This window comes from Apium graveolens, chromosome 9, assembly GCF_009905375.1.
Source record: "Apium graveolens cultivar Ventura chromosome 9, ASM990537v1, whole genome shotgun sequence".
NCBI lineage: Eukaryota > Viridiplantae > Streptophyta > Magnoliopsida > Apiales > Apiaceae > Apium > Apium graveolens.
The window spans coordinates 279,295,459-279,367,547 of record NC_133655.1 but is presented as its reverse complement, the minus strand read 5'-3'; the positions used below and the strand labels follow the sequence as shown (position 1 = coordinate 279,367,547).

The 72,089-nt window shown below is 33.9% G+C and overlaps 4 protein-coding genes across 8 annotated transcripts; all 4 read right to left on the bottom strand.

Moving 5' to 3' along the window:
• Positions 1-19,175: 19,175 nt before the first annotated feature.
• Positions 19,176-21,169, bottom strand: LOC141687084 (protein phosphatase 2C 51-like). The gene is made up of 3 exons (XM_074492241.1): positions 20,515-21,169; positions 19,961-20,066; positions 19,176-19,679 (listed from the first exon to the last, which is right to left on the bottom strand). The coding sequence occupies exons 1-3, from the start codon at positions 21,028-21,030 to the stop codon at positions 19,315-19,317; spliced, it is 987 nt and encodes a 328-aa protein (XP_074348342.1). The 5' UTR covers positions 21,031-21,169; the 3' UTR covers positions 19,176-19,314.
• A 1,657-nt stretch (positions 21,170-22,826) lies between these two features.
• On the bottom strand, positions 22,827-25,223 carry LOC141684575 (uncharacterized). Of its 2 annotated transcripts, none has more exons than XM_074489616.1 (5): positions 25,170-25,223; positions 24,165-24,285; positions 23,958-24,065; positions 23,539-23,806; positions 22,827-23,408 (listed from the first exon to the last, which is right to left on the bottom strand). In XM_074489616.1, exons 1-4 carry the CDS (start codon positions 25,179-25,181, stop codon positions 23,706-23,708), a joined length of 342 nt encoding a protein of 113 aa, XP_074345717.1. In that variant the 5' UTR covers positions 25,182-25,223; the 3' UTR covers positions 22,827-23,408; positions 23,539-23,705. The 2 variants fall into 2 exon arrangements, with proteins under 2 accessions (XP_074345717.1, XP_074345716.1); XM_074489615.1 differs by having other exon boundaries at positions 22,831-23,411.
• A 10,628-nt stretch (positions 25,224-35,851) lies between these two features.
• On the bottom strand, positions 35,852-37,908 carry LOC141686938 (protein phosphatase 2C 51-like). The gene is made up of 3 exons (XM_074492050.1): positions 37,195-37,908; positions 36,641-36,746; positions 35,852-36,359 (listed from the first exon to the last, which is right to left on the bottom strand). Exons 1-3 carry the CDS (start codon positions 37,708-37,710, stop codon positions 36,022-36,024), a joined length of 960 nt encoding a protein of 319 aa, XP_074348151.1. The 5' UTR covers positions 37,711-37,908; the 3' UTR covers positions 35,852-36,021.
• Positions 37,909-39,507: 1,599 nt separating this feature from the next.
• LOC141686954 (uncharacterized) lies at positions 39,508-53,996 on the bottom strand. Of its 4 annotated transcripts, none has more exons than XM_074492064.1 (14): positions 53,822-53,996; positions 53,575-53,711; positions 52,241-52,381; positions 51,187-51,317; positions 44,986-45,195; positions 44,347-44,525; positions 43,703-43,803; positions 42,439-42,609; positions 42,006-42,061; positions 41,851-41,908; positions 40,846-40,966; positions 40,639-40,746; positions 40,220-40,487; positions 39,508-40,089 (listed from the first exon to the last, which is right to left on the bottom strand). In XM_074492064.1, exons 1-13 carry the CDS (start codon positions 53,829-53,831, stop codon positions 40,387-40,389), a joined length of 1,524 nt encoding a protein of 507 aa, XP_074348165.1. In that variant the 5' UTR covers positions 53,832-53,996; the 3' UTR covers positions 39,508-40,089; positions 40,220-40,386. The 4 variants fall into 4 exon arrangements, with proteins under 4 accessions (XP_074348165.1, XP_074348167.1, XP_074348164.1 ...); XM_074492066.1 differs by having other exon boundaries at positions 39,508-40,092; positions 53,601-53,711; XM_074492063.1 differs by having other exon boundaries at positions 39,510-40,092.
• Positions 53,997-72,089: the final 18,093 nt, after the last annotated feature.

Below are 72,089 nucleotides of genomic sequence, written 5' to 3'. Positions count from 1 at the left end.
TGTCACAGATTTGACTTATACTCAGTAGGTTGTGTTTAAGTCCTGAGACCAGAGCTACTTGTTTAATTATGACATTTCCAAGATTGATATTGCCATATCCCAATGTTTTTCCAATGTTGCCATCTCCATAAGAAACACTTGGGCCAGCTTTCTCCACAAAGTCTGATAGCAGGGCCTTATTTCTAGTCATCACTGTCCAGAACTAGAATATTTTTCCTGTTGCCCTGCAATCACAAAGACCACTAATTATTAGTTTTAAGGACCCAGACTTGCTTGGATCCTTTGGCCTTATTAAGTTTGTTAACATTTGCAACGGATTTAGCATCAGAGTTTATGTTAACATTTTTCTTATCAGAATTTACATTATCAGACTTTGAATCAGAATTTACACTAGAAGGAACAATGGAAACTTTCTTCAAAGAAGGTTTTATTTGATAATAATTATAGTACAAACTATGATATTCCTTACAAGTATAAATGGAATGCCATAAACTACCATAATGAAAACAAGGATTTTGTGGTTTGTATCTAACTGACTGATCTTAACTCCTAATTTTGAAGGTAAGGAGTTAATATTATTATTCTTCCTGCAAAAAGAAGCCAGATAGTTAGAACTTCCACAGTTATGACATGTTTTCCTAGGAGCATCAGGAATAGGTTTATAATCATTGCTTTTATTTATACCTTCCTTTCCATTCCTATTTTTCCTAGGTGATTTTACCTTGTTTGCATTCTTGATATCTTTCAGCTTATGCTTAAGCTGCTTCTTTGTCATTAAGCCTATGTTTACTTCAGCTGTCTTTTCCTGTTTTAGTTTGTCAGAAGTTAATTCCTCTTTAACTTCTGATTTCTCATTATCAGACTTTACAGTTACAAACTTAACAGGTTTTAACTTTGGCTTTTGTTTAACAACAGGCTTAATTTCTTCAGTTCCTTTATCATTCTTATTCTCTCCATAACCTAAGCCCTCTTTCCAATTTTCACTACTTAGCAAATTTTGAGTTGTTCTGCCAGAGTTAGTCCAAGTCCTGATTATCTCTCTTTCCTTTTCTAACTCAGTTTTTAGAGATTCATTCATTTTTAGCACTTCATCCCTAACATAAAAAGCATCATCTCTATCCTTCTGAGTTTGATGGAATATAACTAACTCTTTTTCTAAGAAATCATTTCTTTTCTTAAAAGCAAGATTTTTAGAAGTTAATCTTTCATATGTTAAGGTTTGATCTCTATAACTAACAAACATGGTTTTAAGATATCTTCTCAACTCATTAATATCATCAGTATGAAAAGCATAAGTAGTCTGAGGTACCTTTGTTTCAGCAGCTTCAGAACTGCTCTCAGCACTTTCTTTATCAGCATTTGCCATCAATGCATAGTTCTCCTCACTTTCAGAGTCTGAAGTGTCTGTCCAGCTTTTCTGCTTTGTGACAAGAGCCTTGCCTCTGTCACCCTTTACCTTCTTGCAGTCAGGAGATATGTGGCCTTTCTCACCACAGTTATAGCATTTAACATTGGTGTAATCTCCTCTGTCAGACTTTCCTCCTCTGCCTTCAGATCTTCTGAAATTCTTCTTATCAGAACTTATGCTTTTTCTGGAAAACTTCTTTCCCTTCCTGAACTTCCTGTATGCAATCTTGGTGATTCCTTTCACCATAAGAGCACACAGCTTCATCATCTCCTCATCAGCATCAGTCTCAGGAAAGCTTTCAGAATCTGAGTCATCATCACTCTCAGCACTTGATGACTCAGTATCAGACTTTATGAAAAGAGCTTTACCCTTGTCTTTCTTTGAGGAAGCTGATTTGGGGAATTCTTCTTCAGCCTTAAGAGCAACTGTCCTTGACTTTCCTCCTTTCCTCTTGCTTCTTTGTTCCATCTCCAGCTCATGAGTCTTGAGCATTCCATAGATTTCATCAAGAGTTGTTTCATCAAGATTGTAGTTGTCTCTTATTGTCGTTGCCTTCAAATCCCAGCATTCAGGAAGAGCTAACAGGAACTTAAGGTTTGAATCTTCAAGATCATACTCTTTATCAACCAATGACAAATCATTCAAAAGTTTGACAAATCTATCATATAAATCATTCAATGACTCATTAGTCTTTAAGTCAAAGTGTTCATACTCTTGAGTGAGTATTGTCTTCCTGTTCTTCTTAATTGTGTCAGTTCCCTGACACCTTGTTTCCAGAGCATCCCATATCTCCTTAGCAGTCTTGCAGTTGATTACCCTGTTTGACATTACATTATCAATGGCACTATGCAGTAAGTGTCGTACCTTAGCATCCTTAGCAATTGATGCTATGTCCTCAGCAGTATAATCACTCTTCTCCTTTGGTACGGTCATTGCTGCTTCACCGGCAACTGCAACAGCGAGTTTGGTTGGTTTGTGAGGACCTTCCTTGATTCTATCCAGGTATTCTGGATCTGTTGCTTCCAGGAACATGGTCATCCTTACCTTCCATATGGGATATTCAGATGGTCTCAGTATGGGGACTCTGATGGTCTCATACCGACTCTGAATTTGTGTCTTTGGTGGTTCCTCAGTTGTGGTAGGCTTAGTTGGAGTTTCTGTGTCCGACATTATTGTGTTTGGATATTTAACTGTATGTAAGTTAACAGATAAGCTCTGATACCAATTGTTAGGTCACACACACACTGTAGAGGGGGTGAATACAGTGTATAGTACACTCAAATCGAACTTTAAGAACTTAAGTAACAGAAAACAAACTTTATTGAAATAATAAACTCTGTTACAGTATGGAACTGTTACCTCTCAGTGATGAACAAATATCACGAGAGCTGCTAGGGTTACAATGAATAATCTTTTCTAATAATGATAACACTTATAGTGTAAACCCTATGTCTGTGTTTATATACTACACAGTTACAAGATAATCGCTAATTGATATGGAATATAATTCTGCTTCCTAAAATATATCAATCAGATATCTTTTCTTCCAAGTATTCCATTCTTCACGGAATTCCTTCTTAATGCATATCTCTTCTTATGTTTATCTCAATCTTCTTTCCTTTAATCAGCTACTGTCCTTATCTGATTGTCCTTCAGCACTTAAGTTCTGATATCTATCTTCTGATGATTATCTCCTGATAATATAAGTACTGATATCCTTAAGTCCTGACTTCCAGTATAAGTACTGATCAACAGTTAAGTACTGATTTATCCTGTTCACATAAGATCTGAAAGCTAAACATAAAACATATTAGCCATGACATTATCAAATATATCTAACAGGTTATCTCCTTTCTCTTCTTTTTGCTCACTTCACCCTTTTGAGAGGATGAAGTGGTTGGTTTCCTAGCTGCTAATGGTTATGAAGAAATAGGTTCAACATGGGTAGGTTCATGTGGGTGTGCCTGTGTTTGTGCTTCTATAGGCTCAGGAACCATTGTTGTACTAGGTTGGCTTGCACTGGTTCTCATGTCTGGCATGGAATAAGGGTAGGTCTTAAATTTTTCAATCATGAAAGGTGTTAACACCACTGGAACCTTATTTTTAGTAATAAGTGATCCAAATAGATTTTTGGACACTTGCTTACAGTTTCCAATTAATGACCTATTTACTCCTTCAAGCATATGTATATCATTGACTTTATGGTTTAAAGCAGACATAATGAATCTAGGAAGAAAGATTTCCTTACCTCTTGACTCCAATGGAATTGTTAGCCCGGTGCTCAATTTCTCCAGTATATAGTGTCCTACATTGAGCTGTTTGTTATGAGCCATTGAGTAAACCAGTTTCTGGACAACACTAGATATGTTGCCAAACCCTGACTTCCTGCAAGTGAAAGCCCTTATCACTGAATCAAACAGGAAGGACCATTCTCTCCTCAGGTGCTTCTTGTTCATGCTTGACAGATTGATCTTCTCAGAATAGTTAATGAAGTCTATAAATTCATAGAGTTAATCCTGAGTTGGAGCCTCCACCAGCTTATCAATAGGTATTCACAATGCCATATTGACATCATCCTCAAAGATCTCCACCTGTTGGCCCTTGATTGTGCAGTTTATCACAATTGATACAGCCTGGTTCTCATGCACAAGTGTCCTTGTTACTGCTGTGTTCCAAAAATCTCCTAACACATCCAAGTAAAGCATAAGATTATCAGTAAGAGCCCCTACAAAGTAGGTGTCAAATAAGAACTTGACAAAATATTTGAAAGTTTCAGGTGCTTGATTTGCATCTAAAAATGCAAGGAAGTTGGTCTCCTTTGGGATGAAAGGTACAATATTGTTTGCTGCCATTGTTTTGAGTATGAAGTTTAGTGGGTAAGAAGAATTAGTGAGAAAGGAGTGAAAACGAGAGAGAAATCGGTTTTCGAATAAAAAAGCTAGGTCACTTAGAGTTCTCGAATGTGTACGTATGTATATATATCGAGATGTCTGGGTATTTATAGTAAAAGCAAATGACTTGTCGAGAAGTCAAAAATAGACGTTTGGAATATACTTATCGAGAAGTCATTTTGAAATGTGAAAAACATATCGGTAAGTCATTTTATCTATTCTTGTAGAGAACTAAAAATAAGTTTATCGAAATGTCAAATAAATACCCAGTTTGTCCAAAATGAACTGAATTTGATTCCAATTTTTACTTGAATCAATAAAAGTAAAATCATAATAATTTTGCCAAAAGTATTTTACCAAAATAATTTATTGGATTAAATTATTTTAGTTCTGAGTTTTCTATAAGTCTAGAAATTATACTTGTAGAGAACTCTGTAAGTTATTACTTATAGAGAACTCTACAATGACTTATCGATAAGTCATAATAAAGCTTATCGAGAAGTCACTCGAGAAGTCAGTAAATTGACTTATTGAGAACTCACTCGAGAAGTCTCAAAATGACTTGTCGATAAGTTAGTTAGACTTATCGAGAACTCAGTTTTCTATATACTTTTTATCACTTTGATTTTGCCTTGTGTTGATTTTACATATTAAGGATGTAAATTAACAAATGAGCAGTTTACTTAGAATTTTAAAAAATAAATATGCAGAGATTTTTTAAATATTTATAATTCATATTTCAAATAATTTCCAGTTAAATCAAATAAATGTTGATTTACTCGAAATTAATCTGCTGCAAAATATTAGCTGAGTTCTTGCCTTAGGATGAAGAATTAAGCATTCCAATTTCACCTACAAGTCTAGTGAAAGTTGTTTCATCCAAAGGTTTAGTAAAAATATCAGCTAATTGTTTTTCTGTTGGAACAAAAATGAGCTCAATGGTACCATTTGCAACATGTTCTCTAATAAAATGGCATCTTACATCAATGTGCTTTGTTCTAGAGTGATTGATTGGATTAGCCACTATAGATATAGCACTAGTATTGTCACACATAATTGGAATTTTGTGTAACACTAGGCCATAATCCATTAGCTGATTTCTAATCCAAAGCACTTGAGCACAACTTCCTGCAGCTATGTATTATCTTCATCCAACTTTGTTGTTATAGACATTGGTGTAGATTCAGGTGAACAATCAACCATACCAAACTTTTTCAATAAATCTTTGGCATACTTAGTTTGGCTGATGAAGATTCCATCATTCCTTTGACTGACTTGAAGTACAAGAAAATAACATAATTCCCCCATCATACTCATTTCATATTCACTCTCCATAAGCCTGGAAAATCTTTGGCAAAACTTTTCATTGGTAGAATCAAAGATGATATCATCCACATAAATCTGAACTAGGATCCTATCATCACCATGCTTCTTGTAGAAGAGAGTTTTATCTATAGTGCCTTTAGTAAAACCATGTTTAAGTAAGAATACTGACAATGTGTCATACCAAACTCTAGGTGCCAGCTTTAGTCCATATAGAACCTTGAGTAGCTTGTACACAAAATCTGGAAATTTTGGATCTTCAAATCCAGGTGGCTGTTGCACATAAACTTCTTCTTCCTACTCATAATTTAGGAAGACACTTTTGACATCCATTTGATACACTTTGAAGTTTGAATGAGCAGCAAATGCTAGAAAAATCCTTATTGCTTCAAGTCTTGCAACTAGAGCAAAAGTTTCATCATAATCAATTCCTTCTTCTTGTGAGTAGCCTTTTACAACCAACCTTGCCTTGTTTCTAGTAACTATACCATTTTCATCCATCTTGTTCCTGAACACCTATTTTGTTCCAATTACACTTCTGTTCTTTGGTGCGGGAACTAACTCTCAAACTTTTTTCTTTCAAACTGATTCAGCTCTTCCTGTATAGCAGATATCCAATCAGGATCCATTAGAGCTTCTTCATTTTTCTTAGGCTCTACTTGAGACAGAAAGCATGTAGGCACTCATTAGCAGTTGCACTTCTAGTTCTCACACCAGCAGTTGGATCACCAATAATTGCTTCTCTAGTGTGACTTCTATCCCACTTTTTTGTGTGAGTTTATCGACTGGTGCTTTCATCTTTTTCTTCATTATTTGTATGAGTGGTAGATTCTTCTTCTCTATCTCCCCCTGAGTTTGTGCTATCAAATTCAGGTGTATGAGATGAGTTTCTATTTTCATGATTTTCATGTTCAATAGTCTCTTCATTCATCATTTGTTGTGCATTGACTTCATCTTCTTCATCAGAATCACTGTTAATGTTGAGGTTTTCAAATGCATGGACTTTAGCTTCATTTTCATCAAGGCATTCCAAGCATGGACACTTTTCATCATCAAAGGTCACATCTGTGCTCTCCATAATTTTCTTTTGATCAATTAAATAAACCTTGTAGGCAGTTCTCTCCAATGAATATCCCAGAAAAATTGCTTCAAAAACCTTTGAGTCAAATTTTCCCACATATTCACAATTGCCTTTTAAAATGTAACACTTGCTTCCAAACACATGAAGATGCTTTACAGTAGGCTTTCTCTTAAACATGATTGAGTAAGGTGATTTTCCATGAATCTTGTTAATGAGATATATGTTTTGAGTATAGCATGCAGTGTTAACAACTTCTTCCCAAAAACTAGTTGGCAACTTGGCATCTTGCAGCATTATTCTTGCAGCTTCAACTAATGTTCTGTTCTTTCTCTCAACTACCCCATTTTGTTGAGGTGTTCTAGCAGCAGAGAATTCTTGAACAATGCCTTTGCTTTTGCAGAATTCACTCAGTGTTGTATTTCTGAATTCTGTTCCATTATCACTTCTCAATCTCTTCACACAGTTTTGATCTTCAGCCGGTTTTTCTATCTCCTTTATGTGCTCAATTATGATATGTGGAGTTTCATCTTTAGAGTGTATGAACTCTACCCAAGTGTATCTCTAGAAATCATCCACCATCACAAGTGCATATTTGTTCCTTGAAATTGATAAGACATTTACAGGCCCAAACAGATCCATGTGAATTAGTTGCAATGGTGCACTTATGGAATTCACAATTTTTGACTTGTGACTTGATCTTTTCATTTTTCCTTTCTGACAAGCTTCACAAACTTCAATTTGAGCAAACTCTAATTTTGGCATATCCCTTACTAACTCTTTCTTGACCAAGGTGTTTATTGCCTTGATGTTTAGATATGAGAGTTTTTTATGCCATAAGTTGATTTGCTCTATAGATGCCTTGGTGTAGAAGCAACAAATACCATCCTCATTTGTTGAGTCCAAGTCTGCAACAAACAAGCTTCCTTTCCTTGCTCCTTTCAGAGCAACTTCATTGGTTTTTTTGCTAATGAAAATACATTCTTCTTTGTCCAATAAAACTTTAAAACCTTTGTCTGCAAACTGGCTGACACTGAGAAGATTTACTTCAAGACCAGCTACCAATGCTACATCATCAATGACAATATTTCCAGAAATAATCTTTCCATATCCTATTGTGAATCCTTTGTTGTTGTCTTCAAAGGTCACCAAAGGGTCAGCCTTCTCCTCAAATTGTGATAGCAGGGCCTTATCATCTGTCATATGTCTGGAGCATCCACTGTCTATGATCCATATGACCTTCTTCATTTTGCCCTGCACACAATAAGTTTTAAGTGTGTTTAGCAACCCAAGCAGTGTTGGGCATTTTCTTCTTGTTAACGGATTTAGCAGAGGTAGAATGAGTTATCTCGGATAAAATAGAATTCATTGACTGTTGTGTATTTTTCCTATTTGTTGTAGACCCAATTTTTGTTTCTTTGAGGTCTACTCTTAGCTTGTGGTAACTTTTTATCACTTTCAAGTTGCAAGGGATGCAATCAAACTTGTCACAAAATGAGTAGGGATCATTTGCATCAGCTTTATTGTATTTACAGGCTCCTTCAACCGGCTTGCTAACAACCTTTTTATGAAGGTGAGTTAGGTGATTCACAGAGCCACATTTCTCACATTTCTTTCTTGGAGCATCTGCAACATAAGTAAAATTGTTACTTTTGTTTATTCCAATCTTACCATTTCTATTTTTCTTCTTCTTTCTTGCATCTTCAGTTTTTGTTTCCTTGACAGGTATCTTGGAACCTTGGTTGTCTATGAGCTTCTCTTCTGTCTTGGAAGATTGAGCTATTTCTGTATTTTTCTTCTCCTTGTCTTCATCGGCAATTTCTTGCTTTATGATCAACTCCTTTTCACTGAAGTCTGTTTCACATGCTTTAAACATAGGTGAACCAACCTTTTTCAGCATAGCTGGAACATCTTCATTTTCATTTGCTTTTCCTTTTCACCTACAACTTTCTTCTTATCGTTCAAGGCATCATAATCAAGACCAATAGCAATATTTGCATATGGCTTGTTCTTCTCATGGTATTGTCCAACCAATTCAGATGCATTTCTGAAAGATTTCAACTTGACTTCATTCTTTTCTAACTTCTTCATTAACACAGCTTCAATCTCATTTGCACACTTGAGCTTGTTCTTTAGATATGCATTTTCTTGTTTCACAGCTTCAAGCTCTACCAGTAACAATTCAGTTTCTTGTTTCTCATTTTCAAGCTTCTCATTTATCTTTGTCAATCTGCTAACCTCTTCATTAGCAGCAACTATACTTGTATGAATGTGAAACATTTCTGTGCTCATCCTTTCATCAGTTTCCTTATATTGACTCACATTTAAATCAATGGTGGTAAGAGTTGGTACCTGTATTTTTTATGAGGATGACTCTCCTTGCTCCAAAGTCATAAGTGCATAATTTCCAACTTCCTCATCTTCATCATTATCAGAATCATCCCAACTCTTTCCCTCTGCAATGTAAGCTTTGTTTTGTTGTTTCTTCAAAAGAGCTTCATACTTTACTTCTAGTTCAAGATAAGTTTTGTCTTTCTTTGCTTTCTTGGGTTTCCTGCATTCTGTAGCAAAATATTCTAGCTCATCACAGTTATAACACCTTATTTTTTATCTGTCAACAGATCCAATTTTGTAACCATTTTTGCTATCAGATGTGTACTTCCCTTTTCCTTTCTAGCTTCTGTCTTTGTTGAATGATTGTCCTTCACCCTTGAAGAATCTTGGCTTCTTTATTCTAATGTTAGAGAACTTTCTTGCCAAATAGGTCATTGACTGATCTAGCTCATCAAGTTCATCCAAGGTGTAGAATTCATCTTCTTCCAATTCCAATATGACTTGATCCTTTGAATCATTATTTCTTTGCTCACTTGTTGAGACAACTGAAGTCTGGGATCTTGGCTCATCATTAGAGGTCTGGATTTCATTGACAACTAGAGCACTTGAACCATCTACAACATGCCCTTGACCAGCCTCTAATGATTTCCTTTGAATCATTTTCAATTCATATATTTTTAAGATTCCATATAAAACTTCCAGAGTTATCCTACTCAAGTCTCTCCCTTCTCTGATTGCTGAAATTTTCTGTTCCAAATGGTCAGGGAGTGTGAGCAGAAACTTCAAGTTCACTTCTTCATCTTCATAGTATTTGTCATGCAGCTTCAAGTCATTAATCAACTTGTTAAACCTTTCAAACACATCAGTAATACTTTCTTTTGGCTTAGCCATGAAACCCTCATACTGTGAAATCAGTATCCTTCTTTGATTTGACCTAACTTCCTCAGTTCCTTCACATAATATCTCTATCTTTTCCCAGATCTGCTTAGCAGTGTCATAGTTGACAATATTATTGTACATTACATTGTCAAGCGACTCTATTAGGATCAACTGCAAGCCACTATCCAGGAAAACTTTTTCTTTCTCAGGCTCAGTGTACTCTGAAGGATCTTTAGGAACATAATGAGTTGGGATGACCATGTCACCATCTGTAAATTCCTCAATTCTAACCATAGGAGTGAAGGGCCCATTTTTGAAAATCTGAATGTATAGTGGATTGGCCATCCTGATAAACAGCAATATTTTCTTCTTCCAAAGAGTGTAGTTAGTTTTATCAAAAGTAGGGATTTTAATGCTATTGATTTTTTGTGTATTCATTCTTCCAAGATCTTAAATCTGTTTACTTTCGGATTTTGCTCTGATACCACTTGTTAGATAATGAATCACACACGGAGGGGGGGTTAATGTGTTTTTGTGTTTTTCAGCTTTTCTTGAATATTTAAGGTGGTGAACAAAGTAAATTAAATCTTTTAGTGAATTGTGTTAATACTGAAATTAAACAAATAAGAACACTGGACACAGATCTTTCAAAAATTAATTAATTTTATATTAAAATTAAGAATATTTTGCTACAAAATTTCTAGGTTCTTTGTTGATAAAGAGCTTAGCTTCTTCCTTGAGAGAATACAAGATTTTTCTTATCTAAATTGTTACTCCCTGCAAAGCACTAGTTATTACATAGCATGCAATAACATGTACTAAACCCTATTTATAGATAATCAAATCTATCTATTTCTGGCTTAGTGTATCTTGCTAATCTTGCACGCCTGTGACTTTACTCTGTCAGTTAAATTTGGCCTTTGATCTTGTACTCTTCAAGCTGCTTTTATAGACTTGTCAATCCAACTTGATTAGATTATTTGTTGATTGTTAATCTTGGATATTGAACTGGTCTGCACTTTTTACTTTAAGTTTTACCTCGAGATCTCCAGTTTGGTATATAGAGAACTTGACATCTCGATAAGTATAATGACCTATCGAGATCTCTCATTACTCTATAATTGTTTTGACTTGTAGAGGTCTTTAAATTCTCTATAAGAGAATTTAGCTTGTCGAGGTCTCTCATTTTCATGTCTTCACTTTGGCTTATTGATATCTCTGAGTTCTCTAGTGACTAATTAACTTGTCGATAACTCAGAGTTCTCTAGTGATATTTGACTTGTCGATATCTCAGAGTTCTCTAGTAATATTTGACTTGTCGATATCTCAGAGTTCTCTAGTAAAATTTGACATGTCGATATCTCTGAGTTCTCTAGTGAAATTTGACTTGTCGATATCTCTGAGTTCTCTAGTGAAATTTGACTTGTCGATATCTCTGAGTTCTCTAGTGAAATTTGACTTGTCGATATCTCCAATCTTCATGTATTCAATTTGACTTGTCGATATCTCTGAGTTCTCTAGTAGCTTTCCTGACTTCTCTATAAGTCATTCTGGAGTTCTCGAATGACTTCTCTATAACAGTAAATATGTGACTTGTAGAAATTTTGATTAGAACATTTTTCTCAAAACAGATTTATTCAACTCCAAGCTTCTTCATAATTCTTCTAAGGCATGATCTTCTTGATCTTCTTTCAGATAAAATTCTTAGGCTTGATACTGTTTACATAAAAAGACTCCATTCTGCTCTTTGACATTTTTACAGACTGTAAATGTTATAATACAAAATGCAAACTAAGATTACAATACAACTTACTTAGGGTTGTCAATTTGACTTAGTCTTGTTATAGTACATGCATGTCTTGCACAACAAACATTAATAAAAATATTTTTAATTTAAAGGTCGAATTATTATATATGTACTTATATAATTTTATATAATATATAATAAATAAACTTGCGTTGGAGTGTGATTTGAACCACACTATTCTGCTATCAAACCGCAACATGTACCGTACCGCGCGGTTAATCAAAAATTCAAACCGCGACCGTACCGTGAGAATTAAAAACCATTTTTCGTAGTACAGTGTGGGCTATTTTTTGCGATTTGATGATCACCCCTAGGCATCATCATTATTCTTATTAGAGTAAATTACAAATTGGTGAATGAATTTTAAACAATTTTGCACATCATTAATCTTATGAAAGTAAATTAAAAATTCGTTAATAAATTTTATCCAATTTTATAGTTTCATGGCTGGAGTTTGAAATATCCAATTTTATAGTTACATGACTGGAGTTTAAAATATCCAATTTTACAGTTACATGGCTGGAGTTGAAATTGCAATATGTTGGCCAAATATTGCGTATATAAATTATAAAATTTAATTTTTTTTTATCGTAGGTAACCCGCAGCCGCTACCCTTCGGGTGCGCACTGGGTAAATTCTACGGGTTCACGTAATAGCCTGCAAACATAAAATTTAAATTTCAATCACTAAAATGTAAAACGGGATAAAGTTCAACCACCATTTTGTAACGTACTCTTCTTATTTTATGTGGATTTACTCGAAAGCCATATATATCACTAGTTGGGGAAAAAAGATCCAAAATATTGTGCTGTAAAAATGGATCAAAATAACACTACAAGGCGCGTAAAAGGCTATTAGTTGGGGAAGAAAAGTCCAAAATATTGTACTTATTGTGAGACTTAAACGTTATATAAAATGATGTTTACGGGGAAAGGCTACTTTTTGTTGTCTTTTAGACATTTACAAAAATTAAAATTTTAAATGGAGAATTTTTAACACTTAAACTGTTAAATTTGGGTCTAAAATTTAAATTAGAGTTTGATTATTAGGGTCCTAAACCCTAGATTAAATTTGGGTTTAGATTCGGCTCTAACCCTTAAATCAATTTAATATTTCAAATCTAAATTGGGATTGGTGAACCCTAAAATGTTATAAATTGTTAAATTAATCATGTCTTTTATTCAATTTTTTAATATTTTTTATAACTCAAAAGGAATTATTAAACCCTGAAAAATTAAAAATTGTCAAATTAAGGTACGCCTTTAAATTTAAAAATGATTGTAAAAAACGTAACATAAAATGATGTTTCTGGTCACAAAATAACATACAATAAGAAGCTCAAAATAAAAATAAATAAAATAAAACTAAACACAAAACGCAAAATGCAAAACGCTACAATCTGTGCATTAAAAAAATACAATACATCGTGCAGTCAAAACGGCTTATTTTGATTTGTTTTCAAAATGCTACTTTATGTACTTTCTAGATCCCCGTCAATTATTATCGTTTCTCAGAGAGTGTCTGACACGAATTTTAAGATAAATATAAAATATAGTTCTATAATTTATTTATTTTTAAAATTCTTTTTCTGAATAAAAATAGAATGTTTAAACTTGTATTCGAAAAAAAAAGAATTTTTTTTAAGAAAAAGTTATAGAACTAAACTTTTTATTCATCTTAAAATACGTGTCGAACACTCACTTAGAAAAATGATAATAATTGGGAGGGACGAAGGAAAAAACGTGCTATTTTGTACTCCCTCCGTCCCTCCCAAATGTTTACATTTGGGTTGGACACGAAATTTAAGAAAAATGATAAAGTAGTGGAGGAAAGTTAAAAAAGTGAGTAAAGTAGTGTGACCGATTAATATTATATGTATAAAGTGGGTATAGTGGAGAGAAGTAGTGGATATAATTATTTTAAAAATTATAAAAATTTTACTATTTTTGGAAAATTTTGAAATGTAAATAATTGGAAGGGACATTTCAAAAAGAAAAGTGTAAACAAATGGGATGGATAGAGGGAGTATCATTTATTCAAATTATGTCATTTTGAAATTTTATCTCCAAATTATATCATTTTGGTCATTTCTCGCGCTTTAGTTATGTCAACACTAACGACAAGACTGCAACTAAAAAAACTAGCTTTAATTTGGTTGAGAAGTGTGACATTGAGTGTGTGTCTGTACACACACCGAAAGCTCTGCAACTAATGCCACCCCAACCAGGTTATAGTAAGAGCAAGTTCAATGGATCTCTTTATCCATTATTCAAGAAACTTATAATATCGTAGCCGCTCATGGTTATTTTGGCCGATTGGAGTTTGAGTTTGAGTGATAATATCGACAGATGAGTAAGTTGCACCTCCTATTTCCAACAGGTTTAACCGGCTTAAGCCAAAATATAAAGAGTATGTTAAAAAAGTTAACTCCAATAAATTTCTAGTAATTTTTTTATTTTAAAAATCTATTCTCTCCTTTATTTCAAGAGCAAGTCTAACAGCTTTTTAAGTCTTAACCCACTATTTATAAATATTATAAATAATTAGTTATTAAAAAGATAAAATATGTGCATCCCAACATTAATTCTTAAATCAACCCTTTATTTATTATTTTATAATTGTAAGTACATTAAAGTTCTAAAAGAATAAAAAAATTGGGAGAGAAAAAGGAAATGAAGAGATAATTTTATTATAAAATATAAATTAAGAGTGAGTTGTGACTTTTAAAAATAAAAAAGAAAGAGGGGCTCTTCGCGTTTTAAGAAATCACTAAAAATTCAGTTTGAATTACATTTTCATTCTTTTTCTTTATATTTTGACTTAAGAGCTTAAATAGAGAATTTATGCTCCAAAAGTCACTCTATAGCTATCAACTCTTTTTCTTGATAAAATATTAATTTTTGTTCCCCACCCAAATTTTGAATATACTAAGACGGTAAAAATATATAGTTTCAAGATGCTCAGGGGCTAACCGTTGAAGGGGCTGGGGTGGGCTCCAGCCCAGGTCAAAGTCCAGCGGACCATTAAGTATATAAGCCCTCAATAAAATCCAGCCCACTTAGGAAAAAGAAATAATCAGCCCTGTAATTATGTTGTGTAATTATGTTGTCTATTTATAAATGAGATCCAAATGAATATTTAGGGCTCGCCCCATAAATTTGTATAGATGAACTCAATATAAATTTGTTCAAAATCATCAAACTGGTTCTTTACGATAGAATCTAATTAAACAAAATTATATTTGCTATTTAATTAGGATTTCTAATTTTCCAATTTTATATCCAGGGTTTCGATATTGATTTAGTAATAAAAATTGCAATTTTGTTTCTTATTTATGTCAATTCTTATTTTTAATATGTGGGATGGTTATAATTTGAATTTTTATTGAAATAATGTAATGGATAATTTGAAAAAAAATCTATGAGGCATGTTATGATTTGCGATTTGGAGGTTCTAATTCTGGCATTTAGTTAAATCTTATTTGATGATATTAGGTTAATTTAGTTTAATAGTGGTTGAGCTTGCTTTGGAACAGAGTTAGTCTTTTTGTTGTAAACTACTGTTGTTAATATTATGATTCAGCTCATGTTTATTTTGTATTTTTAAATTATTTTGCTCAAATAAACATTGATGAGTTTGCGTTAAAAAAATTTATTTTAGCCCCGGTAGAGATTAAATTCTCGGTCCGCCCCTGAAGATGCTAGACAAATATGCTCGTCAATTTAACTACCGGAATGGTTGAAGGAAATTTGTTTTAGCAGTGTACCTTTAAGTGTGAAAAATAATTTTTTTTGGTTGAGTACTGCTACCAAACATTAAAAAAATCTTATTTTTCAGGTATAATTGCCAAAATACATTTAGTTTAAATTGTTTGCGTTAAATATCTGTATACACATATTAGACATGCAAATTCAGTTTTTTAAAGTTTTATAAGAAATACCATCCAAACATGTGTATTTACTATTTAAAGTAACCTGAATACAAATATTGAAAAAATAAATAAAAAATATGAAATTGCATTTTACTAGGACACGTGTCCCTGGTAACCTTTAGGACGTGCTTAGAAAAGTTTTCTTAGAGTATCACCAACAAACTCTTTATATGGACTCCTAGTCTCTATTTGGATCGAGGTTTGAGGAGATAAGGGTTGGGTTGGGTTGGGCTGGGCTAGGTTTGGTTAGGTTGGGTTGGGTTAGGATATGTAGGGTTCAACTTTTTTCTTATTTGGATATAAAAGTCAGAGGGGTAAGGGTTGGTAAGCCAGATTTGATTTTTCTAAAAAAAGTTGTTGTTATTATTATTATTATTATTATTATTATTATTATTATTATTATTATTATTATTATTGTTATTATTATTATAAAATTTCTAATGTTGATATTTGAATTAGAAATGAAGAATTACTTTCTAAGAAAAACTAAATAAAATACGTTTACATGAAAATAAACAAGTATGATTAATTAATTAAGCAAGTATGATTAATATATGTAATATATTTAATTACAATTAAAATAAATTATATTTCTAAGTATGTTATCTATGTACCAAAATAATTTTAAACGAATAAATAAAGATCATGCATCAATATATGTTAAAGAAAGTAAAAATCCTAGCAAAAAAACGTTAAAATGAGAAAATAGCAGACAACTTCGGCCAAAAAAATTCCCCCAAATCGGAAGTCTCCATGTTTTCGATTACCCCATAACCCTCTGCCAACCCTCTCAAACACCAACCTTCCGTTTCATTTTTTTCCCAAACAAGGATTGTTATATTTGAACACCTCTCAACCCAACCCATCCCTCCCCAACCCCCAATCCCCAATCCAAAAGGAGTCTTAAATTTAAAAATAGTTAGTGATGCTAAAATTTGAGCTCCAAGAGATTTTTAGAGCCTCTTGTATCTCCTCAATTCTATTCTAAAAGAATCTAACTGACTCATAACTTATATTTTATATTAAAATAATTTCTCCACTTTCTTTCTCTCTCTTCTTTTGTCCTTTTATAACTTCAATATACTTTTAATTATAAAATAATATATAAAGAGTGAGTCTAAAAATGGAGATGAACCTACATTATCTTGCTAGAAGCTAATTTTTTATATTATTTTTAAAGAGTGAGCTAAGAATCTCTTGAAATGCTCTTATTCCTTTGAGTAGATAGACAAATCGAATCACAAAGTAAAGAGACAAAATAAAGATGAGAATCTTTATGACTTTAACATCACTCGTCTGAGTAATCTAATCTATGTGTATTGATAAAAAAAAAAGTTGTGGCTGGAAAACCAAACAGTTCTCAGTATTTTTTCAAACATTACATATACCATATGTCAATGAATAAGTTACTCTAAAATCTCAATGTGTTAGAGAATGGCACTTTCCATGATCTTATATTATTCTAACACTCCCCCTCTTTGGACATAAATTTGCCAAAGTCCTCTGCCGGTCTGAATTTTGATACCATGTCAAGGAATCATTTACTCTAAAACCATCATAGAAGGTTCTTATATTATTCTAACACTATTATAATTAGTAGTAAAAAAATTTAATTAATATTCCAATCAAAATGCATTATTGTATCACATTATTTATCATGTCCTTAAGGAAATTTTTAGTAAACTATTTTTGTGCTCTCTAACATTATCCGCAACAAAAATACATGAACCATGCAGGAATCTATACAGTACTGGTTCCTCTTCTCTGCCAATTAAGTTTATATAAAAATTGTTATTCTTGAAGGAGGAGAATGGTTGGGGTACAGGTTGGTTGAATAATTTACCATTAGTTTTCACTTATTCATCTGGAAGAATAGATAAACACGAGGTCTGTGTACTCTGGGGCACCACTCTTACTCACGCGACTCCAACCGAGATTCCAGATACTGCCAATGTGGATTTGTGTGATACCGCCGTATGAGTTTTGTATGCTCTCTATATAATTGTCCACTTTTAAAAAGATTACTCATATTAAAAACTTTAAGTTGTTAAAAAAGTTATACTGTATAAGTTATCATATTTATTGCATTAACTACACCATTGTTTATGATAAAGAGTTAATCTTGAAAATAGAAATTAGTGATATAATAATTGTGTGGTGTAAAATTCATCTTAAAAATATAAAGTTAACTTTCTAATTTGAATAGTGACATTAAAAGTGTAACAATTATTTTGAAACAAAACTTTTTTTAAAAATTTGACAATTATTTTGAAACAGAGGAGTTTCATAATGTTATAATATTTGCATTCATCTGCATGCATATTTGGTTGTATATGAATGGAAGCACTCAAGAAACAGGTTTATTAATCTTGTTGTTATTTTCTAAATATAGTGTAAAAACTGGATGTGCATTGGGAACGCAATGTCTGCTTCTTGAAAGGGTCAATTTTATATGCTTTGGAGTTTTAATGGCCAGGGTCACTCTCTAACTATCCTCCAACTCCATCTTCCCCAATCTTCTACTAGTAATTACTACTTCACAAGAATGCAAATCCAATTTGGTGGATGAAGAGCATGTCAGTGTTATTATCAAAATATACCATAAATTTACAACCAACTATAAATTTGTGATTGTATTAGTAAGATGTGTGTGTGCAGACATGCAAATGGAAAATGAAAGCACGTGATAAATTTCGACACTTATCACGTCACATCATTTTATAATTATTTTGATAACTATTTTGATATAAATTTTGAATTACTTAGAATTACTATTATCTTCAGTACTACGGCTACCTGTGCATTGTTTTACCTATCTGAATTCTGAACTAGGCAGTGGAGCTATCTTAATTCTTACTTCGAAGTTGTATATATATGTACTATCTGTGCATCAGTTTTTTCTATGTATACTATCAATGATAATTTAAAATATAGATATAGATATTTTCTCTACTAATCTGCTGCGAAGTTAGACATACGTACAGAAAGTTTTGGCTTTATACGATGTTGAGAATCTATTGGTGTATATAAATAAGAGTTAAATATTCTTGTCCATCTAATGATCAACTCACACAAGTACTAAAACAATCTGATAGAGACTAATGATAACGGAAAGCATAGTATGGACTTTATCTCAAACATACCATTAATTCAGCAAAATTATCCGTTTTTCGGAATTGTTATTAGCACATGTAATGTTCCGTGGATGTTAGGCAGAGGCAAGTGATTGTTGCGACATCTATTATATCACTAAAAGTGCAAAAAAATTCTTCAATATGATATAGTAGTGCTAACAATCGGTTGACGATGACCATTCACATGTTTTTTATTAGTCAAAATATTCAAGACTCCAAGCAAGAAAAGCAAGTCAGCTTCTTGACCAAATATTGATTTTACAGTCAATAAAACATATATACTAGTCATAAATCACTACGAAAAAATAATCAAAACATAGATATTTTACATCACAACACGGATTAAAAGTTGAAAAACATAGATAGATTTATATTACAACAGTGGGGTAATAATTCGAAAACAGGACATAAAGAGTTGCAGACTGACATGGAAATTCATAAGCACACATAGTTCACACAAGGTACACAGTAATTTAAATTTAGACGAATTTCGAGTGGACTTATAATAGTCTTGACTCAAAGACTGACATCAACGAAAGAGCTCCCTCAAAACTCTTCTAGGCAGAAGTTTTGTGGAGTTTCTGCAGATCGATGACGATAACACTATGTTATCTTGGCTGCCTCGCTTCATTGCTATCCTTTTAAGATTTAGTGCAGCTACAGCAGCCCGACTCTTAGGCTCATTCTCATTGCCGGGGGTTACACTAGACTTCTTCTTTGATCCTTCCTGTGATTGTCGCTGCAAACAAAATCTAACAACTTTGCATGCATCTTCATTTGACATTACGTCCCATAAACCATCACTAGCTACTATTATGAACTCATCAAGGCCGCTTCTCGCTTTCACTGTAACTTCTGCTTGAGCTACTACATATGGTTTCAAGTGCTCGTCCCCTAAATCAGGATTCAATATGATTTAAACATATATTTGTTAATAACAACAATGTAATGCAATTTCATAAATACGCTTATAAGTAATGCTGTATTCCCTAACTAATTAATTAAGTCGGGATATTAAGGTAACCATCACAAATTTTAATTACCTTTGATAATTTGTTGATTCAATAAAAATGACTAATCGGTTAAATTTTAACTTATTCTATCCTATGTTCTTATGAAAGATGACTTTTTTATATATCATTGTATTTGAAATCATAGGATTATCACTTAAGTACCAATAGATCTTGAAGTTGAAAGAACTCCTTGAACTCTTTTCCCGTTCCAGTTGACAACCACTCCATCAGAGACTTCGATCCTCTTCAACTCATCCGGTCGATCAGGCTAATCATAATTTAAAAGATTGAATTAGGCAATTTAACAAAAAGAAAATTTAAAATAAATGTAACTCAAAATGTAAATTCAACATTATAATATAATAGGTTGCTCAGTTGATGATGGCTAAAATTCTTACGAACTAGTCAGATAAAAATGTCTGTGCATATGATCACACTGGGATAAACCGTGCACTCCAAGGATGCAATGCAACAATGTTTACAGGAGGTGTTCAAAACACAAATTTAACAAACACGAACCTTATTCTCTACAAATATATGTAACTGTTTACATCCACATATGTTTATGAAGTATAAAATATTGTTAAAGAAAATTTTTCTTTAGAAAAAATTTATGAACACACACCATGTTATGTTTACATAGTATTTATGGTACTCAGTACTCTGGTATGAAGATAATTAGTTACTAACCTTGGACTCTAAATTTACTAACATACCTTATGATCAAAAGACAATGGCACAACAGTGGATGAACGTGACAAAACACCTCTGGAATCTCCACAGTTAGCAACCACCAAAACCTCCTCCCCAACCACAACAACAATCGCAGTTGATCCTGTTGAACCCTCAACTCCTTCAGCAAGCACATGTTCATCCATCCTAAAAAACTTGTGACCATTTCCTTTTCCCAGTCTATAATTTTCCCTGCCCTGTTTTTCAACCTCATTTTTAACCAACAGGTGTAAGTGGTCGCGACGAGCCCGAGCTACTTCTGAGCCACCATGACCATCATACACACCAAAATAGTCATAATTATTTGATTCCCACATTAAAAACCCCAAGTCTACTGTCAAAGCATCCTCCATATATTTCCTTCTTCCCTTCACCGAGATACTACCATGTGAATCATAGTTCACAACTTTACCATTACCGTTTATTTGTTTATCTGTATCTGCTACATTATTTGTATTCTCAGACTTATTTTGGCAGAGCAGGTGTGTTTGTGTATTCATCTTCTAAATTAACTAGAAACCAAATCTTGGTTTCTCATCATTTCTAGATATAATTAGACTTATTTCAATGAAATTATGAGAAATAACTCAATCAATAGTACTATTGATGCATCAGAATAGTACTAACCAACTCTGATAACCGGGAAGGGGTTAAAATGAAGAGGAAGAGAAGAGAGCTGGGAAGGGGTTAAAATGAAGAGAAAGAGACGAGAGCTAGTAGAGAATACGTGGACACCTAAGATATAGGCACGTCTAAAGTGATGATTACTAGTTTTAGAGTTTTTAATAATTGAAATTAAATACAGATAAATGTGATGTAATGTGATTCCTAACCATCCCAATAAATTTAGTTTTGATTAAAAAGAATTGTGTAGGTTTTATTCTAATACTATTTTGTATTAACTTATAATCACATGCTAAAATCTAAGGTTAACTTTAAATAAATTACTAATAAAGATAAGTGGTATTTTTATCTTTTTTATTTGAATTTAATTAGAAAAAACATGTAAAAAATCCAAATCTTTACTTTCTTAGTGACTAAAATCATAGAAATGTGTGTTATTATAAGTTTAATTAACACATATAATTCTTTATATTTATAATCACAAACATGATAACATAATAAAAGTAATAATCTTAGATGATAAAAATGTATTAACTATTCTCTACAGTTCTAAATTATCATATATTTAAAATATTTATAAATTGAAATTGATATACAAATTATTGAAACAATTGGACATAAGAAATGAGCCATCAATTTTAACAATTATTTGGACTTCTTGGTCTACTTTTTGTACATTAAAACAGTGAGCAATAATTATGGTACATTGTTATTATTAACAATCTAAATCAATATTAGTTTTAAATTAAAAATGGTGTAAGTCTCATTCTAATGCTACTTTGTATTAACTTTATAATCATATGTGAAACCTAAAATTAACTTTAAATAAATTATTAGAAAAGATAAGTGATATTTTTATCTTTATTACTTAAATTTAATTATACAAAAAGAATCCAAATTTTACTTTCTTGGTGACTAAAATCATAGAAAGATGTGTTCTTATAAGTTTAATTAACACATATAATTCTTTACATTTATAATCTCAAACATGATAAGATAATAAATGAAATAATCTCAGATGATAAAAATACATTAACAATTCTATATAGTCCTAAGTTATTATATTTTTTTAGAATGAAGTATCATATATTTGAAATATGTATAAATTGAAATTAATATACAAAATATTGAAAATATTGGACATAAGAAATGAACCATCAATTTTAAAACTTTTTGGATTTTTTGTCTATTTTCAATCCATTAAAACTGAGCATAATTATGGTACATTGTTATTATTTTTGCAACTTACAAAGACATTACAAATTGTAAAAAAGTAGAACACTATAGATTGAATAACGGTGCTATATAATGATTAAAATAAATAATATTGTTAAATATAAACAATAATTGTACAAATACTTTTTTAGGGCAATTACACCAATACTAATGATGTTAAAATGAACTGCATGGGAAAAGAATTTATTTATTTATTGGCATTTTTAAAAAATATTGCTCATCAAAATCCCTCCAATTCATTATCTAATCTAATAAAAAGGATTATTTTTATAACATTCACATGTTAAAAGATGGGTGTTAAAAAGAATAAACTGCATAAGAAAAATACTATGACAAAGATAAATAAAAGCTATCAATTATTTAAGTTAAGTTGATGTTATCTCAAAAAATTTAATTTCTTAACACATGCATATATAATTTACTTTTGCCATCTTTTATACAGTCCACTGAAAAAAAACATTAATTTTAAACTTAAGTTTGTCCAATTATTTTTACAAATTTAGTCCACAAAATAACATGCCCAGTCCATAGGATAAACAATAAACATTATTGTTTTTAACATCAACAGAACCTGCCGTAGCTGGTGGTGGAACTGGTGGTGGAACTGAGGACTAGAGGAGACCTACCGGTGAGATGTTGCATTATTGTAAAAAGACATTCAAGTACCGTTCCTTGTTCAAATCCTCGATCTCTTCTCGTAAAAAGGAGTGAAAGCACTACCTCAGAAGGAGCTCTTTGGTCAAAACAGACTCTATTCTTATAGCAGGCAAACTAAATAGGAACTCAAAATTAAAAAACAATGTGGTGCTACTACAGGCTTCTTGCAAAAAATTTGACTTCAAATGGTAAACATCAACATGAAAATACAAAACATAGCTGCCAAGTCAGAAAGTATATGTGTGCTCAAGTGCATAAGTCATGTTTTGATTAAGACGTCCCTCGCCTCGTTTGTAAGTCCAATTGAAGAGTAGACATTTGATTTGAAAAGTGGACCATCACGAGCAAGCAGTATTCAACCCTACTGCCAAAATAAATATTTGAGATTGTAGAGTTGCTTACCAGGAGTGGGGTTATATTCTTGGTTCCAAGATATAATTTGGTGATTTAAAATTGATCTGGATCAAAAGCGCTAGGTCGAACTCTCTTACCTTGTTTAGTTACCATGCCACCGACTTTAAGGAATTGGGTGCGGTGATCAATCAGAGGTATGTCCTCTTCAGCACTTCGATGAATTTCAGGTAGAGCTGGCTGATATAATGGGTGGACAAGAACCAATACAGAAGACAATAACTTCGATTTTTAAGCTGAAGAGAAGCTATGACCACCGCATACGGAAGAGACCGTCTCGGGATCCGAGCCAGGCTTCCCCCCAGTCAGATTGGTTGTCATCTATATATCCATCCCTTGCACAGATATCTGCCAGGCAGTGTCATATAAAATACCCCTGAAATTAACTTATTGACGTGCAAGTGTGTGTATGTGCATGTCATCTCTTTCTTTTTTGATTGTATCAGGGAGGCATCAAAGACCATTTACAAGGTGTAGGCTTAGAGCATCTATACTATACCTTCTTTCTGCCAGCAAACAACTGAGGGGGTAGAACTCATTAACTTCTCCTCCAATAGTAGTTCTCCCGACCTAATACTCCAAAGCCGCAATTTGTTGTCTTCCCCGCCTATTTTGATTTATATTTGAATAAGCTTGGACTCGTTTTTGTTAACTAAAGATGTATGCGAAGAAAATGGTAATATGCTTAAATGCTTAAAACTGTAACCTGACATGACAAATTTCTCTGATGGGTCAACTCCGAGCTGAATGTGAGTATGAGAATTCACATTTCCCTCGTAACACTGTACAGCCCCTCTCTGAGCCATTCTATGATCATAAAGTTTGATCTGGGAATAGGTAAACATGTTATGACTGCCCCAGTCAGGTAAAAACAAACATTTGCAAGCATGGAGATTAAACATGAGAGCAATCCTGGACTCAAGGAGTTACTCTTAAGGGAAATTCAATTAGAATATCATCAGCCTATTGATCGTTAAAGCTTTAGTTCAAACGGTTATAGGTGCTGGAATATAGCATAGTCAGCAATTTCCCAACAGTTTGCCTCCTTGGTCAACCATTACTAAATTTACTCTTCTTCCTTTTCTTTCTTTTCCTTTTTTTGATGGGGGGAGGCATTAGGCAATCAGTCTTTAGCTTGTTTACATGGCATTTTCATTGGAACGGCCATTTTATAAGGAAGCATGATGCTTCCATGTGCGAGTTTCCTCAAATGAATCAGAAAATGGGTCCGAACTCCCACTACCACATTTATGTGATCTACTAAAGCTAGCATTTTTTTTCTTTCGAAAAGCTCAGACTTGCACGTGTTTAAAATGGAAAATTATGTTATGAAGATCTTATTAATTCTGAATACTGTTGTAAGTCTGAGCCAACCAATCGTAAAATTTTATCCAACTTATTGGAGGCTTGGAGCTGATAAAAATAAGAATAATTACTAGCTAAGCTATCTACTCCTATTCTTATCATCTTCAGTGAACAAACTTTCTATTTGCTTATTGATCTGCAAGTTCAATAGTTAAGCCCTAGATTTCCTCAAAAGCTTCAGGAAGATCTACTGAACTGGGCCCTAGGATGCTTTTGAAGACTTTATGTTTAAATGAAAAGTTAGGGTTCAATTTGGTGAATGCACTAAATTAGAGGTGGGCTAAGAAAAAGATAGAACATATACATAAAGAATATCTTTATAAATTAAGGAAATATTAGAACTTACAGATCCATCCATGGAGCTCGCCAAGAAGTACTGCTCATACAACTTAAGAGATGCCAAACTACATTTAAAAAAACATGGATCATTAGAATGTTGGGGGCTGCTGCCTAACCTGCACATCATGAGGCTCTTCGTCATCACCATCATCCTCCTCACAAACAACAGGGGATGCATATCTACTCCCAAAGGTATCATGCGACATGAATGGCTGAAAACCCCTCTCTAGTATCCGAAAGGAAGAACCACTACCATATGTCCCGCCCCAGAAACCCTCACATGTCTGAGAATGCTGAAAAGTGGAGGGATGAGTACCATGAAACCCCTGAGAAGTCTGTCCAAACCCCTGATAGGTATGCTCCATATGAGAACTAGTAGATCCACGCCCCTGAGAAGTATGCTCCATAGGAGATCCAGTAAACCCATGCCCCTGAGAAGTCTGTCCAAATACCTGATAGGTATGATGCGAAGTAGATCCAGTAGATGCATGCCCATGCCCCTGCATAGTGTGCTCCCAAGGAGATCCAGTAAAACCATGCCCTGTTGACCCATCGCTAGCCATGGCCTGACCCCACGGTACATATCCATCTAAGGGAACTGGCCTAGGGTGAGGAAAAGCTGCACTAGAACTCTTACCTCTAGTACGAGGTCTTCTACGTCCAGTAGGCACCATTGGAGGTGGATGTGGGCGTCTCTCCTGTAGGACATGAAAACCTATGTCATCCAGTGTGACCTCCATGCCCTGTAGTGCACTATCAACAATAGGATCATCAGCTGCCACCTCAGAACTCTGTATCTCATGGTAAGCATTGGACAAACCCTCAGCCTGTATCATAACGAATACAATACTTTAAGAAGGGCATCATATGACGGGAATTTCTAATATACAACTATGAAAGTAAAAAGTCGAGACTTACAGCTACGGGAAGAAGCCCCTGCGACCCCAAAAACCCTTCTTCAGAGGCCCAGACAATGGGATTTATCATGTATCGGCGAGTAAATCTGTCATACCATGTGCGATATCCATCAACGGACATGGGTCTTCTGCTAGGCATGTATGTCGGTGCAGCAATGATGCCCTCATGTCGGTGCTCCCAGAGCTCAATAAAAGTCTCCATACTCAAGTGCCACCTATTGATACTGCCATGGAAAGTATGATGACCAATGTGTGGGGATGCAGTAGGGATGCGCTGCAGAAAACCAAATTACCGAGTGACGCGATCAGTATAACACCACTCCACAACATGCATGTATATCAATGGAAATATACGACGGGCTCGTTTCCTTCCTGATACTGCAATGATGAAGTATCTATTTTACAAGACTGTAAGAATTCTGAACAAACATCAAAATATTATTGAGGACAGCATGCAAAGGGGGGAAGATTTGTGTTCACGTTCATCAGCTATGCTTTCTAAGATAGAAACCAAGGCTTCCGCACACATAGTCACAACGTATAGTCGTATGCAAGCGATGTTCAGTGTACGTATGCATCAGTACATGTTCAAAGGTGGGGTAAAGGGAGGCAATACACAAGTTGTTAAGCTAAAAGAGCGTATTTGCACGTGCGGGAAATGGGCAACAGATCATATGCCGTGCTCTCATGCAGTTGCAGGATGTATGAAAAATAGCATTAAGTGGAAGCATCTCATTGAACCTTCTCACTACAACGGAGAACAACAAAAATTTTATATGCCATTAATATATCCACTACAACCAGCTGAATATTGGAACTACCAATTACCCCTCAAATGGCAAATGTATGGTAAGTTGGTAGCCGATGAGTCCCTCAAAAAGAAGAAGAAAAAATGCGGTAAAAAGGGGAAATCCGTGAGAATAAGAACGGAGATGGATGCTTCACATTCGGCCAACAAATGCAGCGCTTGCCATCAAGAAGGTCACACAAAACGGAGTAAAAAATGTCCATTGCGCCCAGCTACATAAATATGATAATGTAATTTTCACTATGATTTAAATTTCAATTTCACGTGAATTCATAAGGTGGATCCACACAAAATTACATTACAAAAGTCCGCAATGATGTAAATTATTTTTAGACACCCTCACAAAAACATAACATCAAAACAACTTACTAACATCTATAAAAATTCAGTATCCATCATGGATCCTGGACTTATCAACCTTTATAAAACTAAACTCGACTTGACAACTTTTAAAAAGTATAGTCGACTTGTCAAATGATTTCGCGAAGTTACAGTAAAACATGCCATGTGCGAATCTTCTGACAAATATGATAAGTTAAAATAAGTATTATTTGTACTTAAAGGAACTGCACATTTCATAAATTCACAAGAGTAGTCACATGCAAATATTTCAAATGATTTGACAACTCAGGTTCTGTTCTCAAATCAATGACACAAATGAATACTTTCATCTTCAAAATTATTGCCCCAATGACATCAAATATTTTCACATTCTTAACTGCACAATTTCATATAACAATTTAACAATGTAAAAAATTTTACCTATAAATATCTGAAAAATTATAACTCATCAACTACATTTCCCCCTTTCTAGTAATACATTTTCTAAATTTTTGGAGTCCTACACTCGGGTCATGGACAAGGGTAAGGGACACGCAACTTCTGATATTGGTAATAATGGGGAAGTTAATTGGTATAAATGGACCGAATCTCAGGCAGCTACTGAAGCAAAATGAGCAGAACTCTGTCTTATAAAATAATTTGTTAGAAGAATGCAAGGTATACGGGCCGCACAAGGGTTTGTCGTCCGTGACAATGGACAGTTTGTTGGCTATGGGAAAATGCACTTGAAGTTTATGAGATCCTCCATCGAGTATGAAGAAAACATAAACAAGAGTTTCAACGCTTGACACATTTCAAAGGAGGAACATGACTATGAGTTAAAGCAAATGTGCAAACACAAGCACTTCATGGAGGACGAGCTTGAGATGAGAAAAAGGGAGTACGAGGATGCAATCGCAAGCTGTAGGGCTAAAAGGATACGTGAAGAGGACCAGCAGTGGGATATAAAATATGCGAAATATATTGTCAAACTTGGGGATTTTTCTCAAGGTCACGATGATGCTGGTATGGCTACAACTATCTGTCATAGCACAAAGGGCCCCAACCCCTGGCCATCGCGTCATACACGAGCGAGTACGTACGCCTCAACCCACGGACATGGGGAGGGAGGTCATATGCATACATCCCCTCAGATACAAGAAGATGAAGATGTAGATGATGAGATTGCTAACAAAAATGAGGACACAGAGTTTGATCAATACGTAGTTAATCTTGCGGATGACTAAAACATTTGAGAGTTTCTTTCATTTTCCCATTTTCAGTTGCAATATATTTTTCTCATTCTATGTTTACTTATTTGATGTTCCCTAGAATTATACTTTGTTCCACATTCAAAGAAAAATGCACTCATCGTCACATTTATTTGTCTACAATATTACAGAAACTTTTGTACTAATTGTGATAATGTTATTAAGCTACCCTTTAGGAAATCTGATAGAGTATTCAGATTTGCAAGTCTTCTTAAACTACCGTGTATTAATTGTGATAATACTTATACATCCATGAAAATGCCTTTCGGAAACACAATCGTTTGAATTACATATGTATGTCTCATCAACCAATTTGTAGGAAATTCATATATTCATATTTTTTCAATTATATTATAAATTACTCATTTCATCCAAATATTTTTCTTATGCTTTCGTACCATTTTCGGGTGGTTAAAAACCTTGTATTCAAAAAAAAATTCTTAGTTTCAATTTTTTTTGTCAAAGTAGGGTACAAATATTACTATATAAAGTTGCAAATTTTAAATTTGGGAGTAAATAACTATATTTACAAAAAATATAAAAAACACTCTTCATTATAATAGTTCACATTTCCTTCTAAGGAAGCATGTTCGAGTATATATAAATATAGCTTCTTTAATTTTTTTTCCCTAATTTTTTTTATCAAAAAATTAAAATTATAAGACTATGTTATGCTTACTAATGCTCCCAAAAACCTTGTTAGAATGTTATTAACAAACCAATCGACCAACAGGGAAAGCGCAAAAAAGGAAAAAAATATATATATAGACTACGCCACTTCAAGTGGCATAATTTGATCCTATGCCACTTGAATTGGCGTAGTGGCCTATTTTTGTAAGATTATGTTCAGCTGGGCTTTTTACAAATCTTCAGTTCAAGTTGCCTAGAAATCAAACGGAGCCAAAAAAACTAGCGTTAATTTAATTGAGAAGTGTGATATTGAGTGTGTGTCTGTACATACCGAAAGCTCTGCAACTCATGACACCCCAACCAGGTTATAGTAAGAGCAAGTTTAATGGATCTCTTTATCCATTATTTGAGTTTAAGTGATAATAGCGACAGATGAGTAAGTTGCACCTCATGTTTCCAACAGGTTTAATTGGCTTAAGTCGAAATATAAAGAGTATGTTAAAAAGTGAAATCCAATAAATTTCTAGTAATTCTTTAATTTTAAAAATATATTCTCTCCTTTATTGCAAGTCTAACAGATTCTTAACCCCCTATTTATAAATATTATAAATAATTAGCTATTAGAAAGAAAGATAAAATATGTTCATCCCCAACATAATTCTTAAATCAACCCTTTATTTATTATTTTATAATTATAAATATATTAAAGTTCTAAAAAAATAAAAAAATTGGGAGAGAAAAAGGAAATGCAAAGATTATTTTATTATAAAATATAAATTAAGAGTGAGTTGTGACTTTTAAAAAAAAAGGAAGAGGGCTCTTAGCGTTTTAAAAAATCACTAAAATTTCAGTTGAAATTACATTTTCATTTTTTTTCTTTATATTTTGACTTAAGAGCTTAAATAGAGAATTTATGCTCCAAAAGTCACCTCCTTTTTCTTGATAAAATATTAATTTTCGTTCCACACCCAAAATTTGAATATCCTAAGATGGAAAAAAATATCTAGTTTCAAGATGCTAGACAAATATGCTCGTCAATCTAACTACCGGAATGCTCGAAGGAAATTTGCTTTAGTAGTGGTGTACCTGTAAGTGAGAAAAATAATTTTTTTTGGTTGAGTACTGCTACCAAACATGGAAAAAAAATCTTATTTTTCACGTATAATTGTCAAAATACATTTTGTTTAAATTGTTTGCGCACATGCAAAATCAGTTTTTTAAAGTTTTATAAGAAATACGTATTTACTATTTAAAGTAACCCGAATACAAATATTGAAAAAATAAAAAAAAATACTCCCCCCGTCCCTCCCAAATGTTTACATTTGAGTGGGACGCGGAGTTTAAGAAAAATGATAAAATAGTGGAGTAAAGTTAAAAAAGTGAGTAAAGTAGTGGGAACGATTAATATTATATGTATAAAGTGGTTATAGTGGAGAGAAGTAGTGGATGTAGTTATTTTAAAAATTATAAAAAACCTTACCATTTTTGGAAAGTTTTGAAATGTAAACAATTGGAAGGGACATCCAAAAAAGGAAAGTGTAAACAAATGGGAGGGACAGAAGGAGTATGAATTTGCATTTTACTAGGGACATTTGTCCGTGGTAGCCTTTAGCAGATTGTGTTTGGAAGAGTTTTTTTAGAGCATCTCCAACAAATCTTTAAAATGGGCTTTTAAGTTTAAAAATATGAAGTGATGCTAAAATTTGAGGTGTAAAAGATTTGGAGGAGCTTAAGAGCATTTCTCTCTCCTCAATTCTAAGAGATAAGAATCTCTTCTATATATAATAGCACAACAAGGGGATAATTTTTTGAGATTAAAAAGTCTCATTGAAAATATTAAACTACCTATGTTTTTAATATTTATATAAAAGTTGTGTTTTGTGAGAATCGAACTCGGTACTTCATTCTTCTATACAACCTCATACAATCACACCATATTGTCACATGTGCTTTTTATCATACACATAATATGTAAGTGTGCTAAAGGAATATTTTATTTAACCTTAAAGATAGCTACTTGAATTCAGCAAAAAAAATGATAGTTACTTAAATATTTGTACAATTAATTTTAAAGAACTGAATTTCAGATATAAAGTTAGGCATAATACATAAATGGGTTATTATTTTATTTATTATTATTATTTAGTTTGAAAATATATCTCATATATTTTTAACATTTTTTTATTATAAAAAGTAATTAAAATGTATATATATATATAATATTTATAGAAAATATTGAAAATAGAATCGTTTATATATAAATAATCTAGATTGGTATTAAATATTTAGATAAGTTCGAATTATAATAAGTCAATGAATTTTAGTTTATTTTGAATTTGAAATCAGAATTTGGCTCATTGTTCAAAAAATACTCGAAATTTGACTATATGACTAGCCGAAAAACATTGTCACATTCTACGTTTAGTAATTTAAATTACAAGTTCGACGAGAATATCTTACCAATAATGTGAAATTTTTTGATATCTTATATTAATATAAATTAATGTGTTTGAGGTATTTATGGGATCAAGTCAATTGATTATTTGTATTAAAATTAGTAACTTTACTGATAGCGCAATGGTGTTTTGGGACTTGTCCCGATTTTAAAAATATTAGAAATTTGGTATGAAATCTCATGAGATTTGTTAAAACTATGATGATATATTAAATCGATTTATTTTTTATTTTTCACTTTAAAAAAACTAGCATTTTAAAAAGAATTCTTTTAGATAAACAATATTTATTGATCAAGATAATATTGTACAAATATTTTGAATTATTTTAATATTTTAAATTATTTTAATATTTTGAATTATTCAAATAAAAGTTATATCTATACAATATTGTAGCATTTGATTTAATACATATTATACTATTTAAAAAATATATATTGTTCAATAATTTGAAGGAATTAACCAGTTCTAATTTAGCAGCTCTTTCCAAAAGTCGTGAATGCAAATAAAAAACATCCCCTAGATAAGCTTCGCGACCTGGCGGTCTCTCTAGGGACAAAGACAAACAACTAATATTTATAAAACTTTATCGAATTGAAAAATATTTAATTTTAGGAAAACAGTATACAATATTATCAAATTATTATATGAAGAAATATTAGAGTTGTAATGAAAGAAACTAAAAATAGTTTAAATAACAATATAATTACAATTTTTCCTTCAAATTCTTGAAAAAATCATGAACATTAATAATAAGTCTTACAATATATAATTTATTTTTATGTTACATGATTGATACTCGGTCGCGTAAAAAACAGATATGGATTGTTTGTCAGTGATAATGTGAATACCATATATAAATTATTACAATTTATTTATTACATAATTTTAATTTTTGAATAATTATAAATACATGTTATTTAAGTAATCAATTGTCTCACTAGATATTAATAATGATTATACATGTACATAAATCAGATATTTAGCATATAAATAATTGAAATCATCGTAATTTTCTAAGAAATGTAACATACGATAATTCACATGCTAATATAGACACATATAACTTAATCTTATTTTGTTAAGAGTAGTGTAAAAAACTAACATGTTTTCAAACATACATACATTAAATTTCAAAAACTAACATTTTTCATTAAAATCGACTTTTATATTAACAGTAGTGTTGTAAATTTTATATTAGTTTATATTATGATTGCAAGTAATTCTGAATTCAGTTATTCATTTTTTATCTTTTTAAATTGAGTAAGTTAACTGTAAGTATGTATAGAACTCAGTAATAATATAGACCAATTATATAGTTTATTTAAATGAAATTCAAAATTTTTGGTCAACTCTGTATTCAACATATGTTAGTTTTTAACTTTTTCTTTGTAAACATACCAACGATATTCTACGTATTAAGTTTATTTGTTTCATTTTAAACGTACACCGACTACCATGTTTATATTCATTCATTAAATACAATTATACAACACAAACAAGAATACATATATATTTCTTAATAAACTATATTGGAAACGTTGTGTAATTTAATAATGTATTGTATGAAAATGATACACAGATGAATACGTTAGCCATTATACAACATTTACAAATAAGAATATAACTAAAAGCATTATAATTGCATGCATAAAAAAACTCTAGAAAATGACGGGTTATTATGCTAGTTAGAAAGTAAAGAGACAAAATAGAGATGAGAATCTTCATGACTTTAACATCAATTGTCTAAGTAATCTAATCTATGTGTATTGATAAAAAAAAAGTTGTGGTTGGAAAACCAAATAATTCTCAATATTTTTTCAAACATTACATATCCCATTATAACTGGTAGTAAAAAAAATTAATTAATAATCCAATCAAAATGTGTTACTTTTTTTATCGTAGATAACCCGCGGCCGCTATCCTTCGGGTGCGTACTAGGTAAACCCTACGGGCTTACACAATAACATGCAAACCACGTGAACCAATCATAAATTCTTCTCACCCTGGAATTCGAACCTGTGACGAGAATCTCCTCTTTAATCAATTGAGCGACCTTGCGGGGATCAAAATGCATTATTGTATCATATTAATTATCATGTCCTTATGAAAAAATTTAGTGAACTATTTTTGAGCTCTCTAACATTATCCGCAACAAAAATTCATGCACTATACAGGAATCTATAATCTATACAGTACTGGTTTCTCTTCTCTGCCAATTGAGTTATATAAAAATTGTTATTCTTGAAGGAGGAGAATAGTTGGGGTACAGGTTGGTTGAATTATTTACCACTAGTTTTCACTTGTTGACCTGAAAGAATAGATAAACACGAGGTCTGTGTACTCTGGGCACCACTCTTACTCAAGCGACTCAAACCGAGATTCCAGAATCCAAATACTGCCAATGTGGATTTGTGTGATACGCCGTATGAGTTTAATATGCTCCCTCCGTTTCAATATAATTGTCCACTTTTAAAAAAATTACTGATATTAAAAAAACTTTAACATTGTTAAAAAAGTTATATTAGTTATCATATTTATTGCATTAACTACATTAACTATATCATTGTTTAGAATAATGGCCCTTAATATCACAATTTTGAGGTGAATGGCCCAAATATTCACAAGTAGAAAAAGCTGGCCTTAAGTATCACGGAGTAACGCAATAAATAAATTCGTTTATGATCTCAACACAAGTATTTCTCAGCTCAGCTGGTTTGAAGCTTGCGTGCAAGTGTGGAGACAGAGGATTGAATCTCCTATGCACCATTTTGTGTTTCACCTCAGACACCGCATATATCACCCCATAAACGCAATAGAAACTTGCGTGGGTAATTCAGGAAAAAAACGTACGTTAACTGTAGAAACGCATATAAATGATGCGGTTTCACCTCATCTCAGACACCACATATATCACCCCATAAACGCAATAGAAACTTGCGTGGGTAATTCAGGAAAAAAAACGCAAGAAAATGTTGCGTTTTTGAGTGATAGAAAGGGCCAATTTCCAGCTCCTCTGAAATTTTGGGTCTTCTCTCTTGAAATTGTGATACTAAGAGCCATCATGCATATTTGGTTGTATATGAATGGAAGGACTCAAGAAACAGGTTTATTAATCTTGCTGTTTCTCTTTCATGGGTCATGTATTTTCTAAATATAGTGTAAAAACTGGATGTGCATTGGGAACGCAATGTCTGCTTCTTGAAAGGGTCAATTTTATCTGCTTTGGAGTTTTAATGGCCAGGGTCACTCTCTAACTATCCTCCAACTCCATCTTCCCCAATCTTCTACTAGTAATTACTACTTCACAAGAATGCAAATCCAATTTGGTGGATGAAGAGCATGTCAGTGTTATTATCAAAATATACCATAAATTTACAACCAACTATAAATTTGTGATTGTATTAGTAAGATGTGTGTGTGCAGACATGCAAATGGAAAATGAAAGCACGTGATAAATTTCGACACTTATCACGTCACATCATTTTATAATTATTTTGATAACTATTTTGATATAAATTTTGAATTACTTAGAATTACTATTATCTTCAGTACTACGGCTACCTGTGCATTGTTTTACCTATCTGAATTCTGAACTAGGCAGTGGAGCTATCTTAATTCTTACTTCGAAGTTGTATATATATGTACTATCTGTGCATCAGTTTTTTCTATGTATACTATCAATGATAATTTAAAATATAGATATAGATATTTTCTCTACTAATCTGCTGCGAAGTTAGACATACGTACAGAAAGTTTTGGCTTTATACGATGTTGAGAATCTACTGGTGTATATAAATAAGAGTTAAATATTCTTGTCCATCTAATGATCAACTCACACAAGTACTAAAACAATCTGATAGAGACTAATGATAACGGAAAGCATAGTATGGACTCTATCTCAAACATACCATTAATTCAGCAAAATTATCCGTTTTTCGGAATTGTTATTAGCACATGTAATGTTCCGTGGATGTTAGGCAGAGGCAAGTGATTGTTGCGACATCTATTATATCACTAAAAGTGCAAAAAAATTCTTCAATATGATATAGTAGTGCTAACAATCGGTTGACGATGACCATTCACATGTTTTTTATTAGTCAAAATATTCAAGACTCCAAGCAAGAAAAGCAAGTCAGCTTCTTGACCAAATATTGATTTTACAGTCAATAAAACATATATAATAGTCATAAATCACTACCAAAAAATAATCAAAACATAGATATTTTACATAACAACACGGATTAAAAGTTGAAAAACATAGATAGATTTATATTACAACAGTGGGGTAATAATTCGAAAACAGGACATAAAGAGTTGCAGACTGACATGGAAATTCATAAGCACACATAGTTCACACAAGGTACACAGTAATTTAAATTTAGACGAATTTCGAGTGGACTTAGAATAGTCTTGACTCAAAGACTGACATCAACGAAAGAGCTCCCTCAAAACTCTTCTAGGCAGAAGTTTTGTGGAGTTTCTGCAGATCGATGACGATAACACTTATGTTATCTTGGCTGCCTCGCTTCATTGCTATCCTTTTAAGATTTAGTGCAGCTACAGCAGCCCGACTCTTAGGCTCATTCTCATTGCCGGGGGTTACACTAGACTTCTTCTTTGATCCTTCCTGTGATTGTCGCTGCAAACAAAATCTAACAACTTTGCATGCATCTTCATTTGACATTACGTCCCATAAACCATCACTAGCTACTATTATGAACTCATCAAGGCCGCTTCTCGCTTTCACTGTAACTTCTGCTTGAGCTACTACATATGGTTTCAAGTGCTCGTCCCCTAAATCAGGATTCAATATGATTTAAACATATATTTGTTAATAACAACAATGTAATGCAATTTCATAAATACGCTTATAAGTAATGCTGTATTCCCTAACTAATTAATTAAGTCGGGATATTAAGGTAACCATCACAAATTTTAATTACCTTTGATAATTTGTTGATTCAATAAAAATGACTAATCGGTTAAATTTTAACTTATTCTATCCTATGTTCTTATGAAAGATGACTTTTTTATATATCATTGTATTTGAAATCATAGGATTATCACTTAAGTACCAATAGATCTTGAAGTTGAAAGAACTCCTTGAACTCTTTTCCCGTTCCAGTTGACAACCACTCCATCAGAGACTTCGATCCTCTTCAACTCATCCGGTCGATCAGGCTAATCATAATTTAAAAGATTGAATTAGGCAATTTAACAAAAAGAAAATTTAAAATAAATGTAACTCAAAATGTAAATTCAACATTATAATATAATAGGTTGCTCAGTTGATGATGGCTAAAATTCTTACGAACTAGTCAGATAAAAATGTCTGTGCATATGATCACACTGGGATAAACCGTGCACTCCAAGGATGCAATGCAACAATGTTTACAGGAGGTGTTCAAAACACAAATTTAACAAACACGAACCTTATTCTCTACAAATATATGTAACTGTTTACATCCACATATGTTTATGAAGTATAAAATATTGTTAAAGAAAATTTTTCTTTAGAAAAAATTTATGAACACACACCATGTTATGTTTACATAGTATTTATGGTACTCAGTACTCTGGTATGAAGATAATTAGTTACTAACCTTGGACTCTAAATTTACTAACATACCTTATGATCAAAAGACAATGGCACAACAGTGGATGAACGTGACAAAACACCTCTGGAATCTCCACAGTTAGCAACCACCAAAACCTCCTCCCCAACCACAACAACAATCGCAGTTGATCCTGTTGAACCCTCAACTCCTTCAGCAAGCACATGTTCATCCATCCTAAAAAACTTGTGACCATTTCCTTTTCCCAGTCTATAATTTTCCCTGCCCTGTTTTTCAACCTCATTTTTAACCAACAGGTGTAAGTGGTCGCGACGAGCCCGAGCTACTTCTGAGCCACCATGACCATCATACACACCAAAATAGTCATAATTATTTGATTCCCACATTAAAAACCCCAAGTCTACTGTCAAAGCATCCTCCATATATTTCCTTCTTCCCTTCACCGAGATACTACCATGTGAATCATAGTTCACAACTTTACCATTACCGTTTATTTGTTTATCTGTATCTGCTACATTATTTGTATTCTCAGACTTATTTTGGCAGAGCAGGTGTGTTTGTGTATTCATCTTCTAAATTAACTAGAAACCAAATCTTGGTTTCTCATCATTTCTAGATATAATTAGACTTATTTCAATGAAATTATGAGAAATAACTCAATCAATAGTACTATTGATGCATCAGAATAGTACTAACCAACTCTGATAACCGGGAAGGGGTTAAAATGAAGAGGAAGAGAAGAGAGCTGGGAAGGGGTTAAAATGAAGAGAAAGAGACGAGAGCTAGTAGAGAATACGTGGACACCTAAGATATAGGCACGTCTAAGGTGATGATTACTTAGTTTTAGAGTTTTTAATAATTGAAATTAAATACAGATAAATGTGATGTAATGTGATTCCTAACCATCCCAATAAATTTAGTTTTGATTAAAAAGAATTGTGTAGGTTTTATTCTAATACTATTTTGTATTAACTTATAATCACATGCTAAAATCTAAGGTTAACTTTAAATAAATTACTAATAAAGATAAGTGGTATTTTTATCTTTTTTATTTGAATTTAATTAGAAAAAACATGTAAAAAATCCAAATCTTTACTTTCTTGGTGACTAAAATCATAGAAATGTGTGTTATTATAAGTTTAATTAACACATATAATTCTTTATATTTATAATCACAAACATGATAACATAATAAAAGTAATAATCTTAGATGATAAAAATGTATTAACTATTCTCTACAGTTCTAAATTATCATATATTTAAAATATTTATAAATTGAAATTGATATACAAATTATTGAAACAATTGGACATAAGAAATGAGCCATCAATTTTAACAATTATTTGGACTTCTTGGTCTACTTTTTGTACATTAAAACAGTGAGCAATAATTATGGTACATTGTTATTATTAACAATCTAGATCAATATTAGTTTTAAATTAAAAATGGTGTAAGTCTCATTCTAATGCTACTTTGTATTAACTTTATAATCATATGTGAAACCTAAAATTAACTTTAAATAAATTATTAGAAAAGATAAGTGATATTTTTATCTTTATTACTTAAATTTAATTATACAAAAAGAATCCAAATTTTACTTTCTTGGTGACTAAAATCATAGAAAGATGTGTTCTTATAAGTTTAATTAACACATATAATTCTTTACATTTATAATCTCAAACATGATAAGATAATAAATGAAATAATCTCAGATGATAAAAATACATTAACAATTCTATATAGTCCTAAGTTATTATATTTTTTTAGAATGAAGTATCATATATTTGAAATATGTATAAATTGAAATTAATATACAAAATATTGAAAATATTGGACATAAGAAATGAACCATCAATTTTAAAACTTTTTGGATTTTTTGTCTATTTTCAATCCATTAAAACTGAGCATAATTATGGTACATTGTTATTATTTTTGCAACTTACAAAGACATTACAAATTGTAAAAAAGTAGAACACGATAGATTGAATAACGGTGCTATATAATGATTAAAATAAATAATATTGTTAAATATAAACAATAATTGTACAAATACTTTTTTAGGGCAATTACACCAATACTAATGATGTTAAAATGAACTGCATGGGAAAAGAATTTATTTATTTATTGGCATTTTTAAAAAATATTGCTCATCAAAATCCCTCCAATTCATTATCTAATCTAATAAAAAGGATTATTTTTATAACATTCACATGTTAAAAGATGGGTGTTAAAAAGAATAAACTGCATAAGAAAAATACTATGACAAAGATAAATAAAAGCTATCAATTATTTAAGTTAAGTTGATGTTATCTCAAAAAATTTAATTTCTTAACACATGCATATATAATTTACTTTTGCCATCTTTTATACAGTCCACTGAAAAAAAACATTAATTTTAAACTTAAGTTTGTCCAATTATTTTTACAAATTTAGTCCACAAAATAACATGCCCAGTCCATAGGATAAACAATAAACATTATTGTTTTTAACATCAACAGAACCTGCCGTAGCTGGTGGTGGAACTGGTGGTGGAACTGAGGACTAGAGGAGACCTACCGGTGAGATGTTGCATTATTGTAAAAAGACATTCAAGTACCGTTCCTTGTTCAAATCCTCGATCTCTTCTCGTAAAAAGGAGTGAAAGCACTACCTCAGAAGGAGCTCTTTGGTCAAAACAGACTCTATTCTTATAGCAGGCAAACTAAATAGGAACTCAAAATTAAAAAACAATGTGGTGCTACTACAGGCTTCTTGCAAAAAATTTGACTTCAAATGGTAAACATCAACATGAAAATACAAAACATAGCTGCCAAGTCAGAAAGTATATGTGTGCTCAAGTGCATAAGTCATGTTTTGATTAAGACGTCCCTCGCCTCGTTTGTAAGTCCAATTGAAGAGTAGACATTTGATTTGAAAAGTGGACCATCACGAGCAAGCAGTATTCAACCCTACTGCCAAAATAAATATTTGAGATTGTAGAGTTGCTTACCAGGAGTGGGGTTATATTCTTGGTTCCAAGATATAATTTGGTGATTTAAAATTGATCTGGATCAAAAGCGCTAGGTCGAACTCTCTTACCTTGTTTAGTTACCATGCCACCGACTTTAAGGAATTGGGTGCGGTGATCAATCAGAGGTATGTCCTCTTCAGCACTTCGATGAATTTCAGGTAGAGCTGGCTGATATAATGGGTGGACAAGAACCAATACAGAAGACAATAACTTCGATTTTTAAGCTGAAGAGAAGCTATGACCACCGCATACGGAAGAGACCGTCTCGGGATCCGAGCCAGGCTTCCCCCCAGTCAGATTGGTTGTCATCTATATATCCATCCCTTGCACAGATATCTGCCAGGCAGTGTCATATAAAATACCCCTGAAATTAACTTATTGACGTGCAAGTGTGTGTATGTGCATGTCATCTCTTTCTTTTTTGATTGTATCAGGGAGGCATCAAAGACCATTTACAAGGTGTAGGCTTAGAGCATCTATACTATACCTTCTTTCTGCCAGCAAACAACTGAGGGGGTAGAACTCATTAACTTCTCCTCCAATAGTAGTTCTCCCGACCTAATACTCCAAAGCCGCAATTTGTTGTCTTCCCCGCCTATTTTGATTTATATTTGAATAAGCTTGGACTCGTTTTTGTTAACTAAAGATGTATGCGAAGAAAATGGTAATATGCTTAAATGCTTAAAACTGTAACCTGACATGACAAATTTCTCTGATGGGTCAACTCCGAGCTGAATGTGAGTATGAGAATTCACATTTCCCTCGTAACACTGTACAGCCCCTCTCTGAGCCATTCTATGATCATAAAGTTTGATCTGGGAATAGGTAAACATGTTATGACTGCCCCAGTCAGGTAAAAACAAACATTTGCAAGCATGGAGATTAAACATGAGAGCAATCCTGGACTCAAGGAGTTACTCTTAAGGGAAATTCAATTAGAATATCATCAGCCTATTGATCGTTAAAGCTTTAGTTCAAACGGTTATAGGTGCTGGAATATAGCATAGTCAGCAATTTCCCAACAGTTTGCCTCCTTGGTCAACCATTACTAAATTTACTCTTCTTCCTTTTCTTTCTTTTCCTTTTTTTGATGGGGGGAGGCATTAGGCAATCAGTCTTTAGCTTGTTTACATGGCATTTTCATTGGAACGGCCATTTTATAAGGAAGCATGATGCTTCCATGTGCGAGTTTCCTCAAATGAATCAGAAAATGGGTCCGAACTCCCACTACCACATTTATGTGATCTACTAAAGCTAGCATTTTTTTTCTTTCGAAAAGCTCAGACTTGCACGTGTTTAAAATGGAAAATTATGTTATGAAGATCTTATTAATTCTGAATACTGTTGTAAGTCTGAGCCAACCAATCGTAAAATTTTATCCAACTTATTGGAGGCTTGGAGCTGATAAAAATAAGAATAATTACTAGCTAAGCTATCTACTCCTATTCTTATCATCTTCAGTGAACAAACTTTCTATTTGCTTATTGATCTGCAAGTTCAATAGTTAAGCCCTAGATTTCCTCAAAAGCTTCAGGAAGATCTACTGAACTGGGCCCTAGGATGCTTTTGAAGACTTTATGTTTAAATGAAAAGTTAGGGTTCAATTTGGTGAATGCACTAAATTAGAGGTGGGCTAAGAAAAAGATAGAACATATACATAAAGAATATCTTTATAAATTAAGGAAATATTAGAACTTACAGATCCATCCATGGAGCTCGCCAAGAAGTACTGCTCATACAACTTAAGAGATGCCAAACTACATTTAAAAAAACATGGATCATTAGAATGTTGTGGGTGGTTTTTTTTTTGGAATGGGGCTGCAACTGGAATAGGGTGTGAATCAATGAACATACCAGGAAATAGATGAAGGCATTGATATTGTACCAGATTGACATATCCTCCCCTTAAGCTGCATAACATCAGATTTAAAAAGGATTAAACAAGAGTAACAACATGTATTGCTACAAGCCGCAAGTCCAAGATCTAATTTAATCTTAAAATGATTGTTATAAACTTTAAAATAAACAATCAATATTACTATCTGGTCATTAATTACAAAAGTGAGTAGTCTACTAACACCAAAATTGTTCAAAATTAAGATCACAAGTTGAATACAAGACTAGGTTAAACAAGGAAATTCTTTTAATTACAATGCATTGCTAAACACACGTAATAAAAGTGAAGCTAACACTTTAACTACTTAGAGAAAAATAAGAAAGGGTAAACAATATGACAGGTAGAAATAACGACATTATAATGTTATGCACATATAGGTATAGGAATAACCTCAAACCAGTCTTTCGAAGTATTTTGATTACATCCGCTTAAAGACTCCCTAGTTTTGTGAGAATGCAGAAGAATCCGTTGTCTAGTAAGTCTAGCAAAGTTGTCTGGTCTCTGACGAACATCAATGGTCACAATTGCTCCATTTCGCAGTCCACATAATGCAATTTTTTCCTGAAAAAAAAAACATAAGTTCATTAGGCTGAAGATCCAATCTAGAAGCAAGCACCATAGACAAATAAATCAGTACTTAGATCATAACTTTGTAAAATATAATTTTAACAGTGAATTATGAGTATTACAATCCTAACACAAAGAGAAGCCACGTTCCTTGAATACTGTATTCAAACTTTATCTGAATCTCATAAGCATTAAGTACAACTAATGCCACTGGTCATATGGAAACTAAAACATACTTAAATATCAAAAGTTAAACTTAAATGTTTACAGCAAGACTACTTTGAAGCTAGTTCCATGCTATCTTCATACTGGCATATCCCTTCTTTATATTAAAGTTGTCGTTTTCCTAATTAGCTTCTTACCTGTTTTTGGTAGTCTCCTTCATAATAAGATCTATTACTTCAATCGTTTTTGAATATTTTATAACATAGAGGCCCTATGGCTACAGGACCATATCCTTGATAACATATAGAAAATTAGATGGAGGGCAAGGACATAGCGTAAAACATTATCGATTCAACCCCATGGCTAAATTATCAATAAGAAATAAGTTATAATAATTTGAAAGGGCAACACCGCCTTTTTATTTCTTGCCCGTCTTCACATGCTTCATCTAGTGCGGCTTTATATTTAAGTAATGTATTATACCTATTTTCCTGACACTTAAAAGTTCTCAACTGAAACAAAAAAGGTCCAGGGTACGTTAAATATCATGTCAAATGTCAGCATACACTGTTCATGAAACTAGCACAAAGCTCCTTATCACTTGATTTGGAAACACATACTGCAGCAAAGGTGTGTGTTTTGGGTTCTCATTTGTGATGATTTTTTTGGTCAGGTAGAGGTTGCTCCAAGGAGTCTACAGTAATCCCTTTGCCGCGGGGTTATGACTGCTTGCTTATAAAGGTTTCACGACTCAAAGTTGGCATCTTATAAGAGATCTAGATTTATTACTTGTTAGTCAAAACATGTATTGCTCAAAGAAGTGCAAGTTAAATATGTTCATTTCTTATATTAATTTGTTTATCTTATTTAGATATAGGCACGTGTAACATAGACAACTCGGAAAGAGCTATTTGGAACTTACGGATTGATCCAGTTGTACTGAGAAAATATCGCTTTTGCAACGACAAACCCACGACTGTGTTCCAGTTTCGATATTCACTAATGTAACTCCAAGGTTGGTTCCTATACAACCAAAAAGGTAAGGATTGATAACAAAATCCACAAATAAAACAAATACTTTCGCCATTGAGAAAAATAAGTATAATAAGTTATTTCCACCTTCGATATCAAATGAGAGCATACCCATGGATTTAATTATGATATTCAGAAGAAATATGACTAGAATTAATTTATATATAAACTAAAATTAGCATTCATTTACTAGGAATAAATAAAGAAATAAATAGAATAGCCTCAATTTTGAGTTTTAACATTAGTTGGTTCGACTGGAGAAAGTTAAGATTGTAGGATTCTTGCGGGACAGGAAGAGTATTCTCGATAATTACTAGCGTGCATGACTTGCAAAAGCAACTCAAAGTTATTTCAAAAAACAGTTGGGCAATTAATAGAAACAGAACCCTATATATTCATATTGGTACCACAAAATCAGTGGCACTAAACATGTAGATCTTGACAGACAGAAATCTAAAAAGAGAGAATATAGCAGAACTAAATATCTGTAGTTACTACATAAACGAATCAGCTATAGAGAAGTTCTGAACTTGCCGATAAAAGCTTGACTGCCATCAGAGTTGCAATCCGCAGTCCAAACAGTGCGATTAAATAATGCGATTTCATTAAAATTTCCCCCTATCATAGGATAACCTGAAGGGAGCACTAGTGGATCACTAAGGTTCAACACAGAAACAGATCCACCGGATGTCGCAGATCCCAGAGTAGTTATCCTGTTTCCTTCTGTCAAGGTTTTACAAATTTATTTGTCACTTAAATAAGATAAAGGGTTGAATGATTATCTAATTGCTGCAAACTATAAAAAATAGAACTTGGCAAAGCACCGAGCCAATGTCAACACATCTCATTTAAACAGCCAATTCCAATGCAGGAAATAAAGATAACTTTATTTCATACCGGAAGAAGATCGTTCTTCACATTCTATAATCCTAGTAAAAATTGGAAAAAAAAATGATAAACACTTCACATATGATTAGTTATGTGAGGGTCCCAATCCCAGTTGATCTCCACCTTCATGCACATGCATGCAAGTAAGAGAGGTAAGAGATTCAATTTGTAGAAATATTAAAGTTTCACGAAGCAGTAATTATTTAGAAAATAATACTTTTTCATCAAGCAACCTAAAAAAACCTATAGCAAAGGTACACATCCTCGCAAACACTTAAAGGATACAAAATCTTGTGCTGCCCAGGCTTCCCAAATTTCTTTATGCAAGTTATAGAAGAGAACATATCAAGTGAAGCTCCATCAAGTCTCCACAGATGTCCAGGTGATCGAGCAAATGCTTCTTTCGCTTTGATATCAATAGGCCATGCAAAATCAGGTGTGCTTCTTACTCCATAATCAAATTCTAGAGCATCTTTATCAACTACATAAAAACTGCTAAAGGCAAATTATGAAATGGTAACTATTTGCAAAGAATTATATTTAAATAGTCTTAAGCAATTGACATTAAAAGGTAAAAATGATATTAAACAAAAATTCCACAAGCTTAATATTGAACATTATATTTTTGGAGAGTTCTTCTTCATATTAATGCACATTCCGTAGTCATTTAAGAAATTGGTGTTGCAAATATTAATCCCACCAATGGGTGATTTTTGGTGATTTTATATTCTAGAATCTTACTGTGCACATGTTTTCTGAAAATCTAGATAATGGGGTTGGAATTTGATGTCCTCGCGTGCTATGACAAGTCATCTCTTTGTTTATTGATTGTCAAATTTTATAAAACTCGTGGACGAGTTTTTTCTTAAAGGCAAGGAGAATGGTGCAGAACGAAAAATTAGAATCTTACCTTGTACATTTTTTATATTTTTTTGTTAGGAATAGATTTAATATTAATTAGCATAAAGTTATAATATATAAATATATAGGAATATACTAGATTAAGGTACAAAATAAGAAAGGATATTTTTTTCTTCTAATAACTTGAAAGTTTTTTTATGTGACATACTGACATGTATGGTTCACGAGCCAATAAATAAAACAAGAAATTAAATCCTTACCAAATTTTAACAAGTATAAATTTAACTTTTTTGTCAAGAATAAGGTATAAATTTGTCAGGATTTGGTGAGTTCCTGAGTTGTTTTACAACAATTTTTGGTATTTTTGTATATAATAAGAAGTAAATAAACAATAACAGAGAAGTAGAGAAGATAATAAGCAGAAATAGAGTGAGATCAGAGAGAAGAAAGCAGATCTAAGATAGAGAATAGAGATAGAGAAAGATAGAAACTAGAGAGAGATAGAGAGAATCAGTTAGAGGAGAGAGAGAGTGTGTGGTGGAAACCATGTTCATTTTCATATATTTCAACATAATGAAAATGTAACATTACACCTGGTATATATAGTCAGTACTTGTAACTAACTTCTTAAAAGACCACTATGCCCTTACTTAACCCTTAAGACTGCAATACAGATACTATTATTATAATAATGACTGATATAACCCTGCTAATATACTAGGTCACTGCACTTCCTGACATCCCTTCCCTCTTCAGCTAAACCATGTCCTCATAGTGACCAAAGTCAGGAACATTGCACTGTAGTAGGTCTTCATCTTCCCATGTTGCTTCATCAACACTACAACCATGTCACTAACCATGCCACTGAATCAACTTTTGATAAACCATTTTGTGGTCTCTTAAGATGCTCCTGCTATCTAGCTGCCTCAGAGGCTTTAACTCAAAGGTTCCTTGTTCAGATACTTGTGGTAACTGCTTTTGCACCTTTAGTTGACCAATAGCTTTCTTAAGCTGAGATACATGGAACACAAGGTGAACCCTTGAAGAATCTGGCAATGCAAGCTTGTAAGCCACCTTTCCCACCTTATCTAAAATCTCATAGGGTCCATAGTACTTTGCTGATAATTTTAGGCTTTTTTGGATGGCAACTGAGACATGTCTGTAGGGCTGAAGCTTGAGATATACACGGTCCCCCTTTTCAAACTCCCTTTCAGTCCTTTTAGCATCAGCATACCTCTTCATCTTTAGTTGTGCAGCCTCCAACAATTCCTTTAACCTGTTCCACTACTGCTGCTTCTCTTGCATCAGTGCTTCTAGGCTGTGAATGTTGGTCTGGGTCCTTTCCTGCCACACCAGATGTCTTGGATTGATCCCATATACTATTTGGTAGGGTGTAGCCTTTAGGGCAGTGTGAAAGGTGGTATTGTACCACCATTCTGCAGCTGCTAGCCAAGAAGACCAATTATTAGGTGCTTTACAAGTCATATTCCTGAGATATTGCTCTAAGCACTGTCTTACTCTTTCAGTACTACCATCTGACTGGGGATGGTAGGTTGTACTCATGTTATGCCTAGTACCTGAGAGTTTAAACATGTTCTGCCAGAATTCACTGAAAAAGAGGCTGTCTCTATCACTAACAATTGACTCTGGCAAGCCATGTAACTTGTAACATTGTTCAAAAAACACCAGAGATAATCCTTTAGCAGTTATAGGATGTCGGAGTGCCAAGAAATGAGAGTACCTGCTGAATCTGTCCATTATGACCCATATTACTTCATTTCCCTTAGACTTGGGCAAGCCAGTGATAAAATCCATGGCTATGTCTCTCCAGGGCTCACTGGGAATCTGCAATGGTTGTAGCAACCCTGGACTCCTGACATGCTCTCCTTTATTTTGCTAGCAGGTTGCACATTCCCTTATCCACCTTCCCACAGTTTGCCCTATAGTTGGCCAGTAAAAGTACTCCTTTAATTTCTTGAGGGTAGCTCTTTGTCCAGAGTGACCTCCTATACTCTGAGTGTGCAGCTCATCAAACCCTTGTCTCCTTAAGCCTCCATTATTGCCAATAACCCACTTGCCTTTATACAGAAGCAACCCTTGCCTTTATACAGAAGCAACCCTTGCCTCACCTCATGTGGTATTATTTTGGTCCACTTTTGTCACTGGTCATTTCTGTAATGATGTTTTGTATTTCTCCATCTCCAATATAACTTTCTTCTATATGTCTCATCCAAAGGGGTATGACTTCAGTAATTTGAACACATTCAGCTAAGAATTCTAGTGGGGCATTTGAAGATAACACCACTACTTCATTGTTCCATGTGAATTGTAGAGTCTACTGCACATAGTTGCACTTGAACTCCCCTGGTTGTTCTAACCATTCCACTCCCAAAATTACATGTCATTCTTGCAAATCCACCACATGTGCCTTAACTTCCATTGTTAAGTCTTTCCACTTCAATTTGAGCTTAGGACAGTAGGCAGAGTTCCTAAGTATGGCTCAATTGGCCAAGTTGATGCTTATTGGGGCTTGTTTCTCAGTATGGAGTCCCAAGGTATCACACAGTTGGGTAGAGATGAAGTTTAGACTACTCCCACCATCAATGAGAACCCCATAGTTCTCGTCTTGCCATTGCCCTTTAAATTGTAGAGGTTTTCACCTCCTGAATCTGCAAGGCTGTCAAAATGATCTTGTGCTCAGCTGCATCAATTTCTCCTTCATTAAGATCCTCATCAAAGATAGGGGCTCCTTCATATTCCTCAGTATCTTCTTCTGCAACCATTAAGAATACTTGTGGCTTCTTGCACTCATGGCCTTTGGTAAATTTTTCATCACAGTAAAAACACAACTCCTTCAGTCTTCTCTCCTCTCTGACTATAAGTCAGTGTCCTTGGCTTAGTGTTAATCACCTCAGCAGCTTTAGGGGTGTTGATGAGTGCAGACTTGCTGTTAGTGCCCATTCCAGTACCTTCACCATTAACCTTGAAAGCCGAAGTTTGATTGCTTCCCCATTTATATGGAGTCTGTCTCTTAATCTGACTGAGTTGAGTCTGCTAATAGAATCTTGCAAGTTTCAAGGCCTGTTCCAGTGAAGAAGGTTCCAGCAGCCTTATCATACCTCTTATTTCAGTTTGAAGTCCTCCAATGAAGTTTTCCAGAAAGTATTCAGAGGTTAAGCTTGGAATCTTGCGTAGTAGTTGGCCTCTGCATTTTTCAAACTCATCAAAATACACTTCAACAGTGGTGACTTGTTGTAACTTCTTGAATCTGTCAAACAATAATTCAGTCTCCACTTCTCCAAACCTAGCTAAAAATGCTTGAGTAAACTGCTGCCAGGTTACCCTTTCCCTTCCCACCACCATGAATGACTTACACCAGGATCTAGGGGTGCCAGTCATGTGCATAGCAACTATAGCAGCTCTCCTAGTATTGTCAACTTCAAAAATTGAAAAATATTCTTCACGGTCCCTAAGTCATTCCTCTGCATCACTTCCCTCTTTGAGTGAAGGAAAAGTAAGCTTCAGGTGTTTCAAGTTGTTGACATCTGAAGTACCAGTACTTCCTCCAATTTTAGCATTCCTTACCTCTTCATTCCTTCCCCCATGCCCTGTCACAATCTGCTTCTGCCTCATCTTAGCAGCATGAATAGGATCCCTAAAAACCCCCCTATGTTCATGGTTGACATGAGAATCATCTATCATTTCACTGTCACTGTCATCAGTATACTCTCCGTCTACTTCCTCTTGTGTCTTCATCAAACCATTCATTCCAGTAAGTAATTTTCCAATTTGATCATGAAGTTTTCCAAACTTGTCATCAGATCCTTCCATAAAACCTTGAAACTCCTGTTGCATCATCCTCAAGGATCGTGGATCTTTATTGAGAACTCTCAGCTTGCTTCACACTTCTAGCATTATAAGTCATCTTACTCTCAACAATACTAGACTCGCCACCAGAATTCAACCTCAATTACTTCTCAGTAACAATACAGCTACAACACACAATAATACTAAAGCACTACTTCTCTCAGTCACCTACTCAAACACCTTCAGCGCCAACGCGGTTTTGATCACAACTACAATATACTACCAGAACAACTCACTACACTACTATTTTGTGGTTTTTTAATGAGCAAAGCACAAAACTAGTAACAGCTAATAAAAACCAATGAGAGTACTAAACTTCACTTCAAATCAACAGATCTGTTCAACACAACTACTGATCTGAGAGTAATAAGAGAAGAACAGAGTACCTTAACAACTTTAGTCATAACTGGAGATTTATAACTGTGATTACAACACTTCTACAACCGTCCGACTCGTTTTGACTAGCACGGAAAGGATGAAGCACTGGTTGGATCAAAATGTGAGCTACGATACCAATTTGTCAGGATTTGGTGAGTTCCTGAGCTGTTTTACAACAGTTTTTGGTATTTTTGTATATAATAAGAAGTAAATAAGCAATAACAGAGAAGTAGAAAAGATAATAAGCAGAAATAGAGTGAGATTAGAGAGAAGAAAGCAGATCTGAGATAGAGAAAAGAGATAACTTGCAGAGAATCAGTTAGAGGAGAAAGAGAGAGTGTGGTGGAAACCATGTTCCTTTTCATATATTTCAACATAATGGAAATGTAACATTACACCTGGTATATATAGCCAGTACTTGTAACTAACTTCTTAAAAGACCACTATGCCCTTACTTAACCCTTAAGACTGCAATACAAATACTATTATTATAATAATGACTGATATAACCCTACTAATATACTAGGTCACTGCACTTCCTGACAAAATTTAACACATTTAAGTAACTGCAAACTCTTACACACCGATAAGAAAAACAAATCTTATGTTTTAATCTAGAAATAGTCTCAATCTATGATGCTCAAAATCTTTTAAAAGGATCTGACAGGGACATAAATCAGAGTGTCTAATTCTTCGATCTCCAGAATCATAGACTCGGGGACACGTTTTAGGTTTTATAAGGATCCGACAATTAGATTTGGACATGAAAATTATTATTTTCAATATAATATGATATTTTTTATAAACAAATACCTAGCATTTTATATAAAATAATATATAAACTTTTGAAAAACATGGGTAAAATATATTTATTATATATAAATTTATAATAAATAAAATGTCAAAAGTTAAAGGGTTAAATTATATTGCATAACAAACATTTACAGATAGGTTATCATATGTTATCTCAGATAAAGTGTCCATTTTCCGGATCGTGTCCTGTCGACACGGGTACCACCTGGCTTTCCGAAGATCCCGAGCATAAATGGTCTCAATCTCATAAATTGACTTCATTTGTTGTTTGTAAAATAATATTACTATTTTAACACCTATGTCTAAATCAATCACCTAAACAAATGAATTATTAATAAAAATTGCATTATTGTTGATTTCCAAACATTCCAGTCATGCATGTCTATAAAACACGAGTAAGAGTACACGGAGTTATGCATATATAGATAATATTATAATTGTACAAATGTCCCAAATATTGGCAATTTCCTTTAAAAAGACCAATTTACACCAAATTCAGCTATTGTACTGCAAGTCTGAAATTAAAATGTATTCAAAGATACCATAAAAGTAAAGTTAAAGGCATACCTGAGAGAACCATTCATACCACCTGCTAGTAGAAGGTCAGTTTTAACTTCCCCATCTGGCATGGAAGTAATGACATCTACTTGCTCCAGGGCACGATAAGAAGTACCATCGGTCCCACTATACCTCCAAATCTGAAGTATAATATACAAACTAAATCTAAGTACTAGTAATAATAATAATAATATACCAATCGTGAATGTCTCACAAAAGGATGAAATTAATCTACAGTTACTACTTTGACTATTTGAGATAAACTTCAGCATTTGTCTAATAATAAAACATATAGGAAAGTAACAATGTACAAATATCAAGCAATAGTTGTTGATTTCCGATGCGCATTGTACCAAAAATTTGACATCGAGTATAACACCTTTAATTGCAACATGATACTCCCTCCATCCCATTTTAATAGTCCATTTTGCAAAATAAAAATTTCCCAAAATATTTGTCATGTTTTTTAACCCATGCAAATTTTATAGTTTCAATATTAACAAAAAGACCCTACTCATAAATGTTCTTGTACAAAAATTCAAAATGCCCATTATTTTATAGTTTTTGTGTGTGTATATATACATGTGTACATTTACTTTTTTGTTTGATTACGTGTAATTAATGTAATGTGTAAAAACTAAGTTATATTATTGTGTGAAAACGAGAAAATGGACATTGTATCTTCTATTTCTTATTATGTGTGAAATTTACAAAGTGGACTATTAAAATGGGATGGAGGGAGTAATTGTTAATATCATCAATTCTACTGCTTATAGTTTATTTAGAACAATATATTTGCAAGACATCACATACAGACTATGCGGAACCTCCTCAGAGGGTTAGAAAGAAGTATTGAATTACAGCACGGTACACTTAATAGACTCACAGATTCTTTATAGGTATTAATTAATATGATGTTGGAATTTTACTAGAAACTTACCATTCCAGAGTTGCACCCAGGTTCATGCCATGGGAATACAAGCACACTTAGATGTATAACACAATTTGGAAACTAATACAATAAGAGGTATAAAATTATGTGCTTATGATTAGATGGGCATGCCTTAGGTTCTGATACTAGTCTTTTTGTATATTCCTCTCTGAAGTTGTATTTTCCTTTCGCAGAAATGATGACACGGCCATACAACTCCCTACTTAAAAGCATTTTTGTAGTTGTCCTTTTTAGTTCCTTGCGTACTTTAGCCTGTGATGCACAAAATAATATGTTAGCTCTAAGGAGACTGAACAAGAGAAAGGTATTACTCAACAACTAAAATAAATATTAATTATCTTCAAAATAAAGGCATGTATGAATAGAAATGTGATCTGCAAATAAATAGCATTTCACAATAATTACGAAGTTAATACTTTACAAACAAAAGCCTATTACATCCACAAAGACAAACACTTTTACCCTCTATCACCCGGACTCTCCGCTATTGTCCTAGTACCCATATCCTTTTAGGTTTGAACTTTTTTGAAAGGATTCAGCACGGTTTAAACTCCAAAATCAAAGACTCAAGGACACATTCATAAAGGTTCGACACTCCAATTTGGACACGGAAATACATCTATATAATAAAATACATCGCACTTCAAAAAGTAAAACAAAGAGGCACTATCCTAATACATTGCACTTCCAAAAAGTGAAACAGAAAGGACACGTCTTCTCCTTCACACACCTACACAGAATTCCATAACCTTTTTCTTCTTCCCCGCTCATCTTTATTTTTAATGATCTCTCTCTCTCTCTGAAACATCACCTTCTGACTATCTACACATAAGCGTTCGTTTTTCGGATGGTGGATTTAATCCGAATCCAGCGTCTGTGCCGGAAAAGTGTCGAACATGGGTATGGTTGGATTTTCCGGCGAGTGAAGATGGACATGACATGGGCGGGTATGGGATTTGAGTCAAATCACACTAATTGCATTATGTCAAAAAGCAATTATGTGAAATCATCTTTTCTGGCTAAACTAAATTAAGCAGGACTAGCAACAACATGTACCAGATCACTAATAATCACAAACAGCATTCCCTATTCAAACATGAGTACAAATACAGGAGAAGCACACATAGCTAGTAAATAAACAAAACACAAAACAGTAAATTCAATTACCAAACTATAAACACACTGTAGTGGAACGAATTTCAGCTTTGATAGTTCCACAGAAAATGTTTTCCTAATTTCTAACATCTGTTTGGCTTCAAAAATCAAACAAATGCAGTATTTTCTGCTTTTTCTTTATTAAAACATGTTCTCACAATTATTCATACTATTTTTCATAATATTTCCCGCAATTCATTATCCAGAAAAACACTTCACCCGAAATATATATTCTCCAAAATCAAATTATTCTCCGGTAAACAAACGAAATAAATTAAAAAAAAATACACCTGTTTAGGTTCAATCGAAGATTTACTAGCAGTATTCGAGGAAGAAGGACTATTATTAATTCGAGAAGAGCCAGGAATAGGGCCTTTAACAGGGAAGTATCTATTCTTCTCAGCATCATAATAGAAACCTGGAAGCTCTGTAATTCAACATATACAAATTTAATTAGACAATCTATCAATATAATCATGAATAAATAAATAAATAATAATTTCAAGAAACAAGAAGAGAGAGTAGAGAGAAAAGAACCTTGAGGCATGTCTTGAAGTAGATACACAACACTGAATTTTAAAGAGAGAGAGAGAGAGAGATTGAAAAATTGGCGCCGGTTCTGTGTGTTTTGCAAGGGCACGTGTGAATGTTGCTGATTCAGACAGGCCTGTTTATGAACGATTTCGGAAAGACTTTAACTGGAAAGGGTTTGGGCCAGGGGTGTACACGGATCGGGTTGGGCGGGTTGGGAGAATTTAGCAACCCAACCCAATTAATTCGGGTTTTCAAAATTTCAACCCAACCCAAACCGTTTAAATTTATAACCCAAACCAATTTGTATACTTCGGTTTGGTTCGGTTTGGATCGGTTTGATCGGTTTATTAAATATACAAAATTATAATAAAAAATTATAATAAAATATAAGGTTTCAAAGTTTAAAACACTTGAAAATAGTTCAAAACAATATTACAATCCTCCATATTGAATAGTCTTAAGCATCTAATTTTCGACATCAAAAGTACTAATAATATTGCTTACGCTTTAAATATTGGAATAAATCATTAATGCAAAAAATATAACACTAATCAAACATCTATTATTGTTACGAAATGAACTATGAACACGGAGGTTATAAGTTACATTTAGAGTTAGAGATATATGGATCTATGTAAATGGCCTAAACATAATTTTGGATTAACTTATTAGCATGTACATATATATTTTAATCGGGTTGGGTTGGATTGGTTTAAAATTATCGAAAACCATATCCAACCCAATTAAATCGGGTTGACATTTTTTCAACCCAACTATATATCGGGTTGAAAAAAATCGGTTTGGTTCGGCCGAAATAGGGTCGGTTCGGTTTGGATTGGTCGGGTTGGCCAAACCGTGTACACCCCTAGTTTGGGCAGGCGTTGTCGCCTGGGGAGAGCACTGGGCGGAGCAGCGGCGCGGGTTTTGGATAAAACTAAAATTGAAACTGTATATCCTCGGTTTTTAAAATTTAAAATTGTAACCGCAATAAAACCACCGGTTTGATTTCGATTTTCAAAACTTCGGTTCGGTTTTTATCGGATCGGGTTCGGTTATAAAACCGCGTCCAATAAAATTAGCAAAATAAATATGAGTAATAAAATTTTTAAATATTCAAATTACAAATACTAAGTACATTTTTCCGAAATAAGAATAAAAAGTCATAATAAACAAGAATGTTATGTCTGAAAACCAAAACCCAGTTTTTATCATAATAAAATAACCCTGAATCATACAAACATTCTCTAATACCATGTCACAATCTGTATTCTGTGTAAATTGTATGATTAAGAAGTGGGGAAACAAAGATAGAAGTAACAGTATAAAGAGAATGTAAAGGGACAAAATGTTATTGCATTATACAATCAAGACTGCCTGCTAAAATAGATTTACAATCTTATTCACTTTTAAAAGTAATAACTACTTTTAACTTCTGTTAAAAAATTATATGTATTTATTAATTTTTAAAACATATATATAATTAATATATTTTATTTATTTATAATTATCGGTTCAGATCGGATTTTTTTCGGTTCTGTTTTCACCTATAACCGAACCCGGAAAATCGGTTTTGGTTTCGGTTTTTAAAATTGCGGTTTTGGTTTCGGATCGGATTTTTGCGGTTCGGATTTTAACGGTTTTTAGCGGTTTTGGATTCGAATTTTTTCGGTTTTCTGCTCAACCCTAGTTGTCGCTGCCTTTAGGTTTTGCTCTAGATTTTCGATGTTTTTTTAGCGGGCCGTTTCTAAAACGGGAAATAGACATTGTTCGGTGCTCGTATTTTTTAGTGATCGATCTAATAATCAATAATTAATCGGAACATCCATCGAAAATAATTTAATAAATTAAATAATAATATAATTCTATTTAAATTTCATTAACCTTTCATAAATTTTACAAAAATAATATCACATATCACATATCACTTGAGATCTCGAGAAAGTGTAAGTACAGTGTATGTATCGAGAAGTCTGGGTATTTATAGAAAAAGTAAAATACTTATCGAGAAGTCAAATAAACGTTTGATATTAAACTTATCGAGAAGTCAAAGATGACTTATCGAGAACTCTGATAAATGCCTAGTTTGTCCAAAAATGGACTAAGATAATTCTAATTTATTTGAATTGAATCAAATTGAAATCAGAATAAATTTTCCAAAAGTATTTGTCTAAAATAATTCATTGAATTAAATTATTTTAGTTCTGAGTTATTGATAAGTCTCAAAATATCCTTGTCGAGAACTCTGTGAATTAACACTATTAGAGAACTCTGCATGGTCTTATCGATAAGTCATAATAGAGCTTATCGAGAAGTCTGTAAATGGACTTATCGAGGACTCACTCGAGAACTCTAAAATGACTTGTTGATAAGTCATTTTGACTTATCGAGAACTCAGTTCTCTATACCTTTGAGTACTGTTATTCTGCCTTATATTAATTTTACACATTTAAGATGTAAATTAACAACTAAGCAGTTTACTTAGAATTTGAAATATTCTAAGTTAATTTTTGAGTTTTTAAGAAAAATAAATATACAGAGATTCTGAAATATTTATAATTTATATTTCAGTTAATTTCCAATTAAATCAAACTAAGTTGATTGATTAGAAATTAATCTGCTGCAACACAGTAGCTGAGTTATTGCCTTAGGATGAAGAGTTGAGCATTCCAATTTCACTCACAAGTCTAGTGAAGGTTGCTTCATCCAAAGGTTTAGTAAAAATGTCAGCTAATTGTTTCTCTGTTGGAACAATGAGCTCAATGGTACCAATTGCAGCATGTTCCCTGATAAAATGGTACCTAACATCAATGTGTTTTGTTCTAGAATGATTAACTGGATTAGCTACTATAGATATGGCACTAGTATTGTCACACATAATAGGAATTTTGTGTAAAATTAGACCATAGTCCATTAGCTGATTTCTAATCCAAAGCACCTGAGCACAACAACTTCCAGCAACTATATATTCAGCTTCAGCTGTGGAAGTTGACACATATTGTTGTTTCTTACTATACCAGCATACAAGTCTTTGATCAAGAAATTGACAGCTTCCACTAGTACTTTTCCTATCAACCCTGCATCCAGCAAAATCTGCATATGTGTACCCAACAGCTTCAAAACCAGTTCTCTTAGGATACCATAATTCCAAGTTTGGAGTTCCCTTTAAGTATCTGAAAATCCTTTTTACAGCCATCAAATGTGATTCCTTTGGATTGGCTTGAAATCTGGCACATAGACAAGCAGCAAACATGATGTCTGGTCTACTAGCAGTCAAATAAAGCAATGATCCAATCATCCCTCTGTAGCTTGAAATATCCACAATCTTGCCTTTCTTGTCTTCGTCCAACTTGGTTGCATTAGACATTGGTGTAGATGCAGGTGAGCTATCCACCATACCAAATTTTTTCAATAAGTCATTCACATATTTGGTTTGGCTGATGAAAATACCATCACTTCTTTGACTAACTTGAAGGCCAGGGAAGTAACTCAATTCTCCCATCATGCTCATTTCATACTCACTCTGCATTAACCTAGAGAATCTTTGACAAAGCTTTTCATTTGTAGATCCAGAGATGATATCATCCACATAGATTTGAACTAGGATCATATCTTCACCATGCTTCTTGTAGAAGAGAGTCTTATCAATAGTACCTCTGGTAAAACCATGTTTGAGTAATTTGTAAACAAAGTTAGGGAATTCTGGATCTTCAAAGCCAGGTGGCTGTTGCACATAAACTTCTTCTTCAAGTTCACCATTAAGAAAAGCACTCTTGACATCCATTTGATACACCTTGAAATTTGAGTGTGTAGCAAATGCCAGAAAAATTCTTATTGCTTCTAGTCTTGCAACAGGAGCAAAAGTCTCATCATATTCAATTCCCTCTTCTTGTGAGTAGCCTTTAGCAACCAGCCTTGCTTTGTTTCTAGTAACAATTCCATTTTCATCCATTTTGTTCCTGTACACCCACTTAGTTCCAATTATGCTTCTATTCTTTAGTGCAGGAACTAATTTCCAAACTTTGTTTCTCTCAAACTAATTCAGCTCCTCCTGCATAGCACATATCCAATCAGGATCCAATAGGGCTTCTTCAGTTTTCTTGGGCTCTACTTGAGATAGAAAACATGCATGTAGGCATTCATTAGCAGTTGCACTTCTAGTTCTCACACCAGCTGAGAGATCACCAATAATAGCTTCTACTGTATGACTCGTATCCCACTTTCTAGTGTGTGTTTGTTGACTAGTGCCTTCATCATTTTCTTCAGTATTACCATGACTGTCATTTCCATTCTCCCCTTCTCCCCCTGAGTTTATGCCATCAAATTCAGGTGTCTGAAGAGAGCTTTCATTCCCATAATTTTGTTCAGAGGCCTCTTCATTTGTCACTTGTTGTGCCACAACTTCATCTTCCTCATCAGAATCACTATCAATGGTTAGATTTTCAAATGCAAGGGCTTCAACATCATTTACATCAAGGCATTCCAAGCCTGGACACTTGTCATTATCAAAAGTCACATTTGTGCTTTCCATAATTTTCTTTTGATCAATCACATAAACTTTGTAGGTTGTTCTTTTCAATGAATATCCCAGAAAAATTACTTCAAAAACTTTAGAGTAAAATTTTCCCACATATTCAGAGTTGTCTTTTAGAATATAACACTTGCTTCCAAATACATGTAGATGCTTCACTGTAGGCTTCCTGTTAGACATTATTGAGTAAGGTGATTTGCCATGAGCTTTGTTTATGAGATATCTGTTTTGAGTGTAGCATGCAGTATTAACAGCCTCTTCCCAAAAACTAGTTGGCAACTGAGCATCTTGTAGCAAAGTTCTAGCAGCTTCAACCAATGTTCTATTTTTCCTCTCAACTACTCCATTCTGTTGAGGTGTTCTAGCTGCTGAAAATTCTTGAACAATGCCTTTGCTTTTGCAGAATTCACTTAATGTTGAGTTTCTGAATTATGTTCCATTATCACTCCTCAATCTTTTCACACTAACTTCTCCTTCAGCTTGCTTCTCAATTTTCTTGATGTGCTCAATTATAATGTTTGGAGTTTCATCTTTAGAGTACATGAACTCAACCCAATTGTATCTTGAAAAATCATCAACCATGACAAGGGCATATTTGTTCCTTGAAATGGACAAGACATTTACTGGCCCAAACAAGTCCATGTGAATAAGTTGCAGAGGTGCACTTATAGAATTCACAGATTTTGACTTGTGACTTGATCTTTTCATCTTTCCTTTCTGACAAGCTTCACAAACTTCCAGTTGACCAAATTCCAGACTGGGCATGTCTCCCACAAGCTCCTTCTTGACTAAGGTGTTGATTGCTTTGAAATTCAAGTGAGATAGCTTCTTATGCCATAATTTGCTTTGCTCTTCTGATGCCTTGGTGTAGAAACAACACACTCCATCCTTATTTGTTGAGTCTAAGTCTGCAACAAACAAGCTTCCCTTTCTTACTGCTTTGAGAGCAATTTCACCAGTCTTTTTGCTAATAAAAGCACAATCTTCTTTGTTGAAAACAACTTGAAAACATCTGTCTGCAAATTGACTAACACTCAGAAGATTTACTTCTAATCCAGCAACTAGTGCTACATCTTTAATGACAACATTTCTAGAAACAATCTTGCCATATCCCATTATGAATCATTTGTTGTTGTCTCCAAAGGTCACCAAAGGACCAGCCATCTCCTCAAATTGTGATAGCAGGGCCTTATCACCTGTCATATGCCTGGAATATCCACTATCAATGATCCATATGACCTTCTTTCCTTTGCCCTGCACATAATGAGGATTAATTGTGTTTAGCTACCCAAGCTATGTTGGGCACTTTCTTCTTGTTAACTGATTTTGCAGAAGTAGAATGTGAATTTTGAGATAAAATGGAATTCATAGACTGTTGAGCATTCTACCTTTCAGATACAGAACCAATTTTTTATTCTATGAGATCAATTCTCAATTTGTGGCAACTCTTCATCACTTTCATGTTGCAGGGAATGCAGTCAAACTTGTCACAGAATGAATAGGGATCATTAGCCTTAGCTTCATTGTACTTGCAAACTCCTTCAGGTGTATTGCTAACAGTCTTTTCACAAAGATGAGTTAGGTGATTCATTGATCCACAATTCTCAAACCTCTTTCTGGGAGCATCTGTAACATAAGTAAAATTATTGCTTTTGTTTATCCCAATATTTCCATTTCTATTCTTCTTTTTCTTTTTGACCTGTTCAGCTTTAACCTCCTTCACAGGCTCCTTAGTTTCTTGATTGGCTTTTGGTGTTTCAACAAAGATGGAAGACTGAGTTGTCTCGTCATTTTTCTTTTCCTTGTCTTCATCAGCTATCTCATGTTTGATGATCAACTCTTCTTCACTGAAGTTCACTTCACATGCCTTGAATAAAGGTGATTCAACTTTCTTCAAAATAATTGGAACATCCTCAGTTTCAGTTGATTTTCGTTTGTCACTGATAGACTTCTTTTTGTTGTTCAAACCCTCATAATTAAGACCAATGGCAATGTTTGCACATGGCTTGTTCTTTTCATGATATTGGCCAATCAAATCAGAAGCATTTTTGAAGGATTTCAGCTTCACTTCATTCTTCTCCAGCCTTTCTCTCAATACTGCTTCAATTTCACTGGCACACTTTAATTTGTTCTTTAAGTATGCATTTTCTTGCCTAGCAGCATCAAGCTCAACCAGCAACAATTCAATCTCTTGTTTTTCACTCTCAAGTTTTTCATTGATCTTTTTCAATCTGCTAACTTCTTCATTTGCAGCAACCATGCTTGTATGAATGTGGAACATTTCTGTGCTCATCTTTTCAACAGTTTCCTTATATTGACTCACATTTAAATCAATTGTGGTAAGAGTTGGTACCTGTGATTTAGATGATGAAGAGTCTCCTTGCTCCAAGGCCATGAGTGCATAATTTCCAACTTCTTCATCTTCATCATTATCTGAATCATCCCAGCTCTTGCCCTCAGCAATATAAGCTTTCCCTTGTTGCTTCATTAGAAGAGCATTATACTTTGCTTCCAATTCAAGATAGGCTTTGTCTTTCTTTGACTTCTTGGGTTTCCTACATTCTGAAGCAAAATGGTCCAACTCATCACAGTTAAAGCACCTTATGGTTGATCTATCAACAGATGCAGTTTTGTAGCCAGTTTTGCTATCAAGAGTGTACTTCCCTTTTCCTTTCCAGCTGTTGTCTTTGTTGAAATACTGTCCTTTTCTCTTGAAGAATCTTGGTTTCTTCACTCTAATGTTAGAGAATTTTCTAGCCAAGTAAGCCATTGATTTGTCTAGCTCATCAAGCTCATCAAGAGTGTAGAACTCATCTTCTTCATCCAATTCCAGTATGACTTGGTCTTTAGTGTCATTGACTCTTTTCTCACTTGTAGAAGTTTCTGGAGTTTGGGATCTTTGCTCATCATTAGAGGTCTGGCCATCATTCACAATTAGTGCACTTGAGCCGTCCAGTACATATCCTTAACCAGCCCTTAATGATTTCTTTTGAATCATTTCAAGTTTTTAAGTTTTCAAAACCCCATAGAGCACTTCCAGTGTGATTCTACTCAAATCCCTTCCTTCTCTGATTGCATAGATCTTTTGTTCCAAATGATCAGGGAGAGTAAGCAAGAACTTCAAATTCACTTCTTCGACATCATAAAATTTATCATGAAGCTGCAAGTCATTTATCAGCTTATTGAACCTTTCAAACACATCAGTAATACCCTCCTTTGGTTTAGCCATAAAATCCTCATTCTGAGAAATCAATATCCTTCTTTGATTTGACCTAACCTCCTCAGTTCCTTCACAAAGTATCTCAATCTTTTCCCAAATCTATTTAGCAGTGTCACAGTTGACAATGTTATTATACATTACATTGTCAAGTGACTCAATTAGTATCAGTTACAAAGAACTGTCTAGGGAAACTTTCTCTCTTTCAGGTTCAGTATACTTAGAGGGATCCTTGGGAGCATAATGAGATGGAATAACCATATCTCCATTTGTGGTTTCCTCAACTCTAACCACAAGAGTGAAGGGCCCATTCTTGAGGATACCAATGTAAAGGTGATTGGCCATTCTTATAAACAGCAACATTTTCTTTTTCCATAAAGTGTAGTTGGCCTTATCAAAGGGAGGAATCTCGATACTACTGATTTTCTGTGTATTAATTTTTCCAAGATCTAATATGTTTACTTTCAGATTTTTCTTTGATACCACTTGTTAGGTATGAATACAACACAGAGGGGGCGGGGTGAATGTGTTTTGGCTTAAATGTTTGATTTTTGATCGACTTTGGCTTTAACAGTTGGTTGTTATCAATGATTTAGTAGAATAGATGTTAAACATAAATAACTGTGCAAATATGTAAACCAAAGATCTTCAAAACTCACTTAATTTTATATTAAAAAATCAAGCAGTGTTTTGCTACAAAATCTCTAAGTTCTTGTTTAAGAACTTAGCTTCTTTCTTGAGAGAGAATTACCAGATTTTCTATCTAGATTGTTTTATATAACTAGAGGACCAGTGTTAACTTTATAACTCAGTTAACTTCTGGTTTACAGAGTGGATAATAAACATGCTATTAGCTTTTCTAAACTGTCACTTGTCATTTCTATTTATAAAAAAGCAAATCTTCCATTTCTGGCTTAGCATATCCTTAGCATCCCGTGTTTACTTTAATCTTCCTCTGTCAGTTAATCTTTCCATTGATCTTGCACATCTCTTAAGCTACTTTTTGTAGACTTGTCAATCCAGCTATGTGAATTGTTTGTTGATTTGCAACCTTGGATATTGAACTGTTTTGCAATTCTGTACTTAGAGAAATTTCTTCACTTCGAGATCTCCAATTAAGCTGTAGAGAACTCGACATCTCGATAGGCATGTTAGCTTGTCGATATCTCTGAAACTTCATTGTTGACTTGACTTATCGACAACTTTGAGTTCTCTAGTGAATTTTTGTTTATCGATAACTCAGAGTTCTCTAATGGACTTTGGCTTATCGATAACTCAGAGTTCTCTAATGAATGTATACTTGTCGATATCTCTAAGTTCTCGAATGGGTATCTGACTTATCGATATCTCCAATAGCATTTTGTTAGTCCCTTAACAATATAGCAAGAATTACAGAAGGGGGGTTGAATGGAATTCTTGAACCTTTTTTTTAAAATAAAAATGTTCAAACTCGAATATAAATATAAGTGTTTTGATTAGCACAATGCGGAATAAAAACTTAAGTGAATCAAAACATAAGTAATTAAAAACAAGAGTCTTTAAAAACTTTCTGGTGGATTTAAACAATTCCACCAGAGATATATATTATATCGAGAGAACTCTGTGTGCAAGAATGCTCACAGCTGCTTACAAATTTTAACTACTGAGAATACAGAGAAATGCTAATAATTATGCTTACAAATGTTTCTCACTTTTTGTATCTCAGATCTTAGTTTCTATTTGCTACTTCTTGGTTTATATATTACCAAGATTACAAAGTCAAAAGATAGAATCATTATAAAAACTATCAGTTTTTATCCTTTGCTACTTTGTTCTCTATTACCCAGTTAATAGGCTTCCTCATTCCGTTTGCATACATCTCGATGGATGTGACCAATTGTCACTATCAACTAATGTTTGAATTCTTTGTCCTTTAGGTTCATGATCCTCCGTCGAGTTAATGATCATCCGTTGGATTGTTGATCATCCGTCGGAAGCTTTGTAGATTATCCTCCGGGTAGCAATCAGGCACTTGACTTCATTTCACTTATGCAGAATTACAAGACATCATCTATGTACAATTAATCAACCTATTCTGCATATCTAGTTAAAGTCAACATGACTTATATGCTACTACAGAATCTATACAAAGGTGTATGCAGAAATGTGCTACAGACTCATTATTACATAAGCTACTCACTCGATGGATAATAAATCATTATCCGTCGGGACTAAAATTCTTATCCATCGAGTGCTACATTATTTCACTAAGTAAAATCTACTTAGTTGTTTTGTTTGTGAAATCATCAAGTACACAACATATGCACAACAATCTCCCCCAATTTATGTCTACTGGAATTATAGCCATAAATTAAGAGATACTTGATGATAACAAAACATCCTAAACATACAGCTTTAAAGAAAAGTAAATAATACTTAAAGTGTTTCAATTAATCAAAATGTACAAAGTTTGGCTCACAGTCATTTTCAAGATGCTCCTCTATCCTGAGCAGATTTATCTAGTTCCTTGAAGGTCTGGATCTTCTTTCCAGCTTTCTATTATTTTCATCAATCTGATTTTGGAGCTGCCTGTGGAATTCCAGTTCATCAGATTCTGAGATATTTAGCTTTTCTTGCATTTCCAAGAGAGTCTCATTGCTAGAGATGCTCAATTGGTCTTCTAATCTGAAGAATCTTCTCACACCTTTGTCATCCATGAACTCCATCAGCCAGTAGGGCCTTAGATGCACTCTTCCCCCTGTGTATGGGATGATTAGAGTCTTTGGGAGTGCATCTTTAGCTCTAACACTCCTTAGTTCTTCAATCTTCTTCAATACTAGTCTTCTTGCAGTGACATTGAATCCAAAGTTCTTCTTGAAGGATGAATAAACTTTAATCAGTATAGCTTGGCTCTCTTGAAGAATCCTGTGAAGTGGCCACTGAATCTCCCTTCCTCCTTTGTACTTGAACACTAACCTTTCAGGTAGGTTTCTGTATGCATCAATTCCCCTCACTTCATCCAGTTCATCCAGATAGAGGTTTAGATCAGAAAATTCTTTGATGTCACACAAGTACAAGTAGTCACCCTTGTTGACTTTGGATTGAGCTTTAACTACAGATTTGGATTTGAGAGGTGACAACTTCACTTTCTTGACTGCCCTTGACTTTGTCCTTTTTGGCTTGCTAAGGATTGGTAGACTGAAGTCAGGAATTGGTATGTTATCCCATTCTATTGGCTCATCCTTGAGCACAATAAGTTCACCATGAATTTCATGTAGGGATCCACCACCCTTATATCTTTAAATACCACATAGGGCTTTGATGCTTGAGTTGTAGCTGGTGTGGATTCCTTAGGAAATTGATCTTCAAATTCCTTGTCAACAATATCCAGTTTCCTTTTTGTTCTTTTAGCCAATTCTTTCTTTCTTGGAGATTTCTTCTGTTCTTCAACTTGCTTCCTTGATTCAGTAGCTTCATATGGTTGAAAGGGAATTTGTTGAGATGAATTCACAGCCTGTAGCTTGGCCAAGATAACAATCTGCTCTTTCTTTTGTTTAGTCTTCTTTGCATCTAGAGCAGCTTGCTTCTTTTTCTGCTTCAATCTGGCTTTTTCTTCTCTCCTTGCTTGAGCAAATTGTGGATGTCCAGCTACCACACAAATTTCCTTCCCATTTCTGAATATCTTAACAATTCTTCTTTTTAAAGCTGAATCAGCTGGATCTTTATAGAAGGCAATTGATCTTGACAGAAGCTTCTTCTCATCAGGCATGGGTGTCTCATACATAGTGTTCAAGGGGTTCTTCAAGGATGATTTTGAATAGTTTGCCCTTGGTTTAAGAATCATTTCAGCCTTTGGAGACTTGATGCAGGAAGATTGTCCTCTTTCCAGATAGTTCATGCTCATCTCATTCACACTGATTTGCTTGACTTGAGAGTGATGGATGGCTGACTTAATTGGCTCCTTGACAAGTTGGAATTTCTTCTGTATCTCCTCATCAATCTTCTCCCAGTTGACTAAACTCAACTTTTCTTTCTCAGCAGCTTTCAAGTTGGTTGTTGCTGCTTGAATTAGATCTATACCATCTGCAACTGGTGGCTTTGAGACAGTAATTGAAGACACAATTACCTTAGTGATTTGTATCTGAAGCTTCTCCCCCTCACTTGGTCCTTTCTCCCCCTTTTTGTTATCATCAAGTTGAGGAGTCAAGCCTTGTGCTTTGGCCAGTTGCATTAGAAGACTGGTCTGAGACTGTTGATTTTGAAGAATGATGGCCACAGAATTTTCAATAACTTGAACTCTGTCCTCCAATTTGGCCAGCTTCTTTTCAGCATCTGATTCTCTTCTCAGTCTCAGTAATAGATCCTGCATGGTACCATAGGGCATGATTGAATCCAGCTTCTCAGAATTGTAGGTCTTCAAGTCAACTATATCCTTTTTGAGTTCATCCACACTCAGATTCTATCTTAATTGCTGTAGCTTCATGAGATGTAGAGAATCTAGGTGATCTTGAAGAATAGCCTTGGTACCAGCATTTGAAGTGTTCTAAATGGCCTTTTGGATATACATGATTTGTTTGACTAAGGATACATTGAATTGTCCTGGTGTAGACTCCTTTGTCAATGCCCATTCAGGTAAATCTGGAACAGAACTTGGGCCTTCATCTCCCCCTAAGTTCATGCTTCCATCAAATAAAATAGAGTCATCATCATTAGAATTTACTCCAAATTCCTCAGATGGCTCACCAGCTGTAGGAAGCATCAAATTGACAGCAACTTTATCCCTTTGTAGAGATTCTGAAGTATGGACTAGATTCAAAGTCTTTTATGCCTCCTCATTGCCCTGAGCAGCCAACAGTTAATAGGCTGACACAGGATGAGTAAAAGTGTCAGCATCCAAGGAAATGTTATCAATTACACCTTTGTAATGTTGCTGAAATTGTCTTTCCTTTTCAGCATCATCCACAATCATTGACTCATGAGCAATGGTTGGATCCACCCTTATACCCTCTGTACCACTTTCCTCTCATGTTCTCTCTTTTGTTACATCAGGTTCTCACCCTGGCTCCCCGCCCTCACACCCTCACCTTCACCTACTAAGGTAGGACTCCTCTCACTCCCTTTTGCCAATCCTGAAGAAATGGATTGCAGATTTTCACTCATTTCCTCTCCTTTTGCCTGGGAGCAACCCAGCCTCTCACTCAAGACACTCTCCTCTCTCAATCCTAAGAGTGACTGTACAACCACTAAGTCTTCTGCACTTGAAATAATTGAAGTTTGAAGCTGTGCAGAGATACTCGACGGATGAGTGATATCCATCGAGTGAGTGGTAATGCTATCCGACGGATAACTGCTGTTAGGCTTATTCGTCAGAATACAATCACTATTCGACGGATGAGCAATATCCGTCGAGAGAGTAGAAATGAATGAGTTGGGAAGAGAAACTATTGTTGACTCTGTGCTGATTGAAGATATTTTGGGCACATATGTCACAATAGTTTCTGAAAGAATTGGCAAGTGAGCCAACAAATCATCTAAAAGATGATGCTCACTTGTACTAGATTTTGGCTTCCCCAACAGAGTTAAAGAATGGGAATCAGGAATTGATGTGTTTATCATATCCACATCCAGAGAGTTTGTTGGTGAGTATGGTGTATGAGGTGCTTCTATAACTAGAGATTTTGGCTGTGACTCCACATTTATTGGAGCCACATCAAACTGAACTTGAGAAGGTGCAGTGACTGTGTCTTTAGCACCAGTTTGCACTGTGTGTGTACCCTGTGCATCCCCAGAGGTTTTAGATTTCTTCTTTCTTGTATAAGTTTGGGGTGAGCTTGTGTCCCTAACCCTCTTGGTCTGTGCTCTTGGCTGAGAGCTTTGTTCAATAACCACATCCTTTTGGGAGGATGCAGCTAGAAGTGAGCATTTGTCCTTTTTAAGCACTGTAGTTTGTTGTGAAACTGCAGTGTGGCTAGGCTGGGATTCACTCAACTCTCCAACCTTATTCTTGGGGTTTCTTTGATGTTTACCCCTTCCCTCACCTGAATTTCCCTCCTTCACACTCCCCTCTTTTGCTTTTGTGGATTTTTCAACTGTCATCTTTTGAGAGATACCAGAGGGGGTTGTCTTTGATTTAGATTTGGAAATTGTAGTAGGTTTGGCAGCTTTGGTAGGCAACTATTTGGTCATTGGTACAGTTGTCATAGCTACTCCTGAATTCAAAGAAATTATGGAGGTTGGAATAGTTGTAGGGATGGATGAACTTACCTCACTTACCTGAGGTGCCTGCATTACAGGAAAGTAGAACATTGGCACATCCTTGTGATGATTGGCCCTGTTCAAATCTGTAATGAGTCTTCTCTCTTGAACCCAACAATCCAATTTGTTGTTAGGGTTCTCAAGCACAATCTCTTCACAGAGGTGGTTAGCCAATAACATGAAAAATCTAGCATAATACACATTTTTGCCTCTTTTAGCTAACTCACCCAATTTAAAACCTAACTCAAACAGGACAAGGTCACTAAAATTGTAAAATTTCTCTGTAACTAGCATGTATAGCATGTTAAGCATGGAAATATTTACTAAATCAAAATTACTGATTTTCCAGAGAAAACCTTAGTAACTACATCACACATGAAACTTCACTCCTTCCTAAGACCCATTCTCCTAATATCACTCAGTTTAGAAGTAGGAAGTGCATAATGCATGAAATTAAGCATATTGATAATATCAGTGTCATTGTGTGGTGAAGTCACATTGTTATCATGAATTTTGAAACATGATTTTATCACATCACTATTGATACAGAATTCTTTACCTTTGATGGTTAGAGTGATGGTCTTGTCGGTAGAGTTGTAGATAGCAGTGGTCCACATCTCTTCAACAACTTCACAGAAGATTGTGGGTGATTCCAGCATGGCGTAATTGAGCTTGCAATTCTTCACAAAGTCCATCATCTTGTGGTAGTCCTCTGATTGCTGAATACCCTTATTGACTAATGCAGTAAAATTGTTCTTCTCATAAATGAACCCAGTTTGAGACATAATTTTTACTACAGGTGCCATTGTTAGAGAATGAAAGCTTGAAGAGAAGGAGAGTAAGTGCTTGAGAGAGAATGAAATAAAAGCAGTTGAATTTGAGAATGATAAAAGAAAAACAATTGCAATAAAATAAGCTTTTATACTATCTCAAAAATAACTGATAAAAATAATAAAGTAAATTAAAGTAACCAATAGAAATTTCCTAAAATAGCCGTTTTAAAAATAAACTGTAAAAATTTCACCCATTATCCGTCGTGTAATGCTTACAAACTGTAAGTATACTCGATGGATAATGTACAGGGAATTAACGGCTGAGATTAAGACAATTCGACGGATGAGGATAAACTGTTGTCCGTCGAGACATAAAATATTCTAGAAAAGTAATTGATTTTTATTAACAAATAGTATATCGACGAATGACTAAACTCGATGGATAAGGGTCATCCGTCGAGATGTAAATTTTGACTTAGCCAAAATTTCATCCAAGACTGAAAAATTAATTAAATTTCTGGCTGCATAACAACTTGCAAAATAACTCAGATAGATTTAGGAGTAATTAAGCATACCTAACTCACTTACCAACCTTGAAAAGGTGGATTCATCCAGTGGCATGGTAAAGATATCTGCAAGTTGCTTCTCACTTGGAACAAAATATAGTTCCACAGTACCATTCATTACATGTTCCCTTCTGAAATGGTACTTGATATTATGTGCTTTGTCCATGAATGCTGCACTGGATTTTCAGTGATGGCAATTGCACTTGTGTTATCACAGAAAATTGAAATCCTCTCAACTTGCAAACTATAGTCCAGCAATTGATTTTTCATCCATAAAATTTGTGCACAGCAACTTCCAACAGCAATATATTCAGCTTCAGCTGTAGAAGTGAAAACTGAATTTTGCTTTTTATTGAACCAGGACACAAGATTGTTTCCTAGAAATTGTCAGGTTCCTGTTGTACTCTTTCTATCAATTCTACAACCTGCATAATTTGCATCTGAATAACCAGTTAGATCAAAACCAGAGTCTCTAGGGTACCAAATGCCAAGGTTTGGTGTTCCTTTGAGATATCTGAAAATTCTCTTAATAGCTATCAAGTGAGATTCTCTAGGATCAGCCTAAAATCTAGCACATAAACATGTAGCAAATATTATAGCTGGCCTACTAGCTGTTAAGTACAGAAGTGAGCCAACCATGCCTCTATAACTTGAAACATCCACAGACTTTTCAGTAGTGTTTAATTCAAGCTTAGTTGCAGTGGCCATGGGAGTTTTTGCAGATGAGCAATCCATTAGATCAAACTTCTTTAAAAGATCAAAAATATATTTAGTTTGACTAATGAATATTCCATCACTAACTTGCTTAACTTGTAAACCAAGAAAGTAAGTTAGTTCTCCCATCATACTCATTTCATACTTACTTTGCATCAATTTGGCAAACTTTTTGCAAAGTTTCTCATCTGTAAAGCCAAAAATAATATCATCTACATAAATTTGAACAAGTATACTAGAGCCATTAACATTTCTGAAAAATAAAGTTTTATCTACAGTACCTCTTGTGAAGTGCTTTTCCAAAAGGAACTTTGATAAAGTGTCATACCAGGCTCTAGGTGCTTGCTTCAGTCCATAAAGTGCTTTCAGAAGATAATAGACATATTCTGGAAAATTTGGATCTTCAAAACCAGGAGGTTGACTGACATATACTTCTTCCTCCAAATCTCCATTCAGAAAGGCACTTTTGACATCCATTTGATAGACCTTGAAATTGGCATGGGCTGCATAGGCTAAGAAGATTCTGATGGCTTCAAGTCTTGCAATAGGAGCAAATGTTTCATCAAAATCTATTCCTTCTTGCTGAAAATAGCCCTTAGCAACCAATCTAGCTTTGTTCCTGACTACTATATCGTTTTCATCCATCTTGTTTCCGAATACCCACTTGGTGTCTATTGGATTCTTTCCTTTAGGCTTGGGTACCAGCTTCCATACATTATTCCTTTCAAATTGGTTTAGCTCCTCCTGCATAGCTAAAATCCAATCAGGATCCAACAAAGCTTCTTCTACCTTCTTTGGTTCTTCCTTGGAAAGAAAGTTGTTGTATAGACATTCTTCCTGAGTTGCTCTTCTTGTTTGAACTCTAGAAGAAACATCACCAATGATAAGCTCAAAGGGGTGATCTTTTGTCCATTTCCTTTGTTGAGGTAGATTAGCTCTAGATGAAGAAACCTCATTGTTGTCTTGATGTGTGATTGAGTTTTGATTGTCAGAAACTCCCCCTGAGTTTGTGGATCTTTGATTTGAGAAAGGGAAACTTTCTATAGGTGATCTATCTTGACTTCCGGCTCCTTTTGATAACCCGACGGATGGTGAATTTTGAGTACCGACGGATGAGGCAGGTTATCTCCCGACGGATAACGCAGATTGCCTCCCGACGGATGAAGCATTATGCAACTCAACGGATGTTGAGTTTTGTGCTTCATTGGTAGTAGATTTATCTGCTTTATCCTTAGACACTGTTTCTTGATCACTTTCATCATCACTGTCATCACTAACCATCTCCATATTGTCAAATTTGAGGCTCTCATGGTAATCTCCATCTTTCAGTCCTTCAATCTTTTTATCATCAAACATAACATGTATAGATTCCACAACAATGTTGGTTCTTAGATTGTATACTCTATATACTTTACCAACAGCATATCCAACAAAAATTCCTTCATCTGCTTTAGCATCAAACTTCCCATTTTGATCAGTTTGATTTCTCAGAATATATCATTTGCAACCAAAGACATGAAGAAAGTTTAGAGTTGGTTTCTTGTTCTTCAACAATTGATAGGGAGTCATGCATCTTGCTTGATTAACCAGAGAAATGTTCTGAGTGTATCATGCAGTATTTACAGCTTCAGCCCAGAAATATGTTGGTAGTTTAGATTCTTCAAGCATTGTCCTTGCAGCTTCAATAAGTGATCTGTTCTTCCTTTCCACTACTCCATTCTGTTGTGGAGTCCTTGCTGCTGAAAACTCATGCAGAATCCCATTTTCCTCACAAAATGCTCTCATGACAGAATTCTTGAACTCAGTTCCATTGTCACTCCTGATTCTTCTAACTTTGAAATCAGGATGATTGTTGACTTGCCTTATGTGATTGATGATGATTTCACTAGCTTCATCTTTAGACTTTAGTAAATATGTCCAAGAGAACTTTGAGAAATCATCTACAATTACTAAGCAAAATCTTTTCCTTGAGATGGACAATACATTGATTGGTCCAAACAAATCCATGTAAAGCAGTTGCAAAGGCTCTTCAATTATTGAATCAAGTTTCTTCCTGAATGATGCTTTAATCTGCTTCCCTTTTTGGCAGGCATCACATAGTCCATCCTTTGAAAACTCCACCAGAGGAATGCCTCTTACCAGTTCTCTCTTTACCAGCTCATTCATGGTCTTGAAGTTTAAATGGGATAGCTTCTTGTGCCATAGCAAACTTTCATCTTGACTTGCTTTACTGAGAAGA

Excerpts from the sequence above, each read along its gene's own strand:
- LOC141687084 (XM_074492241.1), bottom strand. The coding sequence starts at position 21,030 with ATGAATACACAAACACACCTGCTCTGCCAAAATAAGTCTGAGAATACA. Across the intron at positions 20,067-20,514 it reads CATTGTCTTTTGATCATAAG|CCTGATCGACCGGATGAGTT; the intron begins GTATGTTAGTAA and ends AATTATGATTAG. Across the intron at positions 19,680-19,960 it reads TTCAACTTCAAGATCTATTG|GGGACGAGCACTTGAAACCA; the intron begins GTACTTAAGTGA and ends ATCCTGATTTAG.
- LOC141684575 (XM_074489616.1), bottom strand. Across the intron at positions 24,066-24,164 it reads AGAGAAATTTGTCATGTCAG|GCGGGGAAGACAACAAATTG; the intron begins GTTACAGTTTTA and ends AAATCAAAATAG. Across the intron at positions 23,807-23,957 it reads TGTTTGCTGGCAGAAAGAAG|ATATCTGTGCAAGGGATGGA; the intron begins GTATAGTATAGA and ends ACTGCCTGGCAG.
- LOC141686938 (XM_074492050.1), bottom strand. The coding sequence starts at position 37,710 with ATGAATACACAAACACACCTGCTCTGCCAAAATAAGTCTGAGAATACA. Across the intron at positions 36,747-37,194 it reads CATTGTCTTTTGATCATAAG|CCTGATCGACCGGATGAGTT; the intron begins GTATGTTAGTAA and ends AATTATGATTAG. Across the intron at positions 36,360-36,640 it reads TTCAACTTCAAGATCTATTG|GGGACGAGCACTTGAAACCA; the intron begins GTACTTAAGTGA and ends ATCCTGATTTAG.
- LOC141686954 (XM_074492064.1), bottom strand. Across the intron at positions 40,747-40,845 it reads AGAGAAATTTGTCATGTCAG|GCGGGGAAGACAACAAATTG; the intron begins GTTACAGTTTTA and ends AAATCAAAATAG. Across the intron at positions 40,488-40,638 it reads TGTTTGCTGGCAGAAAGAAG|ATATCTGTGCAAGGGATGGA; the intron begins GTATAGTATAGA and ends ACTGCCTGGCAG.